Genomic DNA, 72089 nt, shown 5'->3' with positions numbered 1-72089 from the left:
CATAAGAGCATCTGACAAATGCCAATAATGTAATGTAAATGTGTGGGTTTCCCGGTGGTTTGATGGTTGTGTCTACAAGGGTCAAGGGTCATAGATGTTAGTTGAAAGCAAATAATTTCATACATATCATCTTTATTTATCCCACACTGAATTAATTTATCTTGCCCCAATATTTTGTATTACAATAAACAATGAATGAGAATTCTATGAAACATTTAAAGGTGATCTGTACAGAACTACTTTTTCAGTAAAGCTAAACTTGCTGTCTTGTTCATCTACTCTTGTTTATCAGCATAAACAGAATCTGCCGGTGTGTCAGGTTGGTGTGTCACTCCCCTTTGTTAGTTATGGCGTGTTGCAGTTGCCTCATTAATTAATGGAATGGAATCGAATTGTTTGGAACAAGCAAAACCTTGCTTTTCAAGCAATTTAGAAATCCCACATGGTTATTTTTGGTTTGAAAAAGGAGAAATGTCTGGGGAAAAAGGGAACAGCCTAAATTACATTCCGAAAATGACATAAATAGAGATTAGAGATTAGAGATTCCAACATTGCATTACGATTATTAAAATCAGAGAATTTGGGGGGTGTGAGGGAAGGACTATTATGCTTTATCCTCTCTTGACTGTCTGTGCCTCAAAGTTATTTCATGGCTCTCTTGTCTCCCCATGATCTTATTACTGTTATGGGTGGCTGTTAATTAAAGGAAAAACAAACTTTTTAGTTGAGGCTGCTGGGTGGAGCCACCAGCTCCTGTGGGCTGAGCCCTTTTCACTGGTCTGTTTCATTTGGGCCACCTGTGGCAAATCAGCTGAAGGGTACAAAAGGCTGCCTTTTCTCAGTGGGGAACTGAGAGTGGTAAAGATGGTAATCTGGTATTTTTTAAGCCTTCAGTCCCCAAAGAACCCTTTGGCAAAAGCCTTTGTGTTTGTGCTTGATTGAGGAGCCGGAAGATAGGACCCTAAAGTGGGAGATTTGTAGTTTCTTGAAAGAAATACCCCAATAAGTGGGAGTTTGGAGTTCAACCCTGTGAATTAAAAAAAGAAGAAGCTCAATTTCAAACCCCCTCTTTTTATTTATTTTGAGCTGCTTTTCTCCTCCCAAGTCTCTATTGTTTATATTTTAAAATATGAAGTTAAGCTCTTGCTTTGATTCTCTTTCCTTTGATTGAGGCCAAGCCTGACCCTGAGTGAGCCTAGTGTGACTGACGGTGAGTATGGGGAGATTGTTGCTTTGGGTGGGCATGGGACTGCTTCCTCCAACTCTAGAGTGGATGGGTTATTTTGTTTGGGTGGGGTGTATTTCCCAATAGGGCACACATTAAGGAGTGGGAAAGTAGCACTGCTGTCTCTTCTGGCCCCACAGTGGTGGAATGACCTTCCTGTGGATGTCAGAACAGCAGAGTCTTTGACCACTTTCAAACACAGATTGAAGACTCATCTCTTCAGGCTGCACATTTCCCTCCCTACCATGATTAGCCTAGTGTATGCAATAGATTATAATGGCACTTGTATAGTTATTGTACTCTGTGTATTATTGTGGTCACGCTAGGACTCGGAACTGTACTTTCCTCTTGGGTCCTCATCCCACTTGTCCCTGGGTTTGATTTGCCCTTCGTTGTACATCGCTCTGAGCGTCTGCTAAATGCCTGTAATGTAATATAACACTACTCACTAATGTCAGTCTCTCCAGCTTAATGTGTCTAATGTTATTTAGGGAGCCAAACCAAGCTGTTGGGTGGACGGTCAGTGCAGATTCATTAAAGCAAACACTCCCCAGTGTCCCACAGCAGGAGGATTTGGTATTGTTCTTTGGATACCTAAATTATTTTGTGGATTTATGGAAATTTACCAATCAGCAGTGCTTCCATTTAAGCTGCTGCCAATCAGAAGTGAATTTCAGGTGAGCATTCTTCACAGAATGTACACATCTTATCAGTCCTCAAACGCCTATGTGTTGAAATAACATACTTAATCGCAAATGGAAATTTGTTTTTCTGTTCAGACCTCTCAGCTAAACATTTGCCTGGAGCCCTTTGCATGTGTTTGCCCACATTTGCAAACAAAATAAAAAAATCCTTTTCAGTACCTTTACTATATATCTTTGAAGATATGATTCCTTCATTTTTGTTTACGATTATTATTCCTGATACTGGTCTGAGTTCAGTGCAGTAATTCTTTCCACTTCAAATGGACATTAATACTCAGTGACACCCTGAACTCTGAAAGAAAGTCTGATTTCTCTGACAGCAGAGCCCATATAATACATTTTCTTTCAGCATTTTTCACGTATATTATTTTAAAATTATTTACAACAGCTTACCACTGTTGTAATGTGTGGTTATTTGTGTTACTGTCACCTTCTGTTATTGTTATGACTCCAAAATTAGAGAGAACATGCAAACTCCGCACAGAGAGGCCCTGGTCGACGGGGATTCGAACCCAGGACCTGCTGTGCGGCGGCAGTGCTACCCACTGCACCATCCGTGCCACCACTGTTGCGATCATTTAATTATCGAATACATTCATTAATTTTTTTGGTATGTGACACAATTCCTTGTCTAAACGGTTTACTGAAAAAAAGTGCACAAGTAGTTACTGTGGTGTTTGAAACTAAATTGCCCATCCCAATGCAGGTGTGGTTTACTCAAGGTTTATTGCTATCCTGTATATAGAACATTTTGTTATGAATCCAAACATTATTTTACACTGACTGACACAATCAGACTTAAATTTTGCACAAGATGAGTGTATGAAGCTTGTTTTGTGAGGTGTTCAGTTTTAGAGAGTGATGAGGGTAGTGCACATTTAGAGGCTCTCTGCCAGGCCTGTTCTCAAAGCTTCCTGTCCCCATATTTGCATACGATGTTTGGTTTTCAAAATGAGCTTTTTCAAGCATGTTCCCTCACAATTCAGCCTGCACATTGTCGATCAGTTTACCTGTCCCAGCAAGGAACACACAAAGATGAACCATGGCCATTTGCTAATGTTAATGGGTGAGTTAGTTATGCTTCTTAACCAGGTTAGATGTCTTACCTGTATTAAATTTATTTAGAGTTTACTTTTTTATATTTCAGACTAACTCATCGGGCTGTTTTTGATTTTTTTAATAACCTTTATTTTCTGGTCTTAACTTTAAGATTCAAAATCCAAATCTTGATGGCCTGATTTTGCTTATGGTGAATTGCTTTTCTCTTCATGCTGTTGTGTTGTGTATATTTATATATGTATAGGATAGTACTAATTATCCAGGAATATAAATGAACTGCAAGGAATGTAAACTGTGTAAGATCCTCTGCTATATTCCTAAAATGTACTGTCAACATTTTTGACAAACAATTTACATTCCTTACAGTTCATTTCTTAAAGTTTATTTTGCTTATATTTCATTGCTTTCCTCTTCATGCTGTTGTGTATGGATTTATATATGTATAGCATAGTATTAATTATTACCAGGAATGTAAACTGTGTAAGAGCCTCTGCTATATTCCTAAAATGTAGTGTAAACATTTTTCTTACTATGTCACATTTCTTTGTTTCCAGGCTTTTTGCTTTCCTTAACAGCCTGTTATATTTGTATTCAAGCCGGTAAGTAATTCCATGTTAAATCTGTGTGAAACTGATGAAAACCTCTCTGATTCTACTGAAATTGGCAATCAAGCAACTTCCTGAATAAGATTTTTTAAATGTTGTGCTGAATTATGTTTGTTTTATCCTAAATAAGCACATTCTGTTTTTCTGTCGTCCATAAGCACAGGTACCATGAAACGTATTTTGTATTCCAAACACAAGAGTATTGTGCATATGGATGTATATTTGTTTATATACTCGTACTGTATGGGATACTATATGTTATTTCCAAAACCTTTATTATACACACTATTTTTGGAGATATATTATATATATTATGAACACAATCGGGTGCATCTCCATTTCCACAAACCTTGAATGAAACCTGATGTATTTTGAATGGTATTCTGCTGCAGAATCTTGTACTCCATCTGGTTTTGTTTGATCCTCAGGGGGATTTCTCAGTGTAAGAACAACATTCCTGTGCAAATGCGTCTTCAGATGTGCAGCTGCAATTATCAGTTTAGAGTTATGTTAGGGTTCGGGTTAGACACTGAATCAATGGTGGGGAACAAATTCCCCCGGATTGATCAAACATTCAATTCAATTCAATTTTATTTGTATAGCACTTTTTACAAAGGGCCTTTGTCGCAAAGCAGCTTTACAGAATTAGAAACCGGGCCCCAAGAGTACGCCTAGGGCAACAGTGGCAAGGAAAAACTCCCTGGAAACAGGAAGAAACCTTGAGCAGAACCTGACTCAGTAGGGGGACCCATCTGCCGCTGGTTGACACCAGTTTGTAGAAACAATGGTTTTAAACAGAAAACCAGATTTAATAAAAGTACATAAATGTCCAATAACTTGAAGCACAGATGAGGTTGAGGGATGGCAGGAACACCAATGGGTGGCACTGTCAGGCAAGCGGACAGCCTTGGTGCTACAGCTGAATCAGCAGTGGCAGGAGGGAGTTGTATGGCTGGTCTTGGGCTGGAGCTCCGGGCCAGGAGGGGGTGCACAGGAAAGTTGGGCTAGTGCTCCGGGCAGGTGCCCAGAGCGGGGAGAAGAGGAAAGTAACATTGTTAGGGGGTCCAGATAGTAATTGGTCAATCACAGCAGGAGGGAGAGGTACCTGCGTGCCCCGGCAGAATAAGGCTATGGCAGCGTAGCTAAGGGAAACAGCGGCAGTGGCCAACACAGCCATGAGGGCAGGCTTGAGACGGTCACCACCAGACCATGACTGGTTATACTTAACACAACATTACCAACAATGATCTACTGACAGCACTGACCGCCAAGTCCACCAGAGACTCTATAGCTTATGCCAGCCACCCACTCCTGCCCCTCAACTATAGGAGACTAAAGAGATACGTTTTTAAACATGCATAGTTTTTTTTTTTTATCCATGTGTGCATGTTGATGAATGCCAAACAATCTTAGACAAAAAGCACATTCATCCAACATACCTTATAAGGAGCTTAGCATTCAATTTCAGGCAATTTGAGGAAATGGCTGAGAAAAAATAATCTGAAGTAAAGACTCAAGTGCTGTTAATTGAAGTACAAGCCAAAAAAACATTTTCAGTCGTGAAATTATGGGAACATCAGGGCTGGAGACGAAAAGTACCCAGACACATACCACGGGATAATCCAAAAATGTAGTGTTTATTCCGAGTTCAAGCCATGAGATCCAAGACAACACCAAAAAACAGTAAGCAAAAGAATAATCGGGAAAACAAGCAAAGGGTCAAAATCCAAGTAGTCAAAGGGCTAAGGTACAAAAGGGCTAAGGCAGGAAACAAAGTCACAAAACAAAGCAAATAGTCAAAACCAAGAGAGCAGAAGGGCAAACAAAACCAGAGCGCAAGGCAAAACTCAAAAATCAAAACCAAAGGGGTGTCTTTATGAATCTCAAAAATAGGCATACAAAAAACTCAGCACTATCAGTGATCAGCTTTCTGACAATGGATAAAGCGGTGACTGAGGTTTAAATACATGAGGGAAGGTGACAATCTAGGCGGGGCTGGGGAGAAGGTGGGCTAAACAAATAGACAACAGGTGCGGAAACATAATAGAGTAATAACACCATAACAGGGGGGAGACGAAAACGCGGACTGGATGCACGTTAACAAACCTGTAAAACATACGCCTCTGGAGTAGACATTTGCATAGATTGAAGACGAAGTGATAGTCAGATACAGGTGTGAAAACTTCGATGAAACGAAGCGAGTAATTAGGGATAGCATCGGGAGGCGGAGTTATAGAACAGTGCAGAAACACGAAGAGATTGCGTTAGTGAATTAGTTACGTGAATAATACTAAACTACCAAATAAAAGTGACTGTTAGTTAGTTAGTTAGACAGACAGTAAGTGTATTAATCGGATTAGTACTGTACAATATCTAGATTAGTAGTAGTTAGTAAGAATAGTGCTTTACAACATTTAACTACCGAGAGAAGCAAGAAGTAAGAACTGAGAGATTGGAAGGAATGTTGAAATCCCGAAAACTACCGTAAACACCCGAATAGTGGGACACACAGACAGGGGAGTGACTCGGCTGGTAAACATTCAGACGCAGACATAACAGGGGATCACGAATGAGAAACTGTTATGGGAAACAATAACCAAGGATGTATGAAAATGAATAAATAACAAGAATAAACACTAATACAAACAGGACAGATACAGAAACATTACAGGATGACCTACAAACGGATCCTCAATGAATTACTGAAGAAGTAGGGCCCTGCTTTTCAGCCTGAATCTTCCTGGGGATGAAAAAGAACAAGGCACCTGAATGGGATGGCGTACCTCCTGAGCTTGTAAAAAGTTGAACGCAAAAAAAATATCATGCATTTGCCCAACACTGCCTATTATGAAAACCTAGTCATTAGGTTTTCTCTCCCCCTTCCTTTGCAGAGGAAAATGTGGCCCTCAATAAACCCTCCATTCAGTCATCCACGTACCTTGGTTTTGTTGCGTCCAGAGGGAATGACGGGGATCGCGATCCAGACATGGAGCATGGCTCCTGCTTCCACACACATTTGCAATTAAGGCCCTGGTGGAGGGTAGACCTGTATGCTCCTCACTATATCTCCTCTGTGGCTGTGACCAACAGACTATACTTTTGGGAAAGAATCAGTGGCGGGGAGATTCGCATTGGAAACTCCTTAGAAAACCATGGCAACAGTAATCCATTGTGAGGCACTCAGCACACACCCACAAATACATATACATACATGCAGGCAAGCACACACACACACACTCACTCAATCGTGTGTGCACATACACCCACACACACACTTGCGCGCGCACACACACACACACACACACACACACACACATACACACACACCCACTGGTATGCATGCACACACACACATACACACACACCCACTTGTATGCACGCGCACACACACACTTGTATGCACGCACACATGCACATCCACACAAACGCAGGCCACACAAATGCAGTTGTGAGAGAAAATGTAACACTTTCCTGCAATGGATTCCTGCATTTAATTGCTCCTAAATTATGATCTGATCTTATATAGGAATAATAGATGAGCACAATCCAATTAAACAAAGAACATATTGTGGAAGAGAAGATTAAGTTGAAATGTGTTTAATTTCCGAATCCAGCCGTTTTAACAATTACACCCTCATTGCTCATGTCAATAACTTTTTAGCTTACAGTACTTTTTGCTCATATTTGAATTTTCAATAATTCTGCATCTGACTGTAAATGTAGGGAAGGGCTCCTCAAACCTATACCTGATTGTCACCTCATTGATTAGAAGATTGATTAGACACCAATTACAGTAGCCACTTTCAAATAAATCCATTATCCAACAGATTTACATACTTCTTCAAACCTTGCCTGCGATTGTTTTAACCATGTGTTCCCTGAAGACATGAAAAAGTTGTTTGTGTGTTGTTCATCTAATCAGATTGAGTTTATCTATTATTATGATTATGATAAGAAGCCATAAATACAGGAATCCAGGTCATTCCAAATGGTTCACAAACCTTTTATCACAAATGTATGAACCCACATACGTAAGTACATAATACTTCCATCTTTCTCTTCCTCTTGATATGCACAATAAATCAATACTCATCTATACTCTATATAGTTATTATCAAAATTATTATATCTTTGATTTTGCAGGTGTGCTCAGATTTCCACCATCCCTGGAGGGAAAACTGTAACCTATCAATGCCATGGGATGGAAGGAAGATATGTGACCATTTCAATAAATAAAACAGAAGTTCTCAATCTGTGTGAAGTAGAGGTCTACGCCCCTGTTCATGAAGGTACTGGCTCCCCAAAAGAACAGCCAAAAATTTTTGGTATTATTATAGCTTGGTGAAAATGGCGTCATGGATTCCATAATTTAGCTATTTTCTGGCAAATTCTTGAATAATGGCATTTGGTAGAAACTCTTATCCAGAATGACATACAGTTGAATAGACTAAGCAGGAGACAATCCTAACTCAAGGGCCCAACGGCTGTGCAGATCTTTTTGTGGCTATACCGGGGATCGAACTGCCGACCTTGCGGGTCCCAGTCATGCAGCTTAACCACTATGCTACAGGCAGCCGTACATTATTATTATTAGTTATTATTAAGCTTTTATCCAAAGTGACCGCCACTTGCTTGACAATTTTTCCAGGTCCTTCCTATTAGCTATATTTGTGTCCTATCCTCGGTGTTGGGATGTAGCCGATTATGTGCAATCGCTATTACACACTACAGAAATGAAGTAACTGTAATCCAGGATACTTTTTCAAATATTCTAAATGTGATTAAAGTTACTTTTCTAAGGATTAAATTATTACATTTTGGATTACAAGTAATCTGCCCAACACTGACTGTCTTAAACTCAGTGATTTGTTTTTTCACCCCTTTCCTTTGCAGAAGAAAATGTGGCCCTTCGTAAACGCTCTGCTCTGTCATCCATGGACCATGGTGGTGTTGCGTCCAGAGGGAATGACGGGAATCCCGATCCAGTCTATGGGCATGGCTCCTGCTTCCACACAGCGTGGGAAATGAAGCCCTGGTGGAGGGTAGACCTGTATGCTCGTCACAATATCTCCTCTGTGGTTGTGACTAACAGACAAGCTGATTGGCAAAACATCAATGGCACAGAGATTCGCATTGGGGACTCCTTGGAAGACAATGGCAACAGTAATCCATTGTGAGTGTGTGCAGGCAAAAACACACACACTCACAAACCCTTGAACACGCACTGGTACTCATGCACACTGACTCAATCACACACGGACACACATGCCGGTGTGAATGCATGCATATGCACATCCACACATACACAGACACATACACCTGCACCTAGGTGCTCGAAGGTATACTTGCAAATGTAGTTGTGAGAATTTTGTAACACATTGTAAAATCACATGAATTCCTGCATTAACCCTTTCCATTTTGTTGGTCGAAGCCTTAAATTTAAGAAGAGGCTTTTACCATTCAGAAATTTGAGATGGAACAAATTTATGTCAGGGCATGCACATACAGCGTTCACAAAAGATAAATAAAAATGCATGAAAAAAAAAAAAATTATGTTTTTATAGTTTAGCACTGAATTTCTAAAGTTAAGGATGGCAGGCATTCAAATTCCATGTGAGTTTTCCTGAATTTCGGAAAATTTTGGAGACACACATACATAAATGCGTAATACAAAAACAAAATGCACAAACAAAAACACTTGTACATGAAGCATAAACTGATCTAGTGAGCTCTATGAAATCTTCCTCCAGCCCTTTAGACATCTTACCAACATCTATGCTGAAAGTTGTCATTAGTTTAGTAGGTCCGTGTTTGGTCTCTATCATCAATAGCTCGCTGGAATCTGGTTGTGTCCCCTCCTATTTTAAACAGGCAGTTGTCCAGCTGCTCCTTAAAAAAACTAACTTAGTCCCATCTGTTCTACCGATATCCAAGCTGCCTTTTCTTTCCAAAATTTTAGAAGAAATAGTTGCCTGTCAGCTCACTGATGTTTTAAATCACCACAATTTTCTCCATGGTTACCTTCATGATCTTCTCCACCTATATGTTGTCAGCAGGTCTCTGAGGTCTTCTGATCAGGGCTTTGTCCCTCGCACCAGGCTCAAAACTAAAGGTGACCGAGCCTTAGAATCGGTGGCTCCTAAATTGTGGAATACTCTTCCACCGGACTTAAGAGCTGTGGCGTCTGTGGAAATTTCTAAAAAGCAGCTAAAGTCTCATCTCTTCAGACAGGCGTTTGTCTAGCCATTTTTGTGACTCTATTTCCGTTTATTTCATGTCCTGTAATTTGTGATTTGTTGGTTTTATTGACTGTTCTTTTATGTATAATTATTGTTATTATTTATTTTTATTTGTATTTTTGATCCTGTGAAGGAAGCACTTTGTGAAAGGTGCTACATAAATGCAATGTACTTACTTACTTACTTACTTCCTCTTGATAGGTGCAACAAATCAATACTCATCTAATTGCTATACTCGTAATTATTATATCTTTCATTTTGCAGGTGTGCTCAGATTCCCAGTATCCCTGCAGGGAAAACTGTAACCTATCACTGCCATGGGATGGAAGGACGATACGTGACCATTTCAATCAACAAAAATATAAGTATCCATCTGTGTGAAGTAGAGGTCTACGCCCCTGTGGTTTATGAAGGTACTGACTCCTACAAAATTATTAAAATGAGATATTTTCATCCTCATTATAGCTTGGTGTAGGTTTTTGCAGTTTTTTGGCAGTTCCTTGACTTTCCCTGTTTTGTTTTTTATTTGCTTGTTCTGTAATTTCCCCCATTCTTTGTGTGTTTTTGTGTGATTGCTTGGCAGTTTTGAATGGTAACTGTCAACCTAAACATGGGGTGCAATGTAATATGTATATGCCTAAGCATTAACTGCTGGGGCGGCACGGATGGTGCAGTGGTTAGCACTGCTGCCTCACAGCAAGGAGGTCCTGGGTTCGAATCCCCGTCGGCCGGGGCCTCTCTGTGCGGAGTTTGCATGTTCTCCCCGTGTCTGCGTGGGTTTCCTCCGGGTACTCCGGTTTCCTCCCACAGTCCAAAGACATGCACGTTAGGCTGATTGGAGAGTCTAAATTGTCCGTAGGTATGAGTGTGTGAGTGAATGGTGTGTGTGCCCTGTGATAGACTGGCGACCTGTCCAAGGGTGTATTCCTGCCTTTCGCCCAATGTATGCTGGGATAGGCTCCAGCCCCCTGCGACCCTGATCAGGATAAGCGGGTTCAGATAATGGATGGATGGATGGATGCTTGGCAGTTTTGAATGGTAACTGTCAACCTAAACATGGGGTGCAATGTAATATGTATATGCCTAAGCATTAACTGCTGGGGCGGCACGGATGGTGCAGTGGTTAGCACTGCTGCCTCACAGCAAGGAGGTCCTGGGTTTGAATCCCCGTTGGCTGGGGCCTCTCTGTGTGGAGTTTGCTTGTTCTCCCTGTGCTTGTGTGGGTTTCCTCTGGGTACTCCGGTTTCTTCCCACAGTCCAAAGACATGCAGGTTAGGCTGATTGGAGAGTCTATATTTCCCATAGGTATGAGTGTGTGAGTGAATGGTGTGTGTGCCCTGCGATGGACTGGCGACCTGTCCAGGGTGTATTCCTGCCTTTCGCCCAATGTATGCTGGGATAGGCTCCAGCCCCCCTGCGACCCTGTTCAGGATAAGCGGGTTAAGATAATGGATGGATGGATGGATTAACTGCTGGGAGAAACAATGTATGGGTGCTGCAGTGTGCAAGTCTGCATGCTGTTTTGTGTTCCTACCAATGACATTCATTTTAGCTTTCTGACAATGGGGTGCCAAATGCAACACAAAATGCTTTTTATATATATATATATATACAGTGGGAGCAATAATTATTTGATCCCTTGCTGATTTTGTAGGTTTGCCCACTTACAAAGAATGGAACTGTGTAGAATTTTAATCATAGGTACATTTTAACATTGAAAGACAGAATATCACAAAATAATCCACAATCATCATATAAATTTTATAAATTTTATATCATATTTTCACATTAAATAAGTATTTGATCCCCCACCAATTAGCAATAATTCTGGCTCCCACAGACCAGTTACTTTTCCATTAAGAAGCAATCCTAATCTCAACTCATTACCCAAAACACCTGTGTCAACTCGTTACATCGTTAAGTAGCTGTATAAAAGACACCTGTCCACACAATCAATCAGATTCCAACGTTTCCATCAAGGACAAAGGAGTTGTCTAAGGACATCAGGGACAAAATTGGATGGGCTACAAGAAAATAAGCAAGCAGCTTGGTGAGAAGTTAACTGTTGGAGCAATTATTAGAAAATGGAAGAAACACAAAGTCACCGCCAATTTTTTAGCTACGACTAGAGTTGCCACATTTCATTTGTGAAAAACCGGGACATTTGACACAACATTATCCATTCAGAAAGGTGCTCTCTTTTTGCCAAGTCTGAGTTGTACGTTGTATATCGTTCTTGTTTTTTTTGCTGCTGGTTGCTTGTCTGATTTTCTTCTCTCCCCCATTTTAAAAAACTGACAAAATAAATCAAAAGTAAATCAGATGTATTAGGCGAGTAGCTAGTAGCTAGTAGCTAGGTGAACTTTCCTACAGTGGGGTCGTTGAAGTGAATGCACGTGCCAGACTGACAGCCCGTGCAGCAGTTGCTAGGTGATAAGGTAAACCTTCGCATTTCTGCTCCCAATTAAAAACAAGTACAGGCTGATGGCCAATCATCGCTGTGTTTTACTAATTTTTTCGTGTTTACAGACATGGGATTGGATGTCTAAACGTAAAGAGGAAAAAAACAGAATAGCAGTAGAAGAATCCAGTTTTATTTGGAATGATCATTTTCCGGGGCAGTCGCTCAAAAAAGAGAATAATCCCAGGAAAATCAGAACGTGTGGCAACCCTACGACCAAGCAGCTAGTATAGGCCAGCTAGTTAGTCAGTCTGATCAAAAAACTTATTGGATTAGATTGGCTACCAAATTGGGAGAAAAAGGGAAAAATCAGGAATAAAATATCCCCCCCAAAAAAAGCGAACTAAATCCGACTATGACAGTGACCAAATGCCAAGAATAATCACTCTCTTCTCTGTAGAGCTAGTACTGCTTTGAAAATTTTAGCAAAAAAACGCAGTGCAATTAAAATTTGTAATATATACACGGTATATTGGGTGATCGAGTCACCTTCCAGGTTGTTTGCGATCTCTTAAATAGATTTACATGCAAATCTATGTTCAAGAATGAACTTTTCATCTGTCTTGTAGTCTAGAGCCTTTTCTCTATCAAGAAAAATTTGTGGGACATTTTCTTCCTCCAATGGCTCAGCTATTCCTTTGTTTACCAAGAGTTAAGGTAATCTGTAGCTAACCTTAAATTTTACGGAGGGAAATTGTCGTTAAGGTGTTTTATGCAACCAGATTTTAATGGATTACTTAAGGGAAAATGCTATACTTAAGGGTGTTTTTGAGGGTTTCTGACATTTCACTTCAGGAAAGCCTAAAGAGACACTTAAGGGTTTGTTGTGCAACTCTATTAAATTTAAGAGAAAATTAAGGGAAACCTAAAGGGGAAATTACACTTCTGATGTTTTATGCAACCAGGCACAGAACCTCCACAGTAGTCTTCTCCAGAATTCGACCTGTACCATGTGCAAGCAGAGGGAAGCAGAACTTTATCTGGAGGTTTAACAGTTACCTGTTGTGTCGAGGTTTATGGGAGCTGAATACGCAGTAACTCTTTGTCTCTCTTTAGGGTAGTGAGGACTGTCATACGTTCACCTGCACCTTTTATTTTGTACACAAGTGTTAGACACCACATCTGGGGTGGGCAAGGGACCAGTTATGAACCACAGCATCTGGTGGAAACTAACATTGTCACAGATGATAATATTCATGGGCTGCTCTGGCCCATCCATCTGTGCCGGTGGAATCATGATGTTGTGGAGGGTGTCCAAAAGGTGATTAGATGGGCATAATTGTAGGGTCCAAGGTGGGCATGGTGTTTCTACTACTTCTCATCCTCCTCCTCTACCTCTTATTCTTACTTTTACTCTACCTCTTCCTCTCATCATTCCTCTCACTGACATCTATATTTCACCAATACAGGAGAGCAAACCTGTGGCCCTTTTATTCATGTGTAAGTTGTGATTGCTAATTGAAATGGTTTGTAACTAGTATTTAAAATAGTGTGTGACGTATTGTGGCCACAATTACATTTGTGAGAATTGTGCCAAAAGTAGAGAATTGTGTGTAAAATTTTGCAAAAAGTGAGATTTAGAATTGTAATCTGTGAAATGGTATAGGGGTTTGATACATGAGTGTAAGGTTTTGGTTATTGTGTTTCAAGTGACGTTGTTAGTGTGTAAACATTTGGACCTCGATTTTACCTCTCAAAGATAAAATCTTTAAGTACCACTCCACCCCAGTCCACCAAATGCCATGTAATGTAATGTAAAGTAATCTCCGGGCCAGCACAAGTTCTGAGGCAAAATCGTTGGCTGACTTGTGACCATGTTAAAGCTCAGATGCAGTCCATTTCTTGCTGCAAGATCTGTGCCAATTAAGGACCTTAATTCCAAACATAATTTCGGCCAAAGGAAACTGGTGAGTTTGGGCCAGAATAGGTTTTCTATATGTAATTTTGGGTAAGTACATGTAACATTTCTGCCTGTCATTATGATGATTATATATTGTAGGAAAAATGGAAAGAAATTGTTATACTTTTTGATTAATGTGGGGGAAATGCACAGTAAAATAATTATATGTTCTATATTATATATAATATATTATATGTTGGCACCCCATATCTGACAGCTCTCTAAACTATGCTGATTCACTCCTGTACTTGTGCACAGTATCATTTCTAGGATAAAATTGCAGTCTGCAGCTGTAGCAGGTGCTTATAACTACAAATGGCAGATCAACATATGATTGGGCAAATTAAATAATGAAGCAGAATTTGGCACAAAATTCTGAAACAGCTCTATTTGTGCACCTGAGACAAATTCTGGATCAAGATTCCCATCATTTGTTGCAATCAGGTGTTTAATGGTTAACAGAGTGCTCCTTAGCCCCTCCTGATAACAGGCTCTCCATAAAACCCCAAACCTACATACGGGCACATTGTACACGTTACCCCTATTAAATTGAGTAAATTCCCCAGTAAAAACACCCAGCCTTTATTATATGTAAAATTGAGCCTGCCTCTTGTAAAAAGTTAGAATATAACAGATGCTGACAGTGGGTGTGGTTTCACCGATGAAAGTATGCTTCAGTAATGCACTCATTGCACATTTCGAATACAGTGAGAGACCCTGAGACCCTTAGGCTATGTAACTTATCAGCATTTTTTTCCCCAAAGTTTATTTATTTTTTTCTTCTTCTGATTGTGTCTCATCCAGTTGTTTGTGAACACGCGGTGACAAATAAAGCACCCAGGCGCAACATAGCCTTTAATGCCACTACATTCAGGCATTTTCCCCTTTGTGATGGTCATCTGGCTGGACGGTGGGTGCGCTTCACTGGCATTGCTGGTGACGTTATACCCGAATCCTGCGTTGGATCATGCTGCTCTGGTTCACTTTACGCCGCGTATCTGGGGTTCACTCACCCGCAACTGGGGGATGGGATGAAAAAAGGCAGCGTACACCTCAGGTCATTGGAGAGCTGCTCCATCGATTCTGTTGACGGGATGCGAGTTCTGGCTTGTCCAGGAGGCTACTACGTTTACCGTTTGCCAACTTTATCATGTCCAGCTACCTTTGCTGTTCGTGAGTATCAGCCCTTGTATTACCATGTATTACTATGCCACGGCTCCCCTGACCCCCTTAAGATATCCTTTGTTTTACTTTTTTCTTTCTTTCACTGGATTTCCTTTCTGGGTTATGTTATAGCCATGTAAAGATAAAGATATCATTCTACTGGTACCTGCTTGATGACATATTTTTGTATACCTGAAAATAACACTGTTCTCCACTACTGTGCACCACTCTTGAGATAACACTGTTAAGTGATTTGTAATGTAATGCAATGTAATGTAATGTGCACCACAAACCAAGGGCAGTTACTCACTATTGTTTGTGTGTGTGCAGGTCACAGCAACTGTTCCTCAGACTCTTGTGGACCACATGCGGTTTGTACCAAAGAGGGAGGTTGTGTCTGCTTTTCAGGATACAGGCTACCTGTGGGTGTCCTGCCACCTCGTAACAAGTTATGCGTAGGTAAGGAAAATATGGTTGAAAATAAGTAAAAGAATGATAAGACAGTCAGTTTGCATTGTCCTGGTAGAGTTCAGCAAAAAAATATATATTTTTGATTTTATCACAAACAGACAAACAGATCAAAAAACTTCAGCTTGACCATATCACAATGTCTGCAGATTCTGGGCATTGACATTCCTGCCCATGACCCAATATCAATTCTTCCCAGTTCTTTCCTCAACTATTAACACTGTACTGTTTACTTGGTTTTGGGTATCCATGGCTACAGGTGCATAAACGCCAAATTCTCAATTTCATATATACCATATATATTTCATTTTATACTAGTCCATTTGCATGTATGGAATATCACAATGATGCATGCTACCAGTTTTTAAAAGTTTTTGGAAATAATTATCAAAACATTTTATTACAATACAATTTATGTCTGTACATATCCTTAATTTAAATATGTAAACCAAAATGAATTTATTTTTGTACATAATTATTTTCATATTTATGCATCTGTACATTGGAGTAGGGCAATGGGTATTGCTGAGTCAAAATGGACCTTGCAAATGGGACCTTAAGTTACTGTATCAATGTCATTTTTATTCCCACAAAAAGCCCCCTTCCTATGTAACAAATTATGTTTTAATAACAACCTCGGAAAAACAGAGTTTGACAAAAAGGCTCTGTTACATGCTATGTAAAAAAGAAGCTGTCTAAAGCAGTCTCGACAAGTGTCTACTAAACACCCTTAATCTAATTTAGCTACAGTACTGGGCAAAAGTTTAGGCAGGTGTGAAAAAATGCTGTAAAATAAGAATGCTTTCAAAAATAGAAAGGTTAATAGTTTATTATTTTTATTCATTAACAAAAAGAAAAATCAAATCAATATCTGGTGTGGCCATCCTTTGCCTTCAAAACAGCATCAATTGTTCTAGGTATACTTGCTCACAGTTTTTGAAGGAACTCGGCAGGTAGGTAGTTCCAAACATCTTGGAGAACTAGCTGCAGTTCTTCTGTGGATTTAGGCAGCCTCAAATGCTTCTGTCTCTTCATGTAATCCCAGACAGACTTGATGTTGAGATCAGGGCTCTGTGGGGGCCATACCATCACTTCCATGAGTCCTTGTTCTTCTTCATGCTAAAGATAGTTCTTAATGACATTGGCTGTTCATTGTCCTGCTGCAGAATAAATTTGAGGCCAATCAGATGCCTCCCTGATGGTATTGTATGATGGATAAATATCTGCCTGTACAGTGCATCCGGAAAGTATTCACAGCGCTTCACTTTTCCCACATTTTGTTATGTTACAGCCTTATTCCAAAATGGATTAAGTGCATTTTTTTCCTCAAAATTCTACACACAACACCCCATAATGACAACATGAAAGAAGTTTTTTTTTTTTTTTTTACAAATTTATTAAAAATAAAAAACTAAGAAATCACATGTACATAAGTATTCACAGCCTTTGCTCAATACTTTGTTGATGCACCTTTGGCAGCAATTACAGCCTCAAGTCATTTTGAATATGATGCCACAAGCTTGGCACACCTATCTTTGGGCAGTTTCGCCCATTCCTCTTTGCAGCACCTCTCAAGCTCCATCAGGTTGGATGGGGAGCGTCGGTGCACAGCCATTTTCAGATCTCTCCAGAGATGTTCAATCGGATTCAAGTCTGGGCTCTGGCCGGGCCACTCAGGGACATTCACAGAGTTGTCCTGAAGCCACTCCTTTGATATCTTGGCTGTGTACTTAGGGTCGTTGTCCTGCTGAAAGATGAACCGTCACCCCAGTCTGAGGTCAAGAGCGCTCTGGAGCAGGTTTTCATCCAGGATGTCTCTGTACATTGCTACATTCATCTTTCCCTCAATCCTGACTAGTCTCCCGGTTCCTGCCACTGAAAAACATACCCACAGCATGATGCTGCCACCACCATGCTTCACTGTAGGGATGGTATTGGCCAGGTGATGAGCGGTGCCTGGTTTCCTCCAAACATGACGCCTGGCATTCACGCCAAAGAGTTCAATCTTTGTCTCATCAGACCACAGAATTTTGTTTCTCATGGTCTGAGAGTCCTTCAGGTGCCTTTTACTAAGGAGTGGCTTCTGTCTGGCCACTCTACCATACAGGCCTGATTAGTGGATTGCTGCAGAGATGGTTGTCCTTCTGGAAGGTTCTCCTCTCTCCACAGAGGAACGCTGGAGCTCTGACAGAGTGACCATCGGGTTCTTGGTCACCTCCCTGACTAAGGCCCTTCTCCCCCGATTGCTCAGTTTAGATGGGTGACCAGCTCTAGGAAGAGTCCTGGTGGTTCCGAACTTCTTCCATTTACAGATTGGGACCTTTCTGGGGCAGCAGAAATTTTTCTGTACCCTTCCCCAGATTTGTGCCTCGAGACAATCCTGTCTCGGCGGTCTACAGACAATTCCTTTGACTTCATGCTTGGTTTGTGCTCCGACATGCACTGTCAACTGTGGGACCTGATATAGACAGGTGTGTGCCTTTCCAAATCATGTCCAATCAACTGAATTTACCCCAGGTGGACTCCAGTTAAGCTGTAGAAACATCTCAAGGTTGATCAGTGGAAACAGGATGCACCTTAGCTCAATTTTGAGCTTCATGGCAAAGGCTGTGAATACTTATGTACATGTGATTTCTTAGTTTTTTATTTTTAATAAATTAGCAAAAAAAAAAAAAAAAAAAAACGTCTTTCATGTTGTCATTATGTGGTGTTGTGTATAGAATTTAGAGGAAAAAAATGAATTTATTCTATTTTGGAATAAGGCTGTAACATAACAAAATGTGGGAAAAGTGAAGCGCTGTGAATACTTTCCGAATGCACTGTACTTCTCAGCATTGAGGAGAATTAACAGGATTAATTCTGACCAATTCTGTTCACTCACTTTGCATTTTGTTAATTAAAAAAAATAAACTATGAACATTTCTGTTTTTGAAAGCATTCGTAAAGCATTCGTAAGCATTTTTTCACACCAGCCCAAAACTTTTGCACGGTACTGTACATTGACAAAGAATACAGCTGGTATGACACCTGGATATTAAAAAACAACACCTGTCACCCATCTTTCACAGAAATTAATGAGTGTACAGATGACCCCAACATCTGTGGTCCCAACACTAATTGCACCAACACTCCTGGGAGTCACACCTGTACCTGTCACCATGGGTATCGTGTAACCATCTCAGGCTCCGTGCCCAGCACCTCAAACCCCTGTGAAGGTCAGACCATCCCAAACACAATCAGGATTGAGAACAGAAGTGTGTTAGTTGACAGTGTGTGATATTGAGTAGATGTGCTCTGTCTTTCAGATGTGGATGAGTGTGCCGAAAACGCATGTGGTGCCAACTCTGAGTGCTCCAACACTCCAGGAAGTTATTACTGCATCTGCCTGGATGGGTACATCGCCTCTTCAGGACTTACCTGGGAGGATGGAGTTACTGTGTGCACAAGTAAGTGGTGGATGGAATGATTTTTGAGCAGAGTTCATGAACCTTCTGAGGTCAGTATTTTGAGTCTCTCTCTCAAAATCAATTATCTCTCTCTTTAGGTTCAGATGAATTTCTTGCTTCTCTAAACCCCCCTGAGGTAAGTTGGTAACTGAGGAAAAACTGACTGTGGGAAGGACAGTAAAGCATACATTTACATTCACATTTGTCATTTAGCAGACGCTTTTAATCCAAAGCGACTTACAAGTGCATACGTTCTTCCACAAGTTAAAGCATCACATCCATTACTAGTAAAATACACATGAAGTGTTGTTCTAAACATATAGTCATCATAAGTGTTTTTTTTGGGGGGGGGCGTTAGAAAGGGGGGCGGGGGAAATCAGGAGGTAGGACTAAGGTACAGTTTGAAAAGGTGTGTTTTTAGTCTGCGTCGAAATAGGGGGAGGGATTCTGCCAGTGCTAGGCAAGTCATTGCACCACTGAGGAACCAGAGCGGAAAACAGGCGTGAATGTGCAGCTCGACTGCCAGGTGCTCGTAGAGAGGGAACCATAAGGCGACCAGAGCTGGAAGACTGGAGTGGTCTAGCTGGGGAGTAGGGAGTGATTAAGGATTGTGCTGGGGAGTAGAGAGTGATTCAGGATTGTAGTGCCAGATACAGAATGCCACTATTTTGCCTTCTTTCTTCACAGGGCCAGTCACGTGAAATGTTCTTCCTCAGTGAAATCAACAAGGATTTGGAGAACAATCCCGATATTGTTCTGCCTGAGAAGGTTTGTACATGGGCTGCTTAAGCCAGGTACTTACAGTGACTGTGTGTGCCAATGTGTACTGGGAGTGTACTGCAGATGAAGTGACCCCATGAACAATTGTCTGTTGACGGTTTTCCATGACTCCCTCAGTCAGTGACTGCTGTCCTGGGCACGACCGTGTCTGTCACAGACAACATATCCCCTGGGGATGGAAAGGAACAGCAGGCCAATACAGCCAACATGGTCCTGAGGATCTCAGAAGGGCTGGCCTCTGCCCTGGTTGAGCCCAGTTCTCTGGAAAATAATAGAACTGTGACGACACCAACCATAGGTAGGAGGCAATGGGTAGCTCCATAGCATGTTTACTTAGGGCCGCCTGTAAATTGTCCCCAATTTAGTCCAATCAACTGTAAGTTTCTTTGGATAAAGGCCTCAGCTAAATAGCATGTAATGTAAAGTTATCTAATTTTGTGCTTTTGTGTCAGTCTTGATTCAGAATCACAGGCTCTTCACAGTCCACCAGCTGAGCTCCTTGTGCTGTGTCATTGTGCTGAAGAAGCTTTATTTGCAGACACACCACCTGTGTCCATTTTGAAACAGAGCAATTTTACGGCCCACTGCTTTCTGCCAGCAAGAGTTAGCACTGGAATAGTCAGGATTGAATAGCAAATGGCGGGGTGAATTCCACAGTAAAATACAGAGCCAGATGCCCAACTAGTGGCACGAAATTGGTTTAAGTTTAAAAATGCAATTTCTCTTGTGCTTCATGATGATATTTTTATTGTCCTCTCACAGAAATTAATGTAGTGAGTCTTAAAGGGAATATGACTGGGATGCCTGCGCTAGTTGCCAAGGGAAACATGATGACAATCAATCTTGCAGCTGTTGCTAAAAACAACAATGGTAAGAGCTGGAGGCCAGTAAGGATGATGCGAAGTGATGATGATGTCAAATTTATTTGTCTGGTGATGCTGATGATGATTAAATGACCTGTGGTGATGAAGATGATGATTGAGCATAACCCGTTTCTCTCTGGCCCAGGATCCGCTTCTGCAGTCCTGCTGTCAGTCAGCGGGGTGGACAAGTTCATGAGTCCCAGTTTCTTCGAGAGTGAAAATGTCACAGAGATATATTCTGACATCATCACCGCCACACTGCCTAAGACGAAACACAAGGAGCTCCCTGAGCCTGTCAACTTCACTGTGTACCACAAGAAGGTACAGAACTGGGCAGTTCACAGTTGGAGAGAACTAACCGCAAGTCATTCATGCTATTATGTTCAGTAGCGTCCAAGCCACCTTTGAGAAAATTAGAAATATCCTTGTGTTCTGATTTATGGCGGTCACTTGCACATGACAACAGTTTTTGACGACTACCCTGGGTGGCTGCCTGAGACAAGGTTCACTGTATTGCATTCATTTAGTTGATGCTCTTATCCAGAGCAATTTACGATACAATGGGCGTCATGCAATGACCACTCGTACAGACAGATTTATTATCTCTTGTATGAACGATAAAAATTTGGTGGACAGTTGCACCCTGTTTATCGTCAATTCTTACATGTTACTGAGGAAACCCCAATAACCCTGCCCCTTGATATATTTGAAATGATATACTTAATATAAGCTGTAAATCTCCTGGGATTTTCACGATCAGCAGTCTCTTGACTTTACTAAGTGTGAAAAACAAAAAACATCAACTGAGCAGCGGGTTCTCTGGACGAAAATGCCTTGTCGCTGAGAGAGGTCAACAGAGAATGGCTTGCCTGCAATTGGCTTCAGCGCTGAAACAATCTTGTGGAGTGTCATTTTCACTAATCATTGTGAAGCAGTCGATATGAGACGTTGTAGGGTTCGTTTGGTGGGCAATGACTATAATCCTTTCTGTGTGATTGTCCTTTTTGTGCATATTTTCAAGGGTGCCAATACCCTGTTGGGCACCAACAATCAAAGTCGGTCAAAGTCACATTTCTTCCCCATTCTGACATTTGGTCTGAAAAACAGCTGAACTTCTTGACCATGTCTGCATGCTTTTATGTATTTAGTTGCTGCATTAAAATGCTGGTGTACAGGTCAACCTAATAAAGTGGTCAGTGGGTGTATACATATATTCAAGACTAATAAAATACACCAATGCAAACTATTCTTCCTCTTTCTCTCCCCCACACACTGTGCTCTGATACAATATTGTGCTCTGTCCCTCTCTTGTACTGGTCAGTAGAAGTTCCAGGCTGGCCTGGTTACCTGTGTGTACTGGAAGGAACAGGGGGAGGAGACTCGCTGGTCAGTGGATGGGTGCACAGCCTCCTTCTCCAATGAGAACTACACAGTATGCAGTTGTACCCACCTCTCCACCTTCGCCCTCCTCCTGCAGACGGAGGAACAGGTAGGGTATCCCTCAGTGCTGCTGAGAAGGACATGAGCACAGGACTAGATACTTGGACAGAGATTGTTATGTTCCTGAGTCTGTCTGTTAGTTTTTAACCCTAACCCTAACCCTATTTGTTTCATTCTTGTAATTTAATTTACAAGATGTTTTTCATTATATCTGATTTTCTGTTTATCATGCATTACTGTTCATTGCATTAATTCATCCCCTGTTATGTCTGTGTCTGAATGTTTCCGAGTCAGAGTCACTCCCCTGTCTGCGTGCTGTACTATTAGGGTGTGAAAAAATTCTAGAGACAAGTTCAGCTCTTTATTTGTGGTTCCAGGTAATGTGTACGTTTTCCTGAGCTTTCTCCAATCTTACACAATCTTTATTGGGAATGACACAGTTTATAGGCAGTATCTGAACAAATGGAAACTATCTGAAAGGAAGTGCTTCATCCTCTGTGACAAAACATTCCTTTAGATATGATCATTTCTATTGACAGGTTTCCTGGTTAGGCCAAAGACAAATGGTTATCGGCACCTAGACCTCAAATCAAGGCCAGGAAAGGAAATTTAAATAGAGTGGGGGAAAACAGGGTGAGTGTGGGGACATGCATTTGAAGGTGTGGGAATAGGAGCAGAACTTGCATGTAAAACATTTTAACTCAGATATATCTTGAAAACACCGAAATCTACACACACTACACTACAGGGCACACATACCATTCACTCACACACTCTAGATTTAGACTCTCCAATCAGTCTAAAATGCATGTCTTTGGACTGTGGGAGGAAACCGGAGTACCCGGAGGAAACCCACGCGAACACGAGGAGAACATGCAAACTCCACACAGAGAGGCCCGGCCAACCGGGATTCGAACCCAGGACCTCCGCGAGGCGGCGGTGCTACCCACTGCACCATCCTTGCCGCCCCAACATAGATATTGTACAGTATTAATAATATTAACACACTTACTGTCTGCTTAACTAATTAACTAACTGGCACTAGTTTGTGGTAATTTAGATTTAAACACGTAACTAACTTACTAACGTATCTCCAGTATCAATTCTGTCCTGAAATTCCACCTCCCTATTCTATCACTGATTACTTGCTTTCAGTGAAGTATTCGCATATGCCTCGCGCTATCACTACGTCTTCTACTCTATGCAAATGTCCACTTCCTAATCCGGAGCCCTATGTTTTACATGTTATGTCTATGTGTACCCAGTTCACGTTTTCGTTTCCCCCTTGTTATTGTATAATTGCCCGTCATGTTCTTCACCTGTTGTTTAATTGTTTAGTCCTCCTCACTCCCGTGCCCCGCCTAGCATGTCACTTTCCTTCATGTACTTAAACCCCAGTTTCTGATAGAACCCTTCTCAGAATGTTGATCATCACTTCAGTGCTGATTCATAGTCAGCCTGTTTTGTATGAGATTCCTGAGTCACACCTTTGCCCGACCTCGAGTTTGCCTTTGCCCCTTTGTTTTGTCGCTTTCTGAGTTTTGGTTTTGATTTTTTTTTTTTTTGTATTTTTTGACTTCACGCATGCCTTATCCTGTTGTACTTCTGCACTTTTGGATTTTGAGCTTGGACTGTTCATTTACTATTATTTTGGCTACTCAATTTGGAACTGTTGTGTATTGAATCTCCTGGCTTTGACTACTTGACTGAATAAACCACATTTCTGATTGTCCCTTGGTCTACGCTTGGGTCTCTGACCGAACGTCACATGAGCTCTGTGTATCTCTACAGGAAGAGGACAGTTCTCTGCTGGAGGCGGTGAACCTGTTCTGTATGAGTGTGGGTCTGGCCTTCCTCGCCCTTGCCATCCTCACATTCCTGCTGTGCACATGGAACCCTAAAATCAACAACACCGCCCGCCTCCACCTCAGTATCTGCCTCTTCTTGGGTCACCTGCTCTTCCTTGTGGGCGTGTCTCGCACTGAGAATGCGGTAAGGGTCAAATGTTTTTTACCTCAATATTTTTTTTTTAAGTAATCTGCTCATAAAGATTCCAAAGCAAGGGCAGAGCTATCCAGTCATACATATGGGTGTGAGTCAGGATGAGCGCCCCCCCATACTCTATAGAACACTGCTTAATAATGGGCACTCTATGAATTAATTTTGTATGGACGTCCACAGTGTATTATGACCTCCATCTCACATAGCATACTACCCTGCTGAAAATTAGCTGAAAGCAGCCTCAGCTGGTCAAGCTGGTTTTCAACACTTTAAGCTGGTCAACCAGCTGAGCAGCCTATATTGTCAGCTAGTCCACCAGTTGACCACCAGCTTACTCTACCAGCTTAACCAGCTTTGACCATCTAGAGGCCAGGTTTGACCAGCCACACAACACTATTTATAGTTTTCACTCTCGCTAACCAACTATATTGTGAGCAAGCAAGTTATTTGGCTGCGTAACTAGCTGGCTATATAACTAAGATATGATAGGCTACCACAAACGATGCAACTGCAACTTACAGTTTGAGAGAAATAAAGGTTTCCAGATGATTGAACACGTAAAGAGACCAAAGGAATGTGAAGCTGCCCAAATTGCACTCGAGACAAAAGATCACTGAAACTCTGAATACAATTGCTTATCTAGTTAGAAAACATTTCCAGTTTGCTATAACAAGCAAATTAGCGATTACTAGTTAGCTTCCCAAATGTACAAATATCCACCTGAAGCACAACGCTTGTGCAATCACTACTATGTTCGTATTGCCTATATTTTATCGTAAGTGGGTATTTGTAAATTCTTCAAGCTAACTATAGCTAATTTGCTTGTTGCTACCGATTACAAACTGGTTGTCACGTTTCATGTTTGTCACGTCATGTTTCATGTTTAGTCATTGTCTTAGTTACATTATTGTCATGTCACGTATTATGTTATGTCTTGTTTCGCCATGTTATGCTTTATTTCTTGTTACGATTTAATTGTTAGTCTTGTCATGTCACGTAATATAGTTTATTGTCATAGTTTTGGTAACTTGTTATGTCATGATTTATGTTTGTTTCATGTTATGTTGTACTGTTCATTGATTAGCATACACTTTTTTGTGTCTTTCTGCAAATCTTGCATTCCTGCTTTCTCTCTCTCTCCCTTTCTGTTACTCACACCCTAATTGTTTCAATTTCCCTTGTCTTCTTACTAATCTACTAACTTTAGATCAGGATTGGGTAATACTAACATTCTAACCATGTGTTTATGTTACCTTACGTTTCTTGTGCATGTCATTTACTAATTTACTAATGCTAGGGCTGGATAGGGTTGTTACTAACGATTACTAATTACCTCGTTAACTTGTCAATCCTCCACACCTGATTTCCATTCTCTTGCTGCTCTCAAGCTAATTGTCTACACCTGTCTACACCTGCATATAAAGCTCAGTTTCATGTCATGTCTTTGCGAAATTGTTGCCCCTTGTTTGTCAGTGCACCTTGTGGCGCCCCGTGGGGAGAGAGAGACAGAGAGAGCAAGAGTAGATCAAAAAAATAATATTTTAATTATTTCTCACGTGCCTTCAGGGCACTTTCACAAAGTTCCAACAAAACAGTTTTCTCAGAAAACGGGAAAAAAAAATAACCGGCCAAAAAATTAGGTACACCGGTCCGTCGGTGACTGTGGGTGGTCCGTTCCGCCTTCGCCTTTCTGTAGGGCCTCCGAAGACCCGCGGTTCGACCGTGGTGCCGTTGCTTGTTTCGAATGGCTGTTTTCCAACTCACTGGGCTTCACCTCCGTCTCCCTCCGTACTCAGCCCCGCTCTGTAGTTGCGCCCCGTCTTTTGTACGGCCTCTCGCTCTTCCTTGGAGTCAGTCCGGCTGCGCCTGTCCAATTAGAAATGTTAATCATTTCCAACTCGCATTCCTCACGCGTCTTTTCTCCGTGTCGCTGGCCATGGTGCTGATTCTCCCCGCCGGCTCTCTCTCCTCGGTGCGGCTCTGTTAGATACGAACAGGGGAAATACACGTGGTTAAAGATCTTTCCCAGTGCTTGGCGCCGGCGCACGGGCCGTTCCACTCCAGTGGTGTACCGATTCCTGATCGGGCCACCACATTTCCTCCCCCTCAGCTCCACGCCCTAGGCGGGAGCGTCACCAAAGAAACCCTCGTTCATTCAGGACAGGGGGTCTGCGTTCCCTTGGAGTCTCCCAGCTCGGTGTTCCACCGTGAATTTAAAACTTTGGAGTTCTAAAAACCATCGGGTCACCCGGGCGTTAGTGTCCTTACACCGGTACATCCATTGTAGTGGGGCATGGTCGGTTATAAGGATAAACTCCCTCCCCACAAGATAGTACTTAAGTTTCCCGACCGCCCACCTTATGGCCAGGCACTCCTTCTCCACCGTGCTATAGTTCCTCTCGTGTTTCAACAATTTCCTGCTGATGTATGTAATTGGGTGCTCTGTTGCGTCCTGGATTTGGGAGAGGACGGCACCGAGTCCGGTCTCGGAGGCGTCGGTCTGTAAAACAAATTTTTGTGAGAAGTTAGGGGTGGTTAATACGGGTTCATTCCCCAAGGCGGCTCTCAGGTCTAGGAAGGCGCGGTCGGCGTCTTCGGTCCATGTTATCATGTGCCGGTGGTCCTTCCTTGTCAGCTCGTGAAGGGGGGCCGCTCTGGTGGCAAAGTCAGGTATAAACTGCCTATAGTACCCCACTAGGCCCAGGAATGTGCGCACTTGCCTTTTTGTGATGGGTCGGGGCCAGTTTGTTATTCCATTCACCTTTTGGCTCTGGGGTCGGACGCACCCTCGTCCCACAGTGTGGCCCAGGTAGTCGGCCTCCTCCAGGCCCAGGCGACACTTCGCCGGGTTAGCTGTCAGGCCGGCCTCCCGGAGCGCTCCGAGCACTGCCTTCAGCCTCCTGAGGTGGTTCTCCCAATCAGCGCTGTGGATCACAATATCATCAAGGTAGGCGGCAGCATACTCCCTGTGGGGCCTCAGTAGGTTGTCCATTAGCCTCTGGAAGGTGGCGGGGGCTCCATGCACTCCGAAGGGCAAGACCCGATACTGGAACAGGCCATCCGGGGTGGCGAAGGCCGTCTTCTCTCTCGCCTGTGGGGTCAGAGGTACCTGCTAGTACCCCCGGGTGAGGTCCAGGGTGCTGATGTAGCGAGTGGGTCCCAGCCGCTCGATCAGTTCGTCCACCCGGGGCATGGGGTAGGCGTCGTACCGGGAGATTTCATTTAACCTCCGGAAGTCGTTGCAGAACCGCCAGCTTCCGTCCGGTTTGGGGACCAACACTATCGGGCTGGACCAGGCGCTTTGTGATTCCTCTATGACCCCCAGGTCCAGCATCCTCCCCACCTCCTCCCGGATGGTCTGCCTTCGTGCCTCCGGGATCCGGTAGGGCCGCAGTCGAATCCTACTCCCTGGCTAGGTGACGATGTCGTGGTGGACCTTTGTAGTCCGGCCCGGGAGGTGGGCGAGCACATCCCGGTGTTGGCTCACCAGCTCGCGGAGGTCTTGTCGTTGTCGGTCCGTCAGCAGGTCTCCAGTGGCCACTTCTGGGGTTCCAGTGACGCCAGCTGTGGTTAAGCAGAGGGGAGCAGGGTCGTGCACGGGTTCGTGCCACCTCTTTAGCAGGTTGATGTGGTAATTTTGGAGCTGGTGTCTCCGGCCCACCTGTCTTACCGTGTAATTTACGGGGCCGACCTTGGCTACGACCTCGTAGGGGCCATGCCATTTGGCCAGAAACTTGCACTCGTTAGTGGGGATCAGCACCATGACCTTATCCCCCGGTTGGAATTCCCTCACCTGGGCTTTTCTGTTGTACAGTCGAGCCTGCTCCTTTTGAGCCTGTTGCATGTGTTCCCGGACCATGGGCCAGATCCTTGCCATCCGCTGGTCCATAGCCTCCACATGCTCCAGGAGGGTGCGTTGTCGGGATGGCTGCTGCTCCCAGGCCTCCTTGGCGAGGTCCAGTAGCCCTCGGGGACGTCTCCCATACAGCAATTCGAAGGGTGCGTACCCCGTGGACGCCTGCGGAACCTCACGGATGGAGAATAACAGGTAAGGTAATAAACGGTCCCAGTCCTTACCGTCCGTTGTGATCATTTTTCTTAGCATCGACTTGAGGGTTTTGTTAAACCTTTCCACCAGCCCGTCGGTCTGGGGGTGGTAGACGGATGTCTTCACTTGCCGGACCCGGAGCAGGCGGCACATCTCCCTCATCACGCCCGACATGAAGCACGTCCCCTGGTCCGTCAGGACCTCTTCCACGATCCCCACTCGGCTGAAGAGGAGGAACAGCTCCCTCGCGATGCTCTTCCCCGTCGCGGCCCGTAAGGGTACGGCCTCCGGGTACCGGGTGGCGTAGTCGACGATCACCAAGATGTACCGGTGACCCCGGCTGAACTTGGGTAGGGGCCCCACTATGTCCATCGCAATTCGGCGGAAGGGCACATCTATAATGGGGAGAGGGATTAGTGGATTGCGATACGTCACCCGGGGGCTGTGAAGTTGACACTCCGCGCACTGTCGGCAGTAGTCCTCCACGGCCCGTTTGATGCCAGGCCAGTAAAAGCGAGATAGGATTCGCTCATAGGTCTTCTCCCTTCCCAGGTGGGCCCCCAACAAGTGGGTGTGGGCGAGGTAGAGCACCTTGGAGGTGTGGGTCTGAGGTACGAGAAGCTGGTCCAGCTCTCCCGGGTCACTGTTGCAGGTTTGATATAACAAGTTATTTTTTACTTTAAAATATGAGTAGGCCGGTCTACTCACCCCTCCTTGTGGGACGCCGTCAATGTATGCGGCGGCTCTCCAGGCCTGGGCGAGGAGGGGGTCTTGCAGCTGGGCGGAGCCGAAGTCCGTTGGGGCCCTCTCGAGTTCGGGCTGGAACTCCGAAAACCCCCCCGTGCTACCCCCTTCCCCCTCCCGGGGTGGTGGTGGGTCCAGTCGCTCCGGGGCTGTATCCGTGCTCTCCGAAGGGGGTTGCGTTGTCTGTCTCCTCCCTCCTTGGGGTGGGGTGTCCTCCTCCTCACTCTCCCTGGCGGGGGCTACCCAAACCGGGTGTGGTTCCTTGTGGCCCTTCCGGCGGGGTCGGGGGTTGGGGCCGGGCCTCTCAGGGGTCGCCCTCTCATTCCAATAGCTGAGAAAGAGGGGGCAGTCTCTTCCCAGCAGCACCTCCACTGGGAGGCTCTCGACCACTCCCACCTTTCCCGTGAACTTGCCTCTAGGGGTGATGATGGTCACCTCGGCGGTGGGGTAGCTCCGTACATCGCTGTGGATACAGGTGACGGCGATGTCTTCTCCCCTTCTCCCCCCTGCTAGGGTTGCCCTCACCAAGGTAATCGCGCTCCCCGAGTCTAGTAAGGCCTCCACGTCTCGACCCGCGATCCGGACGGGTAGCCTAGGGGCGGCAGTGCCCTTGTGGGCCCAGCAGGTGGTGAGGTAGTGGCAGGGTCGGCCCATCTCAGGAGCAGTGGCCATGGACTCCTCCCTCCCTGGGCAATCCCGGCTCAGGTGGCCCTCCCGGCCACAGGCAAAGCACCGTCTGGTCTCCCTCCGTCTGAGGCCCTCCTCCCTGTCGTCCGCTCTCCACCGTGGCCTGGTTTGTGGCTCCGGTCGGACAGCGATTGGGGTTCTTCGTGGGCTTTCCGTTTTTGTCCCCCTGGCCATCTCTTGTGCCACCTGGTGGTTCTCCAGGAGGTTGACCAGGGCATCGATGGAGCGGGGCCCCTGCTGGGCCACATATTTCTTGACGTCCGGGGCCAGGGCTCGGACGCAGCGGTCCAACACCACCCGGTCGAGCAGGGGCGGCCCGTCGCCCTCGACTAGCCAACCTTTGGTTAGCCTCCCCAGGCTCATCACCTGTCCTCGCGCCGGGAGGGCGGGGTCATAGGCCCATTGGTGGAACCGCTGTGCCCTGGCGGGGAGGCTGTAGCCATACTGGGCTAAGATGGTAGCTTTTAGGGTGGGGTAGTCGTGGGCTTCGGCTGGAGGCAGCCCCCGGTAAGCCTTCTGGGACTCTCCGCTGAGGAATGGGGCCAGGAGGGAGCCCCAGGCGCCTTGAGGCCATTTCTCCAGGTAAGCCGCCCGCTCGAAGGTTTCGAGGTAGGCCTCAATTTCGTCATCAGGGGTCTGCTTCAACAATACGTCTTTGGGCGTCCGGTGGGTTGTTGCCGGGCTGGACTTTTGGCACAGTTCTGCCACGGCCTTCTGTAGGGCGCCTTGTGATCGGAGCAAGGCGTTGATGGCGTCCTCCATTTTATTTTTATTTGTATTTTTTTTTATTTTTTTTGCTCTCTCTCTTTATAGCTGGGGTCTCTATGCCCGCATTCTCCACCATATGTGGCGCCCCGTGGGGAGAGAGAGACAGAGAGAGCAAGAGTAGATCAAAAAAATAATATTTTAATTATTTCTCACGTGCCTTCAGGGCACTTTCACAAAGTTCCAACAAAACAGTTTTCTCAGAAAACGGGAAAAAAAAATAACTGGCCAAAAAATTAGGTACACCGGTCCGTCGGTGACTGTGGGTGGTCCGTTCCGCCTTCGCCTTTCTGTAGGGCCTCCGAAGACCCGCGGTTCCACCGTGGTGTCGTTGCTTGTTTCTAATGGCTGTTTTCCAACTCACTGGGCTTCGCCTCTGTCTCCCTCCGTACTCAGCCCCGCTCTGTGGTTGCGCCCCGTCTTTTGTACGGCCTCTCGCTCTTCCTTGGAGTCAGTCCGGCTGCGCCTGTCCAATTAGAAATGTTAATCATTTCCAACTCGCATTCCTCACGCGTCTTTTCTCCGTGTCGCTGGCCATGGTGCTGATTCTCCCCGCCGGCTCTCTCTCCTCGGTGCGGCTCTGTTAGATACGAACAGGGGAAATACACGTGGTTAAAGATCTTTCCCAGTGCTTGGCGCCGGCGCACGGGCCGTTCCACTCCAGTGGTGTACCGATTCCTGATCGGGCCACCACAACCTCTTTAGCGTTTTTGTCAAGCCATTTGTCTACCCGTTAAGATCCAAGCCTGTTTATTGACCAAAGATTATTGACTTCTGTTTTGTTGACCATTGCATGCCTGTACCACGACTTTGCCTGCTGTCTTTGTGTTTTTGCCCCGCGGGGCAGACTTCGGTCTTGACTCTTGCACTGTCATCGACCCTGAGCCTGCCTACCGTCTGTTTTATTACGTTTTTTATGGAGCAGACACGACAGACCTGTTATAGGTTTTTGCCATAACTTTTAATTCTTCCACATTACATGTATGTATCAGGATGTATTATTTATACATATCATGACATCTCCCTTTTTTTTCAACATAAAAAAACCATGACGCAAATGCTGAACTTAAGTTACTGTAAAGCCCAGTATGACAAAAGAAAAAACTCACTGTTTGCCTTAACATTTCTCAGGTTTCAAAACACATTAAGGCGTCATTACTTATTTCACACTTATTTCAGCATTTCTTTCAGCATCTCTCTTTTTTTTTCTGTATTGCTACTTAATTGTCCAACTATGAACTATGAAAACGTTCATAGATCTATTACTCCTCAACAAGTTGTCTTGGCTTTGAGACGATTCTTCCACTTGCTGTTTTACCAGGGAGACCTGGAAGCTCTTTTGGGCTGTCATCTCTGGTTGTTGTTTTGTTTTGAGTGTCCATTTCATGTTTGTCCTCTGTGCTGTCACAAACATTCTGTTGAGTCACATATTGGTTGTCCATTTCTTTTGGTGTGTTACTTTGTTCCTTTGATTGCATCAGAAACTTCCTGTTTCTTCTATACACCTGTCCATCAGGTGTCTGGACAACGTAAGATCAGAAAGTTCAGTTACCTGGGCTGGATTCCATACTCCATCTTGCCATATTCTGACATTTTCGCCAACCTGAAGTTTCTGAAGTGCTTTGGATCCTTGATCAAAGTATTCCGTCTGTTTATTTTGCCTTGTCTCTAACAATTTCTGAACTGTATTGGTTACCATTTGAGGTGTCAACATCTGTGATGTCATTGGAAGTCTTGTTCTCACGCGCCAACCCATTAACAACTGGCCTGGTGACACTCCAATATCCTCCAAAGGTGTGCTCCTCAGATTCAGCAAAGACAGATAAGGATCTATTCCATCAGCTTTTGCCTTTTTCAGCATGAGTTTGACAGTCTGTACTCCTCTTTCAGCCATTCCATTTGACTGTGCATGATGGGGGCTTGATGTTCTGTGAATGAACTCCCACTCTTTGGCAAAGGCTTGGAATTCACGTGAGCTGAACTGTGGTCCATTATCTGAAATTAATGTCTCAGGAATTCCATGTCTGGCGAATTGTGACTTTAGATGAGTGATGACTGTTGCACTTCTCGTGTCTGACTTCAGCCACTCAACCTTGATGAATTTGGAATAGTAATCCACCAAGAGTAGATATTCCTGCTGGTTAACGGTGAATAGGTCGACACCTATCTTCTGCCAGGGTCTTTTAGGAACACTGTGTGGATGTAGTGGCTCTTTGGTTTGTCGTTTCTGGTGTGTACTGCACACATCACAGCCGTTCACCATCTCTGAGATACTTTGCGACATCCAAGGCCAAAAGAGTACCTCTCTCGCTCTGCGTCTACAACTTTCAATGCCCAAATGACTTTCGTGAATGCGCTGTAGCATTTCCATTCTCATCGCTGCAGGAACTATGAGCCGTTCTGAAACTGAAATTTCTTCTCTGAAGTTCCAATAGGCTTGTACTTCTTTTGCAGCTTGGCTTTTTGTTTCTGGCCATCCATTCAGAACTGTTTCTGTGAGTTTAGTCAGTGTGACATCATTTTTTGTTTCCTTTCTGAATTCCTCTAGTTTCTCAATCGACACAGGTAAGTTGGAGATCACCATGTGCACCTGAGCTTCTATTTCTTTATCAATTGCGCCAGGCTCTGGATAAAGCATCTGCAATGTACATCTCTTTTCCTGGCTTGTAGTGTACGTTCATGTGATATTTTTGCAGTCTCATTAAGAGTCTCTGTATTCTAGCTGGAGAGCTGCTCAACGGCTTTTTCATTATCACTTCAAGTGGTTTGTGATCCGACTGCACATCCACTTCTTTCCCATACACATACTGGTGAAAATGTTCTACTCCAAACACAATTGCCAACATTTCTTTTTCTATCTATCAGTCAATGCGCGTGATGCATATGCTACTGGCTTGTCCTCTTGCAATAAGACAGCACCGAGTCCACTTTTGGATGCATGTACTGACAGTGTTACTGGGAGCTTTACATCATAGTATCTGAGCAAAGGAGCTTCAGTGAGCATTGTTTTCAACTTGTTGAATGCGTGTTGATGTTCACCCTTCCATTGCCATTCAACATCATCTCTCGTAAGTCCACGCAATGGCTCAGTATGTTGTGACATGTTTGGAATGAATTTTGCAAGGTAAGTGACCATACCTAGAAGTCGTTCCACATCTTTCTTGCATTCTGGTGTTGGCATTTTCCTAATAGCCTCGCTCTTGCTCTGATCTGGTTTCAAACCGTCTTTTGAGAAGATGTGACCCAGGTATTTGATTTCTTCTAGGCCTACTTTGCATTTTTCTTTATTTAGCTTGAAATTCTTGGCTCTTGCTCTCTCCAGCACTTGCCTCAATCTGCTATCATGCAGGTCTTTTGTCTCACCCCAAATCAAAATGTCATCGATGTACATCTCAACGCCTTCAATTCCTTCAAACAGCTGTCTCACCGTCCTGTGGAACACTTCTGGTGCAGAATTAAATCCAAATGCGAGTCTGAGGAATCTATAACGACCAAAAGGAGTGTTGAACGTACAACGGCGAGAGCTGGCTTTGTCTAGTTTCAGTTGCCAAAACCCTGAACTTGCATCCAGCACTGCAAAGTATTTTGCTTTTGAGAGTCTGCAAGTTATTTCCTCTACCGTTGGTAGTTGGTAGTGTTCCCTCATTACTGCTGTGTTGAGATCACAAGGATCTAAGCAGATTCTTAATTTCCCATTTGTTTTTTCAACAATTACTATGGGGTTGACCCACTGGGTGGGCTCTTCGATCTTTGTTATCACTTTCATTTTTTCTGTTCTAAGTTTTTCTCTCAAAGTGACAGGAATTTTCCTAGGTGGATGGACTCTTGGTGTCACGCTTGCATCAATTCGAATGGTGTGTTCTCCCTCCAGGCAACCTATGCGCTCAAACACATCAGCATACTCTTGGAAGATATCCATTTTGTCACTTTTATTCAGTGCCATCTCTCTCTTGATGAGCCCCATTTGTTCACTTGCCTGAATTCCGAGTATTGGTTTGGCATCTGATTGTACGACAATGAACAAATGCTTTCTTTTTGTATTTCACTGTCCAGTTGCACTTTCCTTTCACAGGTATTTTATCTCCAGTGTATGTTGAAAGTTTTATGTCTGTGGGTCTGAGGATGTTCTTTTTGCCTATTCTTTGTAGTAAACTGTAAGGAATGGCATTGGCTTGTGCACCAGTATCAAGTTTGAATTTTACATGTTTGTGCTCCAACTTTAGTTCGACAGTCCATTCATCTGTCTGTGTCTTTGCGTGCACTACACCTACGAACAGACTTGCTTGCTGATCTGTGACGTCATCGTCAACCGCGTGCACTTTCCTCGATCTACACATCTTGGCAAAGTGATTCATTTCCTTGCAGTTCTTACATTGTTTGCCTTAAGCAGGGCATTTACGTGATGCATGCTCAATTCCACATCGTTTGCAATCAAACGTGTTTGCTTTGTCTTTCTCACTCACTTTCGTTTTATTGTGTTGGTCCTTTTTTCGTGTCTGCTTATGTTTTACTGCATCCGCATGCTTGCTTTCACGTGCAGAGGCTTGTGCGCTGTGATCCTCGTCATGCATTTGTTTAATTTGTGCTTTTGTCGTTTCTGAAGCAAGGCACAGCTGCGTAGCCTTTTCGAGAGTAATGTCTACTTCTCTTAGCATTCTCTCTCTCATAGTATCAGACGTGATTCCACAGACAACCCGATCTGATAAGGGATTCTCGCAACTGTCCGAATTCACATGACTTTGCCTTTAGCTTTAGCTCCATAATGTACTGGCTGTACCTTGCACACACGTGAAAAACTTGTAGCGTTCATACGTAATGTTCTTTTTTGGGTAACAGTATTCTTCAAATTTTTCCATTATTTCCGGCAATTTATGTTTTTATCGTCGTCTGCTTCGAATGTGAAGGTATTGTACACTTCAACTTCTCCGGCAACATGAAGAAATAGTGAGGACTGTACCTTAGCTGGCTTGCTAGTGCCTCTGGTCGCTGCTAAATACAGCTCAAACCTTTGTCGAAACCTCCTCCAGTTTTCTGACAGGTTCCCGTGCAGTAGTTCAAGTCCAGCAGGTGGCTTAAGTCCTTCCATGGTTGCAATACTGTTTTTTGTCTTAGTTCTTTACTTCTGACACCGACAGACCTGTTATAGGTTTTTGCCATAACTTTTAATTCTCCCCCAACGCCACCTAGTGGCTACCACATTACATGTATGTATCAGGATGTATTATTTATACATATCATGACACCGTCCACCTGTACTTCTGCCCCGCTGACAGCTTTCCTGGCTACCAGACTTTTTGCATGGTGTACTGATTACGAGACTGCCTTCTCCCTTGGTACTGCACTTTGGTTTGGCTGGATTTTACGTGTACGAACATTGCTTGTTTTTTTTTACTACGCTCTCTGGATATTCCCCGAATAAAGCCCTGACAGGACTTTATTACACCCCTGTTTCTGAGTCGTGCATATTGGGTCCAACCCCCCACGCATCCGTCTCACTGGTATTGTTTTATAACTAGATATGTAGTCTTCGCTTGGATACTAAGCAATAGTACAGAGTTTCAATGATTTCTTGTCTGGAGTGCAATTTGGGCAGCGACACAAACAATCAGAATAAGCCCCCAGAATGGCATTGGCTGTGGCATTTGGAACCATTTTTCAACCAATGAGCTTTAATTGCTGTACAGCTGTACAATGTTTTGATACATTTGACAGCACTACAAATGTACACTTTAAAACCAGAATTTAAGGACGATAAACACAGGCAGAGGGTGAGTCAACATGTCAGTGAGCCTATTTCGATGATAGGAAGGGATTTACAATGGTCTTGTAACCATTGTTTTAACAAAAAAATTGTACCTTTAACATATGACATCTGATTAGTCTCCTCTGGCTCCCCCAGGTGGCGTGTGCAGTCATTGCAGGCATGCTGCACTTCCTCTTCCTGTCCAGCTTTGTGTGGATGCTGCTGGAGACTCTACAGCTCTTCATGCTGGTCAGAAGCCTGTCCAAAGTGCAGGTCATCCAGAAGGAGGGGCTGAGGGCACTGTACCTCCTGCTGGTTGGCTACGGAGCTCCCCTGGTGGTGGTGGGAGTGTCTGCAGCAGTGTATTCAGACGGCTATGGCAGCAAAGACGCGTGAGTTTTTATTATGATTGTGCAGAAAAACAACTTTTGGTCTGGATCCTTTTTTTTAAGTGAAGAGCATAGCTTGTGGCTTATGCAAGTGATACCTGCAAATTGGCTTTAGAGCTATCCATGGGAAATGTTGTGGGGAAACTCTCAGCGGGATCTGAATTGTGTCCTTTGCTTTCAGTTGCTGGTTACAAAATGAAAAAAACTTCCGTTGGAGTTTTATTGGTCCAGTGGCTGCTATTCTCACTGTAAGTGCTTACTGTGCTCGGTGTACTATTCAATACTTACTATATTCACATTTTATTATCTTACAGTATTTCATTTAGACTGGCAATGCACAAAAAAATAATTCCGATACTTGAACTTGCATATCGAGTACCGATCCGATGCCTGTGCATTAAAAAATAAATTAATAATAATAATAATAATAATAATAATAATAATAATAATAATAATAAATCACACTCGGGGTCGTATTTTTTTACATTTTTTTAACTGCAGTATTGACCAATTTAATTGCATTTTCGAACTTTATTTTAGGCCATCTTAATAGTTAAGCGTCAACATTGCCAGTCAGATAATAGCCTAATTGCCAATTTAAAGATTTACATTTACATTGAATTGTGCAGTGTAACCTCAGTTTCAGAAATCTGTTAAATCCCTGTAGTTTACATCCAGGCATGCTGTTTGATCGTGTATCATTTTGTTTAAATGCATCGGTTCAAATTAGAATTCGTCATGTTTTCATCCCTCTTCCCTATGACTTCTGTCTGATAGACTTGATTGGCATTGGCTACTATAGCTATACTATTTTAACACTCTGAAATGGCTGCAGATTGCTTGATTGTAGGCAACTACTGTAGCTTCTCAATTGCTAGTTCCGAATGGAAGGGTATTACTTGCGTGCAGCATTTGTCAAATGATCTATTGCTTTGTTTATTTTCATGTAGATACAGCATAGTGGAAAGCTGCGTTCAGTTTTCCGGTAGTTTGAATTTGTGTGTCAACAAATAAACAGGGATCTTGTGTGAACCTTAAGAAACAACACGTTACAATAAACCATAAGTCAACAGCTACATAAATTCTTTGATAACGATAATACTGTAGCATTCAATTCCCTGTGGTGCATTTTAAACCCCCTGAATTGGCCAGAGTGCTTGCAATAACTATTGTAGCTTGTCGATTGTTTAGGATTTAAACCGTAATAATATGCACACTTATTTCAAACTAAGCTTACCATTTCAGCTTTAGAAAAAAAGATTGGTTATCAGTTCACGATTTTTTGAAAATGTTTACGACTCAGTTTCCCTTTGCCTTGGTGAACTCGTCATGCTATTTCACCTGATGCGCCTTCAAATGTTTTATAAGATTGCTGGTGTTGAAATTGGCAACACTGCCGCCTCGAAACAAGAGTCTTATATACTGTGCACATCGCCATTTTACTGGTGGGATTTTCCAGTGTAAAATATTGCCAACTTGCTGACTAGCTCTGACAAACATTACAATCTCCGCTCCGCACATGCTGTTTTTTGCCTGAGTAGCATGAATGAGCTATCATCACATGATACATTACGTGGTATCAGATTGGTGCATAGACACGTGTACTCGTCGATCCCCAGTCCACTATTTTGGGCTGCATTGGAGCCATTTCCGAGACTGGTTTTGGGAGCGGAATAACTCTATTGGAAAAAATGGGCAATATAATTATTGAGAAACTCATAAATGTCATTACGTGAAAGATACTGAACTTTATTAATGTTTAAAACCAAGCAAAATCAAACCTTAATTTAATAAAAAATAGATTTCACCAAAATCAAGGTAATTGGCACTGATTTAGTACTTTAGATGCATCCACCAATGGCAAGGATAACAGCATGGAGCCTTTTCTTGTTATGGCACGCATTTCCAGGGATTTTGGACCATTCCTCTCTGCTGATCCTTGCATGATCCTTCACATTCTTGGATTTGCACTTATCAACTCCCCTCTTCAGTACAGCTCAGGTCTGATTGGAGTGAGGTCCAGCGCCTGAGATGGCCATTGCAGAACATAGAAATGGTTCTGGGACAACACAACCTGTGTGGATTTTGAGATATGACTTTGGGTCATTGTCTTGCTGGAAAGTCCACATACAGCCAGGTCTTAGCCTCATGGGAGATGCAACAAGATTTGCCGGATCGTTGGTGGAATCCATTGTACCATTGATCTTAACCAGTGCTCCTTGACCTCTGGCATTAAAACGGCCTCAAAACATCATTTGACCCACCACCATATTTCACTGTGGGTATGGGCCATGTCTCATTTTATGCTTCTCTGTTTCGACACTAAACATACTGATGCTGTATCAGCCCAAAATGTTCAATTTTGTCACATCTGACCACTGCACCTTTATTCAGTTATACTTTAAATGACCAAATGAGACCACATGAGACCAAAATGTAAACGTTTTATCAGATCATTTTTGTGCATTGCCATTTGGGGGTCCCACAAATTTGAGCCCACTTGATATACCAGTGCAGACAAATGGATAATATTAGATTTTAAATATTGCTTCATTGGCTAGCTACAGTGCTGTGAAAGTATTTGCCCCTTCCTGATTTCCTTTATTAATTCTTATTTGTTGCACTGAATGGACCTTTTGATAAAATGTATTATTAAACAGAGGTAACCCGAGTAATTTTTAAAAGATTTTGTCAAATTATTATTTTTGTCTGAAACTTAAAAACTGATTTCACCACCTTTAGCAACAAAAACTGCAACCAAACACTTCCGATTTCATATCAGCCTTTCACATCACTGTTGAGCAGTTTTAACCCACTCTTCTGCTTTTCAATTCATGGTTCCTCCGATAATGGAAGTTGTCCAGATACCAAGGCAGCAAGGCATCCCCCCACCATCACACTACCCCCACCATGTTTGAATTATGGTATGATGTGAAATGCTATACATTTCCAGACTGATATATTTAAAAAAACCTCTGGAATTTCCTTTGATCATATGAATATCTCTGAATGAAAGAAAAGTGAGCTAATTCCTCCATGATTGCATTTATTTCTGCTAAAGGTGATGCAACCAGCTATTAAGATTGAGGCAATTACTTTTTCACAGGGGCGATATGGGTGTTTGATTACTTTTTCATTAAATAAATTACTAATTTAAAAATGTCTTTTGTGTTTAATCAGGTTCCCTTTGTCTGACATTACATTTTGTATAAAAATGTAAAAACCATTCCGGTTGAAAAATTTGGCACGCTAGAGGAAATCAGGAAGTGGGAAAATAATTTTAGGGCAAAAATTTGTTCCATGTTGTAGCCAAGCTGACCAAATACAACAGACACTAGTGCCTCAAAAACACAGCCTGGAAATTATATATATATATGTGTATATGTGTAACAGCAGCAGGGAAATTGGCTGAATGGTTTAGTTTAGATCAATAAATTGTTATTTTACATAGGACTTTTATATGACATGTAATTGTATGAACAAAAATCTAATTATACAGTTGATTGAGGAGCCGCTGTCTGGATATGTTATATACGTTTCTTGTGTGTAATTGAACCAGCTCAACTTGGTCTCATTTTGTGTGGTCATCTGGAACCTGCTGCCTACTCTAGCCAACATGAAGAGTGACGTCTCCCAGTCAAGAGACACCAGGTGGGTGTGTACCTGCCTCTGTGTGAGTGATCCTTCAGGTTTTTGTACAAATGTAAGTGAGATTCTGGTTGATTCATATTTGGGTTTTGTTTCAGGCAGATGTATACTTAGCTTCTCAGTCACTGTTCCTGTCGGTCAAACAGCCTTAGTCTCTGCAAATTAATGCAAATTGTCACATTCAGTTTCCCCAGTGCTTGTGTTTTCTGTTTTCCTGTCGTGTCTTTCTTGCCATATGTTCCAGTTCGCTTTCCGTAGTATGTTCATTCATTCATTCATTTCACTCGCGTCTCATTACCTGTTTTCCTGCAGTCACACCTGTTTGTAAATTGTAATGTATGTATACAATTCATGTCAGTGATTTCCTGCCTGTGTGCTTCGTGTCCTGATCCGTTTCTTGCACCCTGACTATCTTTTGGATTACCCTTATTTGTTACCGGACGCTGATTGAAAATTTGATTTACGATTCTCGGATTATCTTTTCTACCTTCACCTGTTCGGATTGCATAACTGTGCTTGGGTTTTGGCTTGTGCCCCTAACTACGATTGCGATTATCCCCGCTGTTCCTGTCTGCCAACATTCGACCACTGCCTGTGTTATGCTCACAGCCAAAAAACCAAACGCAGACCACAGTATTCCAAAAACATTCCAAAACTTTATTCAGACCAAGGGTCAAAGCGAGGGAATTCAATAGACACAGTGCCAAATCGAGGAGCAAAAGGGAAGTCACAAAAACCACAGGCCAAAATCCAGGAGATCAGAAAGGCAGAATTACAGAGGAGTAGGCACAGGGAGAATTGTAAAATGAAGCGAGGATCAAAAAACCAAAAAGCACACGCAACCAAGACAGAATTGAATAGGCAAACTCAAAGTCAGGCAAAGGGTGTCTCAGGAATCTCAAAAATAACAGGCTTACAAATAATCGGCACTGAAATTATGATCAACGTTCTGACAAAGGTGATGACTCAGCCTGGGGTTTAAATACACAGAGGAATGAGACAAACTAGGCGGGGCAGGGGAGTGACAAATAGACATTAGGTGAGACACATGAAGACGCAGGACTGGATTCACATCTACACACATGTAATATAAACGGCTCCGGATCAGGGAGTAGACAGTTGCATTTAGGAATGTAGTGATACTAGAGAACAGGTGCGAACACTTTGCTTTGGAACAGGGAGGTGGAGCTACAGAGCAGTGCAGAAATAGGGAGAATGTCAATATGTTAGTTATGCGATTAAACTATAAATACCAAAAACTAGTGAAATGGGTAGGGAACACAAGGGCAGAACTCAGGAACAGAGAGAGACAAACTAGCAAAGAGAAACTGAAAAGGACAGGAATAAATGTAGAGGGGAATGAGACAACCTAGGCGGGGCATGGGAGTGAGGGCAGGTGAAATACATGGAAGGACAATAATATAATAACAAGGGATGCATGAAGATGCGGATTGGATTCACATAGACGCACATGTAATACAAACGGCTCCGGATTAGGGAGTAGACAATTGCACAGAGTTAAGGAACTGTGATGGTGGAAAGCAGGTGCAAACACTCTGCTGAATTAAGGCAGGAAATTTTGAGATAGAACAGTGAGGCGGAGCTACAGAGCAGTGTAGAAAATAGAGATAAAGTAAATCTGTTAGTATACGTGATTAAACTATTATTACCCAAAACCTGTGATGGTTAGTTAGTTTGACAAGTTTGTGTTAATATAATTAGTACTGTACAAAATAGTATTAGTTGGTATTAGTAGATTAGTGCTATCTACAAAGAGAAAAAGCAGGAAGTAAGAAAAGCGAGACTAAGAAGGAAACGTGGGAAACAGAATCCAGGATCATATCACTTAGACTTATTGCCCTACCTTACTACTACTCAGATCTCTTCACAGCAGTTGCCGCTGGCCAAGTTCTTACACATAGGTCACTTCTAGGTGAGAATCTGTGACAAACACTCATAAAACATTGAAGACAAATGTCTCACTTCTGTCTGGCACATGTACTTTTACAAGCCAAGTATGTCAATACCTTGTTTTGTAGCTCCGATTTTCTAGTAAGAAAAAACTTAAATCTGCGCATTGATACCCCCTTTACCTCACTGTGTCACATCTGGAGGTTCAGAGCTTGTCATTGTTTATCTTTCAGGCTTATCATCTTCAAAATTGTTGCCCAGTTTCTCATTTTGGGGTGCACCTGGATCCTGGGATTTTTCCAGAGAACCTTTGTGTTAAAATACCTCTTCGTCATTCTCAACTCACAGCAGGGCACCTTCATCTTCATCGTTCACTGTCTGCTCAACAAAGAGGTGATCAGACCCTCGCCTGCATTGAGACTTAATGTCATGTTTGGTGAAGGGCTTGTTACATAGAGTAAGTGTTATCATATTGACTGATGCTGGACAGTACTGATTGGTCCCTGTGTTGTGTAGGTGCGGGAGCAGTACAGGAGGTGGCTCTCTTGTCTGTGTAGAACCGAAGGGCCTTCAGGAAGCAGACCCAAAGAAAATAATATGAAACACTCTGGGGTAAGAATGTCAGCAGAACAAAATTTCAGTCATTTTATTAAATGTAAACATGGACAGAACACAGGGCTCATGGAGCAATTTGGTTGAGTTTGGGGTTTGGGCAAGGTTTGACTATTCACCGGCCAAAACAGCTGCTTCACATGTTCCCTTCACGGACAAACCTTTGTCAGGTCTGTCCTGACTAAACAATGTCGTAATTGACATGTACTATAAATGCAATACTTTAGGGCATTTACCAGACATTTATATCCAGTGTGAATTGTACAGCATATATTTTAATATACAGCTGAATAGTTAGGAAAGAAATTCAGGTCAAGTACCTTGTTCAAGGGTGCAACTGCAGTGTCTCAGCTAGGAACCAAACCTTCAATCTCTGTGTTATAGACAGCTCAGTTCCCTATTATTCTACACTGTTGATCTGAATGCCTCCCAAATACACAAAGAATGCAAAATCATATAATCTTACAACTTTATTTTTCGTTAATAAAGTTATTTTCTTCTTATGCTTTCAAGAATACCGCATCCTAACCCACAGAAGACCTGAACAAGGCAGATCACCATCATAGATGAGAAACTGAAAAATCACAATTTTTTATAAAACTATAAATAGTACGCATTAATAGATTTTTTTTTTTTATATATCAAACAATGGATCCTTCAGACTGTTCTTTTGGACTACGAATACGATTGCAGCAATTGCATAATGTTATTATCATGTAATAACACAGTGGTTATAATGTACTTGCAAGTGAATAGCCTTAATGTGTCGAAGTTCCCATCTTTATTTAATTGCCCTTGACATGGAAATGCAATTAATTAATCCAAGTCAGATTTTTCTGTTCCTGTGTGATGTGGAGCAGCCCCAGAAATCCATGGGGACCACAGACAAAATGTCTAGCTGTCTCTCACAAACTCCTGTGGTAATGACTAATACAATACCGTGACACAATGATGCAGTAAGTTTGCTGTGAATATGTAATTAACATACACTCAGTGAGCACTCTATTAGGTATTTATTAGACAAATTTTTTACACATACTTTTTTTTTACACTGCTGCTATAGCCTATCCACTTAGATGTTTGATGTATTGTGTATTCAGATATGCTCTTCTGTACATTCTCTCTGGACCTCTTTCATTGACAAGGCGTTTCTGCCAGCAGAACTGCTGCTCACTGGATGTTTTTTGCACCATTCTCTGCAAATTCTAGACACTGTTTTGTGTGAAAATCCCAGGAGTTCAGCAGTTTCTGTGATATTCAAACCACCCTGTCTGGCACCAAATTTCTCCCCCATTCTAATGGTTGATGTGAACATTAACTGAAGCTCCTGGCCCATATCTGCATGAGTGTATGCATTTTATCGCTGCCACATAATTGGCTGATTTGATAATCACATGAATAAGTAGGTGTACAATTGTTTCTAATAAAGTGCTTTGTGAGTGTATAACACCGACAACGATGAGCAGCACAAGGTCTCCATTTAGTTATTCAGTAATACAAACTGAATTACAGATGTAGTTGCATATGCTTGAATTGGTAGTTAGTCTCATGTAAATACAGTATATATTGCTTTACAAGGTTAATAATGCAGTTTAAGTATGTGACAAGCAGTGCAAATGAGGTCGATTATTGTCAGAGAAAACAAGACGTATGTATAAAATAAATGCTAAATGAATTTGCTCTGTGGAGGCATGGGAAGCTAAAACACCTTGTTGTGTTTGTTGTGTGGTTCATTTTCTACTTATGTGTGTGTAAAGTTGTGTTGTTTATTTTTATACTGTATATTAGACATGCTGGGAAATTATGTGTCACCATGGATGACGTGTGGGTTTTCTCGATGGCTTGGTTGAGGGTTGTTTCTGCATGGGTCAAGTATCGTAGATGAGCCCATTCTTTAATGCATACCATCTTCATTTATCCCCCATAGGATGTCTAAATTCATCTTGTCCCATTATGTTGTATTACAATAAACAATGAATGAGAATTATATGAAATATTTAAAGGTGATTTTTGCATGACTACTTTTTTTAGTAACGCTAAACTTGCTGTCTTTTTATTCTACTCTGTTTCAATAGCATTTAAACAGAATCACTGCCCTTTTTTAATAATGCCGTGTTGCAGTTGCCTCTTGAGTGTGAAAACAGGGTCTTACTCCCTTCTTAAAGGAGCACTGTCCTGTTTTTGTCAGTTGAGCTTATTTGGATTAAATTCGTAAATTATGTGTGTCGGCATTTTTAAAATCACCGTCAGTGTTGCAGTTTCCTAAATATGGGGCCAAACTTGTAAGGGCAATTGCGTCCAGTGTTTGGCTTGAATCTCCAGCCCGTGTTACCCAGCAGGTAACAGGCGCTCAAACTCCACCCTTGAATGCTGAGACTGGTTTATGGGTAGCCACCCATCCAGGCGATCATATGACACTCCAACGAAAATACTGCAACATTAGCATACAGATATCACGCAACCTACCTTGGCTAGCCTGAGCGATATGACGGACTGCTCTGACTTCACCGAGTTACAGGGTGAGCTTTTCGATTTTGACAAAGAAATACAACCTTACAGTTGGTAAGTACTGCAGGATGTAGCCAGGGTTATATCAAAGTTATTATTGGCAGTGATGCAAACTCTCTGTTTCCGTGTTCCTGTCTATCTCCCTCGCTCATGTAATTCTTCATCTGTAAATTCCGGTTCAAAACTGTAAGGTTGTATTTCTTCAGAATCGTAACTCGATCAAAGTCAGAGCTGTCCGTCATATAACTCAGGCTTGTCAAGGTAGGTTCTGCGATATTTGAATGCTAACATTACCGTATAGTCTGGGAGTGTCATTTGATCGTCTGGATGGGTGGCAGTCCATGAAGCAGTTTCTGCATTCAAAAGGAAACACAGGATGGAGATTCAAGCGTTGTATGTTTTGTCCCATATTAAGGAAACGGCTACATTGACGGCAATTTTAAAAAGGCCTACACACATTACATTATTAATGGCATTTGGCAGACGCTCTTTTCCAGAGCAAAGTGCAAAGTGCATACCCATAACCAGGGATAAGAGTGCTGAAAGACCCTAGAGCGAAGTACAATTTCAACTTCTACCTACAAAACAAAGATAAGGACCAGGGCCTATTTGATCATCTTTTCTTTTCTTTTTTTAAAATCATAATACCGCAACACGCAAATGTATGAATTTAAGCATTTCATTAAAATAAGCCCAATGAAGAAAGCGTGACGGTAATAGAATCTCCATTGTCTGTGGTTATCCTCGTCAAAGACTCCAGTCACAAGGAGAATGTCCAGTGCCTAATGAAAATGTTACATTTGTGACAGAGGAAGAGGGGTGGGGTATGGAACTAAACACAACAATGTTTGCAATGGCTAAACTGAGGACCAGTTCCAGTCAAAATCACAGCAAACTCCTCAGTATCCCACAGCAGGAGAATTTGGTCTTTGGACACTTAAATACTCGTAGAATTTTGGTAATTTACATTTTAATTCACAGAGCTTCCATTTAAGTGGCTGCCAATCAGATGTGAATTTCATAACAGAATGTACACATTATCAGTCCTCTAGCCCCAATATATACAAATAACATACTGCATAGCAAACAGAAATGTGCAAATGTTCGTTTTCTCCAGATCTCTCAGCTAAAGATTTGCCTGGGGACCTTTGCATGTGTTTTACCACATTTGCAAACAAAAACATTGTAAATCAGGAGTGTGAATGTTGCAATGTTTTTTTCCCTTTCTTTTTCAGTACCCTCACATACTGTATACATTTTTGAAGATATGATTCCCTCCTTTTTGTTTACAGATTAGTATTCCTGATACTGGGCTGAGGTCAGTGCAGTAGTCTTTTGCATTTAAAATAGATATTCATACTCAATATAACAGCCCAAACTAAGAAACTCTGATTATTCTGATAGCAGAACCCATATAATATGTTTTATCTGTCAACATGTTTTAGGCGTGTTCTGGGTTCTGTGTTTGGGTTTGTTTATATTATTTTTAAATGGATAATATTTTATCTAAACATATGCTAGTTAATCAATTGGGGACATACTGCATGGTGGTTTCATATATATTGTTATTACTTTTGATGTTTTGATGACTCATATCTTTATGAAATCACAAAGATAATAAAAACGGGTTTGATGAATAAAGTGCACAAGTAATGGAGCATTTTTATTGTACACTGTCTGGTACAATCTGACTGTCAGTTCTGCACATGATGAGTGTATGAAGCTTGTTTTGTGTGGTTCTCAGTTTTGGAGAGCTGTGGCAGGCCCAGTCGGGTGGTGCACACTGTGTCAGGCCCGCACAAAGTGCTTGGTGAGTGTATAACACAGACATCTCAAAGCTTCCTGCCCCCATGTTTGCATACGATGTTTGGTTTTCAAAATAAGCTTTTTCAAGCATGTTCCATCACAATTCAGCCTGCATATTTTCTGTCAGTTTACCTGTCCCAGCAAGTAACAACCAAAGATGAACAATGGCCATTTGTCACTGTTACTGGGTGAGTAGGTGATGCTTCTTAACCAGGTTAGATGTCTTGCCTTAAATACATGTTGATTTTATTTCTTAATCTTTTTTTAATTTAGTCTTTATTTTTTGGTCCTCTGGATCTTATATACAATGACGGCCTTCTTTTACTTGTGGTTAATTTCCCTTGATCATGGTACCTGACCTTAATTGCTTCAGTTAATTATCCAGGACTATAAATAAATTGTTAGGAATGTAAACTGTGTAAGAGCCTCTGCTATATTCATAAAATGTCCTGTAAACATTTTTGTTACCATGTCACATTTATTTGTTTCCAGGCTTTTTGCTTTCCTTGACAGCCTGTTACATTTGTATTCAAGAGGGTGAGTAATTCCTTGTTTAATCTGTGTGTAACTGTTGCTAACTCTGATTCTACTGAAATTGACAAGCAAGAGACTTCCTGAATAAGATTTTGTAAATATGTTGAATTGTTCAAAGCAATGTTTGTGCCTCTACTGGATAAAACATGCTGTTTGTACCTATGGTACAGTGATATCATGAAACGTATTTTGTGTTCCAAACACAAGGGTATTTTGCTTTCTGTGGTTTTATATTTATTAATGCAGTAATACTGCTAATACCCGTATACAGTATACAGTATAGATATTTTAAAAAAATTATTTGGTATATTTTATGTATACGTTGTGTTGTGTGTGCAGCACATTGGATTTGAAATGAAACAATAAATGTGAGGTTCAAGTGCAGCTTTAATTTAAGCATTTACATCCATATTGGATTAAATGCAAAGGAATTTAGTCCCCCCATTTTATGGGACCAGTGCATTTGAACAGTTGGCTTCTCATCTCTTTATGATTAGTCAGGAGTATTCAGTCGCATGCTTAGTACAGGTATACAAAAGCTTTAAGTATCCAGTCTTGATTTTAGGCTTTTAATTGCCTTTGGAGTCTGTTTTTGGTGTTTGTGAACAAGAGGACCAGCATTGTTCAAAGTCAATGAGACCTTTATGTGGCTGAGAAATAAGAAGAAATAAGACATTGGTGCAACAAAAGGTTTACCAAAACAACTGTTTGGAACATCACACAGAAGCACTGGTGTATGTTTGGGTACAATTTGGCCCCATGCAAGAACCACTCAAACAGATTTTTCTTAAATCACTTGTATGAGTTTTTTCTTAGGAACAACATTCATGAGCTATCATACAAATCAGGTAAACAAGGCATTCCATTCATTTCCTATGGAGAAGCTTACCATGCAGAACCTCGGATTAAACTTTCAAACTACGCATTGCAAATCAAATATGAATCAAGTATCAGCAACTGCATTGCTTATTTCTCACCCCTTTTTCTGGGATATTAACGCTCAAACTCACGCTGATGGTCTGCACTTTAACCTTATTGTTTCATTTCATATCCATATACAGAACCAAAATAACAGAAATTGTACCAATGTCCAAATACTTATGGACTGCACTGTATAATGAACATTATCCTTTTCCTCAAATACAATTTTGAATGCTATTCTGGAGAATCTTGTACTCCATCTGCTTTTGCATGATGTATTACTTGCAGATTTCCCATTATAAGAACCACATTAGTACTTTTGTCTAAAACGGAAAATAACATTGAAAAAATACAAATTTGACTTACTATCAATACAAATAACGCCCACGTGAACTACTGAAGGAAATATATAGCGAGTCATTTTTGGAAACTTTGGAATCTTTGATTTCAGTGAGAAGCAGACGGAAAGGTCTGCAGTATACCTTTGAAGGCTACATACGTAATGTAATTCAAATTACTAGTTAAATGTTTTCTTTGGTTGTTCACATGCTTTCATGGTTGAGAATGCCTAATTTGCTTTGTCGGGCACAAGCTTGACGGATGTAACAACAGTACCGGCTGGGGGGGCTTAGCAAAGAGTGCGTTTGAGAATAGGGCCACTTTGTCGCAAATGCCAGGGTCATTGTTCCCAGTCCGTCACTCCTGTGAAAATTTCTATATACATACCTTAATTTTTTACTTTGTCTATCCCTTGTTATTGTACTATTGCCCTTCTATGTATTTCACCAGATGTCTATTTGTTAGGCCGCCCTCACTCCCATGCCCTGCCTAGTTTGTCTCTTCCTGCTTCCGAGTTCTGCCTTTGTAATCCTTTCCCCTGGTTCTAGCCTCCTTTCCCCCGTGCCCTTGTGGTATTCTGTCTGTTTTTGCTCAGTTTTGGATTTTCCTGGTTTTTGACATCTGCCTGAATTTCGCTTTGTACTTTTGCTGGTTTGGTCTGTCTCCTTGGTTATTGAACTCCTGGTTTACGATTACGCTCTGCCTGCCCCGCATGTACCTGTCTGCCTGGATTTCGACCATTACCTGTTTTTTGGATTACGTTCTTGTCTGCCCCTTGTAAATAAAACCTGCCTTTTAGACGTTACTCCTGCATCAGCTTTTGGTTCCTCTGTCCCCAAAACCTGACAGCAACACCTTCATAAATAATGGAAAAGATTTCACTTTAAAATACATGAAGTAAAATTCTACATAAAGCATCTATGAATTATTTAAAAAGCAATACTTCATTAAGCACCAGCATTAGGCAATGACATTGAAAAGGATGCCACTTTGCAGGATGAATGTCAGTAAAGCGTACATTAGTAAGCTTCTACATGTTTTTTTGAAAGTTCAGCATTAGTTATAACTTTGGTTTTGGGGTGGAAAGTAAAAAAGGGGATGTTGTGAGAAGAGTCAAAGACCTCAGCTTTTCAAGGTCCAGTGGAAGACCAAGACTGGCTAAAGGTCCATGTGTTCTTGTGAGCCTGGAGTAGGTGATAGTATTTAAAAGGCATTTGTATCACTAATTTATCTTCACTGTCAGAGTTGTCTAGCACATATTTAATGTGAGAGATCTTTATCACCATAGTGTCAAGGTGACCAGTTTCCCTTGGGCTGATTTCTACAGGCTGATTTTGAAGTATGATATTTGCTTATGTACAGTATGGTTAATGAGGCCATTATTTTGTCTTCATGAAGGCTTTACATATGATTCATAAAGCCTTTATAAGCAACACTTTGTTTAAAGTGTGACCAAGATGACACGTTTTTAAGTAATGCCAGAGATGATGCTACCAAAAAACCTGGGTCAAATACATAATTATTTTTAATTCAAATACTTTTCTATGCTCAAATGATCTTGCCTGTTGCAGTTGAACCAACCAAGAGGGCCGTAATGTGGGGTTTGCCCTTTTTGAGAGTATCCCATGGTTTCCAAAACACCAGACAAACTCAGTAAAGCAGAGAAAACTATATGAATCCAAAACGATTGCATATTTTACCCAGGTCTGGTTACCAATTACATTTTTATATAAGTGTGTAATTTGTAATCAGTACTTTTTTCTCCCCCTTCCTTTGCAGAAGAAAATGTGGCCATTGACAAACCATCTATTCAGTCATCCGTGACATATCGTGGTCATGCACACAAAGCAAATGACGGGAATCGCAATCCATTTTATGGGGGTGGCTCCTGCATCCACACAGCAGGGGAAAGAAATCCCTGGTGGAGAGTAGACCTGTATGCTCCTCACAATATCTCCTCTGTGGCTGTGACCAACAGACATGGCTGGTCATACAGAGTCAGCGGTGCAGAGATTCGCATTGGAAACTCTCTGGTAGACAATGGCAACAGTAATCCATTGTGAGGCAATGATACTCTACTCTGATATTCAGCACACAAATGTACATGCAGGCAAACACACACACACACACACACACACACACACACACTCTTACACACATGCACCCATATTCACACACAATCAATCACACACACACATGTACGAACACTCTCTCTCACACACACACACACACTCACACTCACATGCTCATACACGCATGCACCCGTATTTACACACACTCAATCACTCACACATGTACGGACACTTACACACACACATCCACACATACGCATGCACGTGCCCCTGTACACAGGGGCTCACACACAGACGCACAGCCACACATGTATATAAACACACATTTATTCAGCAGATAATCATATCCAGGGAAACTTACATACAAACGAGTGCTGCATGGAATGCGCAGAGGGAGTGCAGTCAGGGAACTCTACCGCAGCTGTCATATACACACGCATTTCCATACTCAACCAATCAGCTCGGAATGCCTTTTTAAAATAATTTTCTTTCCATTTTTCTCCCATTTTGGGAGACTGGCCCCACCGATGCACGACCTGGGAGCGGCGGCCAAAACATATTTGGCCAAACGAGATGCAAACCCTGGTCCTTGGTGGGCAGCTGCATCGAACCAAAGTTCCATGCCTTAACCATTTTACCACCGCGACACCCTAGAGCACCTTTCTTAAACCAACAAGCAGGCTTTCCCTGACTGCTCATCGCCTGTGCTGCTTCTGCATGCATGCTTGCGAATGCACAAATTGTGCTCACCCTCCACCACCCCAGCTACCACCGGTAGTATGGATCTGCTTCTAGGCACTGGGGGGGGGGTGGTGGATGTTTTCACAAAAGTGAAAAGTCTAATCAATTGTAAGTTGCTTTGGATAAAAGCGTCAGCCAAATGACATGTAATGAAATGAGTAAGATTTGTAATTCTGTAGAGATAACTACAATTATATCAAAGAGAATTAATCATATTAAAAGTTTACGTGAGGACATTGTGGAAATCGTATGTTCCTGTAGCAGTGCTGCAGTTGCCAGTTATATGTGCTGGGGTTGAAATTAATTAAAGGGACCCCAGATTTGCTGCAAAGAGTCAGTGTCCTCCCTGAGATCTGAGAACATAATCTCACGAAAGGGAGAATCTTTCCTCCCTTTAGAGACTGCAGACAGTTATCCCATATGATATTTTGCCAATTTGAAGTGGAATAGTTCCTTAAATTCAGAATACTCTCAATAGTTCTTCATATAATTTATCTCATGAAGGAGAGTGTTTTTTTAATGTATTTTTCATAAAAATATACTTTTTCATGTCATAAGTTTGTTTTGGGCATCAGAATAGGCATGTCACGTCATTGAACCGCAGTGAGGTCCAGAATTTTTGGGACAAACTAATTTCTGGATTTGGCTCTGAACTGCACAATTCTAGATTTGTAATGAAATCTTGTTTTGCTTTAGATGTCTTGCATGAAGAGCTTGCTTCAGGCCATTTCAATAGGGTTAATTCCATGACATTATATGGTGCTAGATACTATTTAGTCTTTAGGCAAACTTGTCAGTAGGTACACTTCAGTGGTTGGAAATTGCGAGTAATGCTGGGCTGAACGGCCTATTCTGGTCATATGTTATGCTATGTTAGATTATGTTATCTAATTGCTACCCTCGTAATTATTATATCTTTCATTTTGCAGGTGTGCTACGATTCCCAGCATCCCTCCAGGGAAGACTGCATCCTATCAGTGCCATGGGATGGAAGGACGATACGTGACCATTTCATTATCATTAATTCAAAGGAGAATTCTCAATTTCTGTGAAGTAGAGGTCTACGCCCCTGTCGTTCATGAAGGTACCGAATTTATTGAAAATGTATATTACGTATCACGGATTCCATAATTTGATACATTTTGTGGCTTTCCCTGTTTTTTTTTTTTGCTTTATAGGTCATTTAAATGTGTGATTTTTTGGCTGTTTTGGATGGTAAACTTAACATAACCTATAATGTAATGTGTACTGTATATGCCTAAACATTTAAACTGCCAAATGCTGGGAGAAACGATGGATGGGTGCTGTAGAGTACAAGTCTGCATGCTGTTTTGTATTCCAACCCATTATGCAATTATTTTAGCTTTCTGACAATGGGGCAGAGATGGGGACTCGAGTCAGCGACTCGGACTCAAGTCACACGAGTCGCACATACACAGACTCCAGACTCGACTCGGACTCGTCCAAAAATGACTTGAGACTCGACTCGGACTCGTCAATAAGGACTTGTGAACAATAACAGTCTGCCAAATGGCATCGTGAAAATGACGTAGTGAGTATTTATATGAAAGATATTCCTTAGTTAAAACGCACCCAATGTCGTTTTACGCGCCACATTGTGCGCCTGTTAGTAGTTTTAACCATAGCAACGCCCTACACTGTATTCCTTGCAGCATAGCTCGCTAAGATTACAGTTCCGCATGTGAGTTTAAATAATTCTGGCCTGTCGAGCCGAACAAAATGATCGCAACTAGCGAAATGTGGATAATTAAAATAAAACATGCAGAAAAATTTCAACAGACATTTGAAAACTCATACGGAAGGGTAAGTCAGTTCACAAGCACCGGAGCTGATCCCACCGCTGTTCACTGTTGCGTTAATGTAACTCGCGTTTCAGACTCAGTATAGCTAATGTTCGTCTCACCGTTTGAACAGCATAACAGAAGCGCATATTTTCTTATTTTGTTGACAGCCAAGTTGCAGCGATATTGGCTTACATTTCAAATGGTTGATCTTGAAAAGTTATGCAAGCTAGAGAACCATGAGTATACTTCAGGTTGGCTTGAAAAGCCCGTACATTTTCATTGTCAACGTATTTCACACAAGCTGCTGGGTTTTCAGTAAAACGGCCATGTAATGGGATTTTGATCTGGAGCCTGATGCATTATTTTAAAAATCTTTCAATATGGTCTTTAAGATCGATATGCAAGCAGAACGGAGTGTGCGGCCTGTAGCGTACTGGTTACGGTGCATGACTGGGACCCGCAAGGTCGGTGGTTCGATCCCCGGTGTAGCCACAATATGAACTGCTGTTGGGCCCTTGAGCAAGGCCCTTAACCCTGCATTGCTCCAGGGGAGGATTGTCTCCTGCTTAGTCTAATCGACTGTACGTTGCTCTGGATAAGAGTGTCTGCCAAATGCCATTAATTTAATGTAGTGAGTGATTTTGTTAGGTGACGTTATATACTAGTTGCGTGGACATTGTTTGGTGTTCCAGTGTCATACAAATATGAACTATTTTCGAGAGCTTGTTTGTAATTGACGTTAACATTAAAAGCTACCGTAGAACCCGACTTTGTCATGTACTGTAGTTGCATGCAGTTTTTGAAATGCCACTATTGGCACAATATAGCATAATGTAGATGTAGTCCCAAAATCATAGCTCCTGATTATTTGCATGAACAATATCTAGCCTCTTTAGATTTTTTTGAATGATTAAACTAAATGCTTAACAGTTACCTTTCATTTAAAAATTCCAAAGTAAGAGTATATTAATAAACCAATACTGCAACGTGATTCAAATTTCAACACTTTGTAACTTTTTTTACAAATAATTGGACTCTAGCTCAGAGACTTGAGACTTGACTTGGATTCTAGCACAGAGAATTGTGAACATCTCTGCAATGGGGTGCGAAATGTAACTTTTATTTTGCCATGCATTTTCTTCCACATGTAACTGAAATATCTCTTATTTCATTTAAAAATGACAATTTTCCCAACATTTATGATCTTTGACATGCCAGGTGTAAATCCCCAAATTATCCCAAAATTATATAGATTGAACTTGGGACAAAGACATATTTTTTCTTGATTTGGCTCTGTACTCCACAATTAAAACTATCAAACAATTCAGAGGTGGTTAAAATGGTTATGTTTTTTTAAAGGAGATTCTTATATTTTGGTTTCACCATGTATAAATTACAGCACTTCACATATCCCACCCATTTCAGGACATGTAAGATTGAGAGCTTTCTGTATCTAGCCTTGATGTACAGTATATGTAGGCTTTTGATTTCATTTGGAGCCCACTGGCTTTGGCAACATGAAGACCAGAGTTGTGCCAATGAAAGTCAAGGAAGCTATTATGCGACTGAGAAATAAGAACAATCAGAGACCTTAGGCTAACCAAAATCAACAGTTTGTAACGCCATTAAGAAGAAAGCACTGATTAGATCAGAAATCGTAAAGAACCCGGCAGGTGCACTGACAAAAAGAAAGTGCTCAGTGAGTGTAGTGCCTCCATTTTAGGGGACCAAGAGTACATTTTGGGATAGTACATTTAACATTTTTACACAAAAAGGGACATTTGTAATCTGAGGAAATGTGTTTGGTTAATGTGGGAAAAATGCACAGTAAAATAATAGCATTTTATGTTGGTATTCCATAGGTGACAGCTCTATAAACTATGCTGGTTCACTCCTGTACTTGAGTTAGTTTTCAGGTTGGTAATGCGCGCTGATATTTCTTTTTTTTATTTTATTCTTTTAAAGATATTTTTTAGGCCTTTTTCAGCTTTATTGGACAGTGTATAGTATAAAGAGACAGGAAGAATGGGAGCGAGAGAGAGGGGAAGACATGCGACAAATGTCGCACGGTCGGATTCGAACCGCCGACGTCACGGCTCACAATGAGCATGCGGTCAGTGCTCTACAGGCTGCGCCACCGAGACACCCCATGCACGCTGATATTTCTAATACAGTGAGAGACCCAACCACTATGAAAAATGTCCATGCTTGACTTAGGCTTTGTAACTGAACTACATTTTTCCCCAAAGTGAATTTATTTACTTTTGTACATGTCTCATCCAGTCGTTTGTGAACATCCGGTGATGCTGCTGGAACTCCATCGCAACATTGGCTATGATGCCAACGATTTCCAGGAGTTTCCAGCTTGTGATGATCATCTGGGTGGGAGGTGGGTGCGCTTCTCCGGACTCGTTGGTGACATTATACCCGAATCCTGCGTTGGATCATGCTGCTCTGGTTCACTTCACGCCGCGTATCTGGGGTTCACTCACCCGCAACTGGGGGATGGCATCAAAAAAGGCAGCGTACACCTCAGGTCATTGGAGAGCTGCTCCATCGATTCCGTTGACGGGATGCGAGTTCTGGCTTGTCCCGGAGGGCACTACGTTTACCGTTTGCCAGCTTTATCATGTCCAGCTACCTTTGCTGTTCGTGAGTATCAGCCCTTGTATTACTATGCCCCGGCTCCCCTGACCCCCCTTAAGATATCCTTTGTTTTACTTTTTTCCTTTCTGAGTTATGTTATACTAGGTATAGCCATGTAAAGATAAAGATATCATTCTACTGGTACCTTCTTGGTCATAGCACATTTTTGTTTACCTGAGAATAGAACTGTTCTCCACTACTGTGCACCACTCTTGAGACTTAACTGTCTGTTAAGTGATTTGTAATGTAATGCAATGTGATGTAATATACACCACAAACCAAGGGCAGTTACTCACTATTGTTTGTGTGTATGCAGGTCACAGCAACTGTTCCTCGGCTTCCTGTGGACCCCTTGCAGACTGTAACGAAGATGGAGCCTGTGTCTGCTTATCAGGATACAGGCTACGTATGAGTGGCCTGCCACCTACAGGCTATTTTTGTGAAGGTAAGGAAAATATGGTAATTTAATTGATCTATAAAATAATGTTTTCAGTTTAAAAATGTCATGAACTGGCCACTGGTCTGCCTCATAATGGCTTCCTTGACTGTCTTTAGAACAACTCTGGGCCTCATATTGACAAATGCCAATAACAGACTCCAAAAGCCTAGAAGCTGAAAGCTGTCTTATACTTGCACTAAAGAAGCAATTGAATAATTGATTAATCAGAAACAGTTGAGAAGCCAACAGTCCAGGACTCCTTCCCAGGAATGTAGACCAACAAAATTGTCTATGTGTGCATTCTACTGTGCTTTTAAACAATAACAGTAGGCTAGTCTACTACATAAAAGCCCACATGCATATTTTTTCTGTTTGAGCTTTTCATATCATCGCGGAGCTATTGATTTGTGTTCCATACAGTAAAACAATTCAATTTTGGTAGAAGTATGCATATTATAGGGTCAAATTGCTATTTTTCTGAGCTGTTTGTAAAACGATGTCCCCCGACACATGACGTATGATTTTGTATAATTATCAAATTACGCTGCTAAATGTTAACACCGAGAGGTGACCACTGGAGGTGTCCGGGGTGGGGGAATTGGGCTTTGGGGGCGGGGTTTCAAAAAACCTACTCCTCTTTGCAAACATTTTGTGGGCATTTCAGATAGAAAAACCAGGAAGAGAACGCTGATGTGTGTGGGACTTTAATAACAATATGAAGAAGATATTGAAGGTTAACCAACAGAGCCATCAAATTAGCCTACATTATGACCAATGCAAGCCCCTTTTCCCTTTGTTAGTTCAATGCAAACTTGTGGGCTAATGCCAAAATGTATGTTTTAACTCCATGTATAATGTCAGAATCATGGTAAATCAGTTGACAAACCAGTCAAAAGCCAGCCAATGACAGGGAGTAGCCAGCCTCGTAGGTAGGGTGGGTTGTCTAGGTAGGATGCTAGTCTAGGAAAGTGAGTGAGGCGAGTGACTGTCCAGCTATAGCGTTATAACATTTTCCTACTTCTCATCCTGAATCAATGGAAGTTTTTTCTGTGTCTGTGTGTGTGTGTGCATGTGTGTGTGTGTGTGTGTGTCTGTATGCATGTGAGAGAGCAAGCGAGAGAGAGGGAGAGAGAGAGAGAGAGTACGGGGTGGAGTAGTTAAGTTTGACGCTAACAAACTCACAATAGTTTGGAACTGATCAAATATCACATGATAACATCATAACCCTGTCACCCATCTTCCACAGAAATTAATGAGTGTACAGATGACCCCAACATCTGTGGTCCCAACACTAATTGCACCAACACTCCTGGGAGTCACATCTGTACCTGTCACCATGGGTATCGTGTCATCATCTCAGGCTCCATGCCCAGCACCTCAAACCCCTGTGAAGGTCAGACCATCCCAAACACAATCAGGATTGAGAACAGAAGTTGGTTAGTTGACAGTGTGTGATATTGAGTAGATGGGTTACGTCTTGCAGATGTGGATGAGTGTGCCGAGAACATATGTGTTCCCAACTCTGCATGCGACAACACTCCCGGAAGTTATTCCTGCATCTGCCTGGATGGGTACATCTCCTCTTCTGGACTTACCTGGGAGGAGGGAGTTACCTTGTGCAAGAGTAAGTGGTAGATGAAATGATTTTTGAGTTCATGAACCTTATGTGGTGCCAATTCTTCTCAATGATCTCTCTCTTTAGGTTCAGAGGAATTTCTTGCTTCTCTAAACCCTCCAGAGGTAAGTTGGTAACTGAGGAAGAACTGACTGTGGGAAGGCCAGTAAAGGATAGCGCCAGATACAGAAAGCAACTATTTTGCCTTCTTTCTTCACAGGGCCAGTCACGTGAAATGTTCTTCCTCAGTGAAATCAACAAGGATTTGGAGAACAACCCTGATATTGTACTGTCTGAGAAGGTTTGTACATGGGCTGTTTGAGAAAGATATTTACTGTGAATGTCCATCTGTATAAGTGCCAAAGTGTGCTGGGAGTGTACGGCAGGTGATGATTTTTATACTACTGCTGACCCCCTTAGACGGTGACAAATGTCCTGGGCACGACCATGTCCGTCACAGAAAACATATCCCCTGACAAGACAAAGGAAGACCAAGTGAAGACAGCCAACATGGTCCTGAAAATCTCAGAGGGGCTGGTGTCTGCCCTGGTTGAGCCCAAATCTCAGGAAAATAATACAGAGTCTCGGAAAACTGTGAAGACACCAACCATGGGTAGGATACAGTGGGTGGCTCCATTGAATGTTTAGTTATCTAATTCCTGGTTTGGTGAGCTCCTTGGTCATTGTGTTGAAGAAGCTTTACTTGCAGACATACCACAGGTGTCCATTTCATGAGCCAGACATTCTTCCCATCAGAAATTGTCTTCCACTGAGCAATGCTATGGCCCACTGCTTTCTGCCAACAACAGTTAACACTGCATGGCAGGATGAATCACACAGTGGCACAGCACAAAATTGGTTAAAGTTAAAAAGATTTATTTCTCTTGTGCTTCATGATGATATTTTTATTGTCCTCTCATAGAAATTAATATAGTGAGCCTTAAAGGGAATATGACTGGGATGCCTGCACTAGTTGCCAAGGGAAACATGATGGAAATCAATCTTGCAGCTGTTGCTAAAAACAACAATGGTAAGAGCTGGAGGCCAGTAAGGATGATGTAAAGTGATGATGATGTCAAATTTATTTTGCGGGTGATACTGATGATGATTAAATTACCTGTGGTGATGAAGATGACGGAGCATAACCAGTGTCTCTCTGGCCCAGGATCCGCTTCTGCAGTTCTGATGTCAGTCAGCGGGGTGGACAAGTTCATGAGTCCCAATTTCTTCGAGAGTGAAAATGTCACAGAGATATATTCTGACATCATCACCGCCACACTGCCTAAGACGAAACACAGGGAGCTCCCTGAGCCTGTCAACTTTACTATGTTCCACAAGAAGGTACGGAACTGGGCAGTTCACAGTGGGACAGAACTAACCTCAAGCCTTTCATGGTATTATGATCAGTAGTGTCCAAGTCACCTTTGAGACAATCAGATATATCCTTGTGTTCCTACCTCTCAAAGTACATATACTCATTAGATTACACAGTAAACCTTGGCCTTGGTGGTCACCATTGTTTGGCGAGAATGACTGCACCTGCACACAACGGCCATTTTTCATGGCTTATATCATTCTCAGGCCAGCAGAAAATATATACAGTGGGGTATTCAAACCCCTTTGCTTTTTGCACACTTTATTATGTTTAGATTTTAAGATGAGGGATATGCCCTAGATGAGGAAGGGGAAAATATGAAAGGGAATACATAACTCCCTGGCACTCAGCCAGCCAAAATCACAATGTACATGTACAAAACAGTTGTGAGTCTACTCTGTTGCATGCAAGGAAATTATAAACGGCAGGGAAAATCAGCCTCATGCCTTGATGACTCGGCAACGGTAAAATGTGGCGAGGGGGCGTGGGTATTCAAACAGAGCACGGGAGAGAACTACTTGGTCTTCCAGCTACGGGATAGCCTACCTAGGACTGTAAACAAGAAAGGTAAAATGAAAATATACACAAGACATCCCGTCTCTATGAGACTTACGCGGACGTAACCTAACTACACAATCCGCCACGAGAATCTCCAACATAGATCCCCAGGCTATCGGAGGTGCGCAAAGCTCACTCTGATAAGGGCGTTACCCCCAACAGCGGCGTATTGAGACTTGAGGCGATACGTACAATAATATACATAAACTCTGACAAAAACAAAATGCTTTGAATGAAGTGACAGAAACACCTCGCTATACTCAAACGAACCTAAAGCGGCTTTGGAACCAGCTCACTGCGGGAAACAGACTCACAGCAGTGCCCAGAGACTGTTCAACAAATGGATGGGATGAACATTGCCCGTCTTCCAACTGTCGCGGCTGCTATTTGTGCCCAAAATAAAATGTGAAAGTGAAGGTGAGACAGACCGTCCTCATCACCCTAAAATGATGATGGGTTGCTGCGTTTTCAGCTCCCATACTCTTCATCGAAACAGGTAAATGAGTTCAGTCCGTCCACACCTCACATTTCTGCACAAACAAAAAAAAGACAATACAATGAGAAATGACGAAGTAACTATCAAGCCCCGAGTCTCTGACAGACTGGGCTTATATAGATCAGATACACATGTTCGCGTTTACCCGCTCTTCGTGCAATCAGTGACATCAGAGACAACTTTTGCTTTGTGACATAGTGCATTATCATGCTGGAAGTAGCCATTAGAAGATGGATACATTGAAGCCATGAATGGATGCACATGGTAAGCAACAATACTCAAATTTGCTGTGGCTTTGAAGCGATAATTGATAGGTATTAACGGGCTCAAAGTGTGCCAAGAAAACATTCCCCACACCATTACACCACCGCCACCAGCCTGGGCTGTTGGCATCTTCCATTGACCTCTCTCATCAACAAGGTGTTTCTGTCCACAGAACTGCCGCTCACTGGATGTTTTTTGTTTTTCGCACCATTCTACACTCTGTTGAGACTGTTGTGCATGAAAATCAGCAGTTACAGAAATACTCAAACCGGCTCATCTGCCACCAACAATCATGTCATGGTCAAAATCACTGAGATCACATGTTTTCTCCATTCTGATGGTTGAAGTCGAAGCTCCTGATCCGTATCTGCATGATTTTATTTATTGCACTGCTGCCACGCGATTGGCTGATTTGATAATTGCATTAATAAATAGGTGTGTAGGTGTTCCTAATAAAGTGCCCAGTGAGTGTATATATATATATATATATGTTGGTTTAGTGAATCACTAAAGCACAAATGCAAATGAACTCTGCAAAGCAAGAACCAAAATACCCGAGTATGTGTATGTGTTACATTACTAAAACACTAATGCTAATTAGCTACACATACCAAAATCACTCAGTCTCTTCCTCCTTCCTTCTCCCACACACTGTGCTCTGATATATAGTTGTGCCCTGTCGCTCTCTTGTACTGGTCAGTAGAAGTTCCAGGCTGGCCTGGTTACCTGTGTGTACTGGGAGGAACGAGGGGAGGAGACTCGCTGGTCAGTGGATGGGTGCACAGCCTCCTTCTCCAATGAGAACTACACAGTATGCAGCTGTACCCACCTCTCCACCTTCGCTGTCCTGCTGCAGACGGAAGAACAGGTAAGTCTCCTTCATTACATTTGTCATTTGGCAGACGCTTTTAATCCAAAGTGAATTACAAGTGCATCAGTGCTGCTGAGAAGGACATGAGCACAGGACTAGATACTCGGACATAGATGAGCTCTGTGTATCTCCACAGGAAGAGGACAGTTCTCTGCTGGAGGTGGTGAACCTGTTCTGTATGAGTGTGGGTCTGGCCTTCCTCACCCTCGCCATCCTCACATTCCTGCTGTGCACATGGAACCCTAAAATCAACAACACCGCCCGCCTCCACCTCTGTATCTGCCTCTTCTTGGGTCACCTGCTCTTCCTCGTGGGCGTGTCTCGCACTGAGAATGCGGTAGGGGTCAAATGTTCTTTACTTCAGCATTTTTTCAAAGGTTATCAGCTAATAAAGAGTTTGTATTAGGGGTGGAGCTAGCCTGTCATACATACAGGTGTGTGGCATGATGGGAGGCCCACCAGCCCCTCCCCTTTGCCCCCTACCCCCCAACAATCCAAAGAACACTGCTTAATAACAGGCATGCGAGAAGAACTACCTTTATATCTAATTAATTTTGTAAAAACGTCCACAATGTATAATGATCGCCTGGCAATGGGCTACTGCTCCATATCATGTTAATAACGTGATATATATTTGTGTATTTGGCAACCAGCTGGTAACTAACTCCCTCTTTTATGGCTACAGGTACAGAAATGTTGAGCACTCGATGAATGCTCTTCAAGAAACTGTGAAACCCAGAATTTCATTTCTCAAGCTACATTTCTCTTCAACCTGTGGACATAATGTAGAGACCTACTGACGTATGTTAATATACTCCAGTCTTGGAGGGCTGCAGTGTCTGCTGGTGTTTGTGGTTTCCTTTCAGTCAGCAGCCAATTAAGACCTTGAGAACAAAGTGCGTGGACTCTTTCGCCAATGAAAGACTTTGAAAGGTATATCTCGTGCTGAAACACGCCAAAAACCAGTAGACACTGCAGCCCTCCAGGACTGGAGTTTGACACCCCGATATGACACTGATTAGTCTCCTCTGGCTCCCCCAGGTGGTGTGTGCAGTCATTGCAGGCATGCTGCACTTCCTCTTCCTGTCCAGCTTTGTGTGGATGCTGCTGGAGACTCTGCAGCTCTTCATGCTGGTCAGGAGCCTGTCCAAAGTGCAGGTCATCCAGAAGGAGGGGCTGAGGGTACTGTACCTCCTGCTGATTGGCTACGGAGCTCCCCTGGTGGTGGTGGGAGTGTCTGCAGCGGTGTATTCAGACGGCTATGGCAGCAAGGGCGCGTGAGTTTTTATTTTCTGATTGTGCAGAAAAACAAGTTTTGGTCCAGATCATACATTTTTTTTATAGAAAAGTGTACCTTTATGAGCCCATCTAGTGGCTTATGCAAGAAGTAATAGGGTCTAGGACATGATCATTATACCCACCAGATTATGGGTACACTGGCTTCAGACTTTTATTTGAAAATCAGATAATATCAAATAAAAATAAAATAAAAATATATTTTTTCATTTTTGATTATTGGGTCTTGCATCAGCCCCTTTTTTGGGTGAGTATACTTTTTTTTCTAAATTGGCTTCAAAGCCATTCTCAGCCATTCTCTTTTGCTTTCAGTTGCTGGCTAAAAAATGAAAAACACTTCCGTTGGAGTTTTATTGGTCCAGTGGCTGCTGTTCTCGCAGTAAGTGCTTAATATACTCAGTGTACTCTTCAATACTTATGAGTTATACTTACTTACAATACAATACTAAATATGCCTGCGAGAAAAGCATATTTAATGATGAATCATATTGTATTTACGTCAATGCAAAAATTGAAAAAGAAATTTTTTTTTAAAGAACTACAAAGACAATACAATTGCATATTGTTATGTAGCAGACAAGTAGGCGTGTGGTGCCAGGTCCAGAATATTAAGGTCTGTCCACCAGGTGGCAGCACCAGCCCTACAGACAAGTATGGCCACAGCTGTGATTGATTGTAAACATCATGCGCATGCGAGTTCTTGAGAGAGAGTTGGGCTTATTGAAAAGGTGTTTGTGTGCATGGCTGAAAGGCATTTGTGAGGGTAAGGTTTTGGCAGTGTATCATTCTCTTTATTATTTCTTTACTGTTATAATGCATTTGGGTTGCCGGATTGGCCTTATTGTTCTTTAAAGTTTTAATACTGTGCCCTGGGATCTACCGGAGGCCTCAGCCCTTGCCGCTTGGCTCAGAGGGCCTAGCAGAGCCTGCAGCCTTGTGGCCCTGTCCAGAGGTTCAGCGGGAGGTCCGCCACCGCTGCTATACTGGGCAGGATAATAATAATAATAATAATAATAATAATAAACTTTATTTATAAAGCACATTTAAAACAACCATGGTTGACCAAAGTGCTGTACAAAACCAGGCAATAAAATTAAAGATAAAATGAAATAAAATGAGATAAAAAGAAATAAAATGAAATGAAATGAAATGAATGAGATGAATTGCATGCCAGTAAAAGGATAATACTCCTTAAAGAGATAAAGGGAGGTGGGGCTCTGCCCGGTGCCCGCGTCAAAAATTGACGAAAGGTGGCTACGGAGCTCACAACGTTCAAAAAAGTGTTTGTAATTTTTGCTGCAAAAGATGGAAAAATAAGAATGATTTTTTTATTTTTTTTAATGTGGGGGCCAAGTAATATATTTAAAACTCTCATAATGTAACCTATCAAACAGCCTGAGTGGAACTGGCAGGTTTTTGCAGATAAATTAAATTCGTAAAAAGGCTTTGATTTACTTATTTTCTAGTCATGCCAACACAATTAATTTTAATTGTAAAGACAAAAATGTAATTTTGCAGTTGATTGAGGAGCTGATGCCTGGATATATTATGTATGTTTCCTGTGTGTAATCAAACCAGCTCAACTTGGTCTCATTTTGTGTGATCATCTGGAGTCTGCTGCCCACTCTAGCCAACATGAAGAGTGACGTCTCCCAGTCAAAGGACACCAGGTGGGTGTGTACCTGCCTCTGCATGAGTGAACCTTCATGCTAGTGTAGGTTTTTGTGCCAATGTAAGTAATTAATTCCTGGTTGATTAATGTTTGCGTTTTGCTTCTGCCGGATGCATACATAGCTTCTGAATATGGGGGTTGAGATATTGCCATTGTTTCTCTTTCAGGCTGATTATCTTCAAAATTGTTGCCCAGTTTATCATTTTGGGGTGCACCTGGATCCTGGGATTCTTCCAGAGCAGCACTATGTTAAAATACCTCTTCATCATCCTCAACTCACAGCAGGGCACCTTCATCTTCATCGTTCACTGTCTGCTCAACAAAGAGGTGACCGGAACCTCTCCTGTACTGAGACTGTTTATTTTATGGTTTGTGCAGTGGTTGTTACATGGTGATACACATCGTTAGTATTTGAAGATAAGTGTTAATATTGAATGTTGCTGGACACTTGCTGATTAGTCCATTTGTTGTGTAGGTGCGTGAGGAGTACAAGAGGTGGTTCTCATGTCTGTTTAGAACAAAGGAGCCATCAGGAAGTAGAGATTCCCCAAGTAACGTATCTACTGTTCAAAAATAAAGGGTAAGATATTTCATTGTGAGAAACTGCAAGTAAAAATTAAAGCTACACTTAAACTGTAATGTTAATAACTGATATGGTTGGGTATTGAGTACTACAGCTAGATGTACTGTGTTATACTGCTATATGCATAAATACAGTGAGCTCCAGAATTATTTGCACCCTTGATAAATATGCGCAAAAACCCAAAATGTAAAAGATAATGTTGTTATTGACATAAGCTTGATATGAGCCTTATTTTCCAAAGTGTAAAATAGCGGGCTTTGTTAATAATTCAGTGGAATGTATTTCACAATTATACAGGATTCACAATTATTGGCACCCCTGGTTTAATACCTTGTGCAAACATCCCTGGCAAATGTTACATCCACAAGTCTTTTAACGCGGCCGCCTCTAATCCCCGCAAACTGTTTTCAACTTTCTCCTCTCTTCTGGCCCCCCCTCCCCCCCCACCCCCCTCATCACTCACACCTGATGACTTTGTCTCCTTCTTTGAAAAGAAGGTCGATGCTATTCGCAATTCCTTCTCCCCACCCTCCACCCCTGCTGACCCTCCTACCCTCCCCAACTCCCTAACCTCCTTTTCTCCCCTCTCTGACGCCGACACACTGAAACTCCTTACTTCCCACCGCCCAACCACCTGTCCTCTTGACCCCTTCCCCTCTCCCCTCCTACAATCTATATCTGATGACATTCTCCCTTTTCTCTCCTCTCTAATCAACACCTCCCTCTCTTCCGGCACCATGCCCTCTTCCCTGAAGAGGGCCAGAGTCACTCCCCTGCTCAAAAAACCTACTCTTGACCCCTCTGCCCTGAACAACTACCGGCCTGTCTCTCTTCTTCCCTTTCTCTCTAAAACTCTGGAACGGGCGGTCTGCTCCCAACTGTCCACTTATCTTCTCCAGAACAATCTCCATGACCCCAACCAGTCTGGCTTCAAGAGTGGCCACTCCACTGAAACCGCCCTGCTCGCGGTCACTGAGGCACTCCACTCTGCTAAAGCAAAATCCCTCTCCTCTGTCCTCATCTTCCTCGACCTGTCAGCCGCCTTCGATACAGTCAACCATGAGATTCTGCTCTCATCGCTGTCTGGGATGGGTGTCACAGGTTCTGCACTCGCTTGGTTTTCCTCCTACCTCTCTGGTCGCTCCTACCAGGTGACTTGGAGGGGCGCAGTCTCCGACCCTCACCCCCTACGAACTGGAGTCCCGCAGGGCTCGGTTCTTGGGCCTCTCCTCTTCTCGCTATACACCATGTCTCTTGGTTCTGTTATCTCTTCCCACGGCTTTTCTTATCATTCCTACGCTGATGACACCCAACTCTTCATTTCCTTCCCCCCCGACACCCAAATCACCACACGGATCTCTGCCTGCTTGGCTGATATCTCTGCGTGGATGACTTCCCATCACCTGAAGCTCAACCTTGCCAAAACTGAGCTTCTCTACATCCCTGCTAAGTCCTCTCCGTCAATCGACCTCTCACTGACTGTTGAGGACTTTGTAGTTTCCTCCTCCCGTACGGCAAAGAATCTTGGGGTGACTCTTGATAACTGCCTCACCCTGGCTCCACAAGTATCCTCCACTGCCAGAACCTGCAGGTTCTTTCTGTATAATATACGCCGTATCCGTCATCTCCTGACTGAGAAAGCCACCCAGCTCCTAGTCCAGGCGCTCGTCATTTCCCGCCTGGATTACTGCAACTCCCTCCTAGCCGGTCTCCCAGCATATGCCATCAAGCCCCTCCAGTTGGTCCAGAATGCTGCAGCCCGCCTGATCACCAGTCAGCCCAGGTCGGCTCATGTCACTCCGCTTCTCATTGGCCTCCACTGGCTTCCTATTGCCGCACGCATCCGTTTCAAGGCCCTAGTGTTCGCATTTCAGGCTGCTAAGGGGACTGCCCCACCTTACATACAATCCCTGATCACTCCTTACTCCCCAGCTAGACCACTCCGGTCTGCCAGCTCTGGTCGCCTTACGGTTCCCTCTCTACGTGCACCTGGCGGTCGAGCTGCACGTTCACGCCTGTTTTCCGTTCTGGTTCCTCAGTGGTGGAATGACTTGCCTACCACTGTCATAACAGCAGAATCCCTCCCCCTATTTCGACGCAGACTCAAAACCCACCTTTTCAAACTCTACCTTAGTCCTCCCTCCTGATTTCCCCTGCCCCTCCTTTCTGATATCCCTATCCTTGTCTAACCACCCCCCCCCCCCCACAAAAAAAAAAAAAATGCACTTCTGATGACAACTATGTTTAGAACAGCATTTCCTGTGTATTTTGCTAGTTTCTGGATGTGATGCTCTGACTTATGGTAGAACCTATGCACTTGTAAGTCGCTTTGGATTAAAAGCGTCTGCCAAATGACTAAAATGTAAATGTAAATAAGGTTTGAGAAAACATTTGGAGGGATTTTTGACCATTCCTCCATGCAGTATTATTCATATCCTTGGGTTTGTACTCATGGACCCCCCCCCCCCCCCCCCCTCCAGTTCAGACCACAGGTATTGATGGATCTAAGTCTGGATACTGAGGTGGCCATTTGAGAACATGGATGTTTTCATTGAACCATTTATTTACATGTATGCTTGGAGTCATTGTACAGCTTCCTGGCAGAGACAAGATTTTCCTCCAAAATGTCCTGGTACTTTTTAGCATTATTTATCACACTGCACAGCACTCTCTGAACTTTTTATTCTGAAGTAACTCCATGCCAAGTGTCCAACTGCAGTGGCTGTTCTGTCTGGTGTTAACAGCTATGGGTTCCTCTAAACAGTTATCCAAGGATTTCAGAATGAAGATGGTTCAAGAAGGAGAAGGCTATACCCTCTACTTTCCACTGTCAGAAACAGTATTAGAAAATGGAAGATAAATGGAACAGTTGAAGTCAAGGCAAGGTCTGGAAGACTAAGAAAGTTTTCAGATAGAATGGCCCAAGACCTGGTGAGATGCCCAGAAGAACCCACACACCACTGCAAAAAAAGAGTAGCAAACACAGGTCTAACTGTTCACAGGACAACAATACTACATTTAAACCACCAAGACCTAAATGACAGAGTTGCCGGAAAGAATGACCTCAACAGTTGAAGATTGGTTGGGTAGGCAAGCAAGACAATGATCCAAAGAATAGCCTACCTCAAAATCAACCATGAGGTGCCTCCAGGAAAGATGGATGAAGGTTTTGGAATGGCCACCACAGTCCCAGACTTTAATATTATTGAAAATCTGTGAAGAAATCTCAAACATGCCATACATGCAAGCAGGCAGGAAGAATTGGGAAAAATTACAAAGTGAGAATTGAAATAGCTGGCTACAGAAAGTGTTAAAAGCTGTTATGGTTGCCTGAGGAGGAGTTACAAAGTACTAACTGACAGGGCTCCCAAACCTTTGCATAGGGCTTTTTTTTCTTTTTTTATTATTTTGAAACCATAAAAAATTTTGCTTTAAAATTTGAAGAAATGTGTCATGTTTATTGTTGTACATTTTAGAGGTCAGGTTCACTCCTATTCACTTTGAAATTAATTGCTAAGTGAACAGGCTTTTTGACGAGGGGTGCCCAAATTGTTTCAAACTAATATATTTCCCAACTCGATCACTGGAGTAGGGGGCAGCCTTTATCGAAGGTACATGACTGGGACGACAAAAACTACAAAAACTACAATGCACAAAGACATCCCCCAATCTAACGTTCCAAACGACGTTGAAAAACACATAAATCTCGAGTTGTAACCATAGCCTACAGCCCACATCTTTTCCATCGTAACCAATTCATTTTCAAAATCAAATGGATTTTGTAAACTGACCCTCCCCAACTGTACTTGACCTACAGGTTTTGGAGCTTGAAACATACATGGTGCTTTAACTTTTAGAAACCATGCATCTGGATTACATTACATAAAGTAAACATTAATATTCTTAATATAAGGCCAGGACAACACCTTGAACTCTTTGCCATGTTCCTCAAACCATTCCCAAATAAATGTGTGCAGAGTGGCAGGGCGCATTATCCTGATGAGAGGCCACTGCCATCAGGGTATATCGTTGCCATGAAGGGGTTTACCTGGTTCCGCAGTGATGTTTCAGTAGGTGACACGTGTCAAATTGACATCCACATGAATGCCCAGACCCAGGCTTTCCCATCAGAACATTGACCAGAGCATCAGACCTCCTCTACTGGCGTGTCTTCTTCCCGCAATATACCCTGGTGCCATTTCTTCCCCAGGTACACTGTGAACCTGGCTGTCTACATGATGTAAAATAAAATGGGACTCATTGAACCATGCAACCTTCTTCCATTGCTCCAAGGTCCAGTTCCGATGCTCTCATGCCCATTGTAGGCACTTTCGATGGTGGCAAGGGTTAGCATGGGCTCTCTGACTGGTTTGCGGCAATGCAGCAGGATGTGATGCACTGTGCATTGTGACACATTCCTCCCGTAACCATCATAGAAATGATCTCCAACTTGTGCCACAGTAGCCCTTCTGTCAGTTCAGACCAGATGGGATAGCCTTCGTGGCCCTCGTGCAATGATGAGCCTTTGGCTGCCCAACACCGTGTCACTGGTTTGAGGTTTGTTCCTCCTCAGGCCACTGTCAGTAGATACTCCCCACTGCTACCCAGGTGCACCCCACAAGCCTAGCCGTTTCAGAAATGCTCCAACCCAGTTGTCTGGCCATAACGATTTGGCTCTTGGCACATTCGCTCAGGTCTTTATGCCTGCCCATTTCTCCCGCATCCAACATATCGACTACGAGAACCAACCATTCACTTACCCTCTAATATATCCTAGACATGGCCATTCTTACGAGATAATCAACGTTAATCGCTTTGTCTGTGCATGGTCATAATGTTTTGGCCCATCTGTGTATATGTCCGTGTGCAACAAATAAAAAAATTGGGAACATTGGAATGAATTGCGAGTCTGCTACTGTAATCTTTTGGCCAGTCAGCTTTTGCTTTCCAAAAAATTTACCTGGAATTGTTGGAAAAGACTTAATCTGAGTTTTCTGAAACTCTTATAGTAAGTGATAATCCATAGCTTCCTGCTTCGGTATGATCATTCTGAGGGTGCCAGTAATTCTGAAAGGCACTGCATGTTACGTTACATTATTTTGACGTTTGAAGTTTTTTCTTTTACATAAGGAGAGACATTAGGTACTCTGACAGATTGTTTTGTCCAAATTAAAGTTGGCTGTTACAATATGTCTCCCTTTGCTGGGGTACAGAAGGCAGGAAGTCTGATGGTTTTCCACCCTCTTTTGTCATGTTTTCCAGGAAAGCTGGGTCACACCTCAGGAAGTGGACAGGGCATAGGAGTGCCAGACAAGTGCCTGAGAAATGAAGACATTTTATTAAACTGCAAATAGTGCACATTAAACATTAAAAAAGCCTGTTGGACACCTCTTTCGGTAAAATTATATAAAATTTACAACTGGTGTAATTAGACAATTGGGAAATTACATGTACCATGTGGTTTATCTGGGATGAATGCATTTGTTACTAGATTCACAGAGGTAATTGTGTCTGCACAGATAGTAAGCTGTATAAAATATTGAAAAATAACCTTTTTTTCCACTTTTGAATTCAGATGCCTTTTGTTATGAGTGAGGCAAGATGCCATCCGTGTCATGGAAGTGTTATGCATGCCATGTTTTGCAACCGGTGGATAATGACTGATGACACTAACAAAGGGTTGAATGTGATTTCTTGGGTCCACATATTGATTTACATCTTTGAATCAGAGATGGATGTCTTTGGCTGTTACATTTTACACAACAATATAACCTGTGAGCTTATCTTAAGATTGAACCTTGTACGATCTTACCTTTGTGCATACACGGGTCTAAAATGTATGGCCAGACTTTGCCGTTTTGTTGCAAACTACCTTGTTTGGACAATGTATAATAAAATAGAGTAGTGGCTCCAGGGGTCTGTAGTGTATGATGGCTGTAGCATTTGCAAGTTTTTGTTTTCTTTCCAGTCAGTCCATTTTAGACCTTGGAAACAAGGTGTCTGGACCATTGCCAGATGAAATTAAGCACTTCATTCTGGGAACACACCAGAAACCAACAGACCCTCAAAGAGTTTGAGATCCCCACCTTAGGTGCTTGTCACATTTTAATGTTGGTTGCTATGGGTTTGAAACTGAGGTGTACGGATTTGACTGGAGTGAACCAGAAATAATCTTACTGACAGACCCCATCTTGAAACTGTTTTTAGTATGTTTTTAGGAAATGGTAAAAATAAAATGACTCCCACAAATGAGTGAAATATTTGAGAATTCTGCCAGTTTAGCTCAGAAAAGCAAAGCTGAGATACGGCTCACCCACATAATGCATCGCTTTCACTTCCGTGATCACCAAGCAATTGCTTACTGGAGCAGCAGCCTGTCAGCTCAGCAGCCCGCAGTTGCCCTACTTGGCCAGATGGTGGAGACAATGGGAAGAAAAAAAAACACTCAATCTCCCTCTGTCATCAAATGACCAGCTCCTCTTAACAATGGAGAAGTTTGATCCAGAACAACTGTCAGCAGAATAATATTATCTAACATTAACTGTACTGGTCAAATTTGAATGCGTGGTTAACTGGTTTGGATAATTTGGATAACTTAGAATTGTAGTCTTCAGTCTGTTTATAGATTAGGTCTGAGATATCAGGC

The 72089-nt window shown here is 42.5% G+C and overlaps 2 protein-coding genes across 2 annotated transcripts; both read left to right on the top strand.

Moving 5' to 3' along the window:
* The first annotated feature begins 18983 nt into the window (after positions 1-18983).
* Positions 18984-43430, top strand: LOC133114059 (adhesion G protein-coupled receptor E1-like). The gene is made up of 13 exons (XM_061223255.1): positions 18984-18987; positions 19131-19271; positions 19370-19407; positions 20169-20349; positions 21060-21235; positions 22239-22403; positions 24146-24346; positions 36499-36734; positions 36913-36979; positions 40291-40382; positions 42524-42683; positions 42807-42902; positions 43416-43430. Exons 1-13 carry the CDS (start codon positions 18984-18986, stop codon positions 43428-43430), a joined length of 1572 nt encoding a protein of 523 aa, XP_061079239.1.
* A 1957-nt stretch (positions 43431-45387) lies between these two features.
* On the top strand, positions 45388-70829 carry LOC133114058 (adhesion G protein-coupled receptor E2-like). The gene is made up of 15 exons (XM_061223254.1): positions 45388-45421; positions 47155-47220; positions 57960-58106; positions 58416-58453; positions 58749-58941; positions 59494-59669; positions 61725-61889; positions 62029-62229; positions 62934-63169; positions 63237-63242; positions 63501-63567; positions 64767-64858; positions 65028-65187; positions 65336-65440; positions 70706-70829. The coding sequence occupies exons 1-14, from the start codon at positions 45388-45390 to the stop codon at positions 65435-65437; spliced, it is 1683 nt and encodes a 560-aa protein (XP_061079238.1). The 3' UTR covers positions 65438-65440; positions 70706-70829.
* The last annotated feature ends 1260 nt before the right edge of the window (positions 70830-72089 follow it).

This window comes from Conger conger, chromosome 16 (assembly GCF_963514075.1).
Source record: "Conger conger chromosome 16, fConCon1.1, whole genome shotgun sequence".
In the NCBI taxonomy this organism is placed as follows: domain Eukaryota; kingdom Metazoa; phylum Chordata; class Actinopteri; order Anguilliformes; family Congridae; genus Conger; species Conger conger.
This window is presented reverse-complemented; position numbering and strand designations above follow the sequence as displayed.

What these genes read in the sequence shown, in the direction of transcription:
- LOC133114058 (XM_061223254.1), top strand. Translation starts at nt 45,388, where the DNA reads ATGACGGACTGCTCTGACTTCACCGAGTTACAGG. An exon ending in CTTCTCTAAACCCTCCAGAG is followed by an intron (nt 58,454 to 58,748) that starts GTAAGTTGGTAA and finishes TGACCCCCTTAG; the next exon opens with ACGGTGACAAATGTCCTGGG. An exon ending in TGTCTCGCACTGAGAATGCG is followed by an intron (nt 62,230 to 62,933) that starts GTAGGGGTCAAA and finishes TGGCTCCCCCAG; the next exon opens with GTGGTGTGTGCAGTCATTGC.
- LOC133114059 (XM_061223255.1), top strand. An exon ending in TGTCTCGCACTGAGAATGCG is followed by an intron (nt 24,347 to 36,498) that starts GTAAGGGTCAAA and finishes TGGCTCCCCCAG; the next exon opens with GTGGCGTGTGCAGTCATTGC. An exon ending in GGCTATGGCAGCAAAGACGC is followed by an intron (nt 36,735 to 36,912) that starts GTGAGTTTTTAT and finishes CTTTGCTTTCAG; the next exon opens with TTGCTGGTTACAAAATGAAA.